The following is a 72,089-nucleotide window of genomic DNA, read 5'->3' as shown; positions in this document are numbered from 1 at the left end:
GAAGAAAACTGTCGCCCGACTGCAAACTATTAGCTGTAGTTTAAGTGAGGTTTAGAGTACATAATTACCTTGCTATTGAAGGAGTTCAACCTACGTTAATCCGTGCTCAGGAACTATTAAATCAAGAACACACACCTCCAGCACACCTGACATCCACACACACCTCCAGCACAGCTGACATCCAAACACACATACAGCACGCCTAACATACACACACATCCAGCACACCTAACATACACACACATACAGCACGCCTAACATACACACACACATACAGCACACATGACATTCACACACATACAGCACACATAACATACACACACACTTACAGGACACATAACATACACACGCACATACAGCACACATAACATTCACACACACCTGCAGAACACATAACATACACACGCACATACAGCACACATAACATACACACACACGTACAGCACACCTGACATACACACACACTTCCAGCACACCTAACATCCACACACACCTCCAGCACACCTAACATCCACACACACCTACAGCACACTTGACATACACACACACATACATCACACCTAACATCCACACACACATACATGACACATAACATTCACACACACATACAGCACACATAACATTCACACACACCTGCAGCACACGTAACATTCACACACACCTCCAGCACACCTGACATACACATACACATACAGTACACCTGACATACACACACACATACAGCACACATACATTCACACACACATCTAACACACCTAACATTCACACACACCTCCAGCACACCTGACATACACACACATACAGCACACCTGACATCCACACACACATACAGCACACCTGACATCCACACACACCTCCAGCACACATGACATCCACACACACCTAAAGCACACCTAACATCCACACACACCTCCAGCACACCTGACATCGACACACACCTCCAGCACACCTGTCATCCACATACACATACAGTACACCTGACATACACACACACCTCCAGCACACCTAACATCCACACAGACCTCTAACACACCTAACATCCACACACACCTCCAGCACACCTGACATACACACACACCTCCAGCACACCTGACATCCACACACACACCTCCAGCACACCTGACATCCACACACACACCTCCAGCACACCTGACATCCACACACACCTCCAGCACACCTAACATCCACACACACCTGCAGTACACCTGACATCCACACACACCTCCAGCACACCTGACATCCACACACACCTCCAGCACACCTGACATCCACACACACCTACAGCACACCTGACATCCACACACACCTCCAGCACACCTAACATCCACACACACCTCCAGCACACCTGACATCCACACATATCTCCAGCACACTTAACATCCTTAGTAATCTAAACGTATAATGCTATGAGATGAGGCATAAGAGAGAACTTTATATTTGTACGTTTCTATTCATCAGATGAATAAAAACACAAAAATGCATTCAGTTACTTCGCAAAAATGTCTTAAAAAGACCTTTAAGTACATTACTTTTGACGCCATGAGGTGTTATACCTGTATAATGTGTAAATAATATGTACTTATGGATTTTAATAACAATATAAGTTTGAAGACCTAAATAAAAAACAGGGTCATGGTCTTAGCAAACAGTACTGAGTTATGGACATAAATTTCCAAGATGCGGTTGTGGAGCTTCATAACAATATGGAATTATGGACAGTACTAACAATATGGAATTATGGACAGTACTAACAATATGGAATTATGATCCTTGATCGCAATATGATCTTATAGACCTAAATGACAATATGGGGTTATTGGTATTAATAACAATACAGGGTTATATACCTAAAATAAATATGGGGTTATATACCTAAATAACAATATGGGGTTATATACCTAAATAACAATATTGGCTTATATACCTAAGTAACAATACAGGGCTATATACCTAAATAACAATATGGGGTTATATATCTAAATAACAATATGGGGTTATGGACTTAACAACACTAAAGTAAATGTTATTAATCTGAATGTGGATTGTGTTTATAATATGAATTTAAATTTCAGAATTAAATTTAAAAATGGAAAATGTCAATATTCTTAGATAAATTATACTATCAGGTCAATCGAAATATATTTCGGATAAGCTAAGATATACAGTGTAGATAATTAATTACTGGACAATGAATTACCACCAGAAGATACCCTGCTGCACGTTGCATTGCATCTTATTTTCGTACAGAAAGGTATTTTTTGTTTTGTCAGAAAACTGAACCATTTGAGAAACCTAATTTATCTGGAGGAAGAAACAGTTTATGGCGCGACAAAAGTCAAATATATCTTATATGTCAGGATGGAGCCATTATTTACTGGTAATATAATCTTGCTTGAGAAGGAAAATCACTTGTCTCTTAATTGCCCTACAATTTATCATCCGCGACACATGATTAAATTACTGAAACATTGCCGATAGCTGGCCTGGTGGTTGTAGTCTATATTACTCTCATTACATTAAATATCAATAAACCACAAAATAGCTGTAAGTTTTGTACAGAAATTGATCGAAGTATTGAAAAACATGCTATATGCGCATTCGGCTAGACAGTACTTAACGATTTGTATAATCAACGATTACCACAGTTGAAACAAAAGTTTTATAGAAGGCAGTCAGTTTTGGCTCCTTAAATTATTTCAAAATTTTACAAATATTGTAAAAGCTGCATTACAAACGTATGACTAATACTATCCTGTCTGCACGTTTTTACATTTGAATGTATTTTCATTATATTTAATTATTTTGGTATGTTAAATGATCTATGTATTATTATAAAATCAAAAGAAGATTTCCTTGGACCTTCATAATAAAACTCTTAGCAAAGACAACTCATTAATCAAAATTATAACAGTCATATTTTTGCCATAAAATTTATACTAACTCGTCAATGTCCAATTTTAGATTACTGGGTATAGATTTCCCTCTTAATTTGGAGAAAATGGTTGAACTTAATTATTTGACGAAGTTGAAGGAAGTAAAGAAATCGTTCGGCTGTGGAGCAGACAAAAATTACCCATATTGGAAGAATTACTTTGATATAATTCTTACTTTTGTCGAAATGTGTTCATCATTTTGCTGCTTTACCATGTCTTTCATTTCATATAGAAAATGAGCCGAATACATTATTTTTCAAGCTCATCTCGGCAAAATAGAGAGGATAAAACGAGATATTCTTATGGCCTCCATTAAATAAATGGAATTAAATATGATTCACTTGCACACATTCATATGTTATATGACTTTTTTCCTGGATTAGACGCTTATTACTAAACAAAGATGGTGTGTGGCAAAAACTTGTTTCCGAACATATATCTGAAAATATATAGGTATACAGTTATTAATATTCGAAGAAAACAAATACAAATTAATAATAATAATGATAATAATAATAATGAGGACTTTGTATAGCGCCTAATCTTTAGAAGCTCTAAGTGCTTTACAACATTAGACAACACCTATAAGATAAAAAACATATAACAATAATATTACAAAAACAAACATAATGAAATTAGAAAAACATTAAAAAATAAAAAACATGCTGAGAATATTTCAGGTAGGAAGCATTATTGGGTCTTTATGTTTGTTCTTGCAGTCGAAATAAGTGAATTTTGAGAGCCCTCTTGAATGTGATCACTGTGTCTTTGTGTCTAAGTTCAGTGGGCAATTCATTCCACGTTGCTGGGCCCTGGTATGCAAAAGAACTCTGTCCATATGACTTTGTAATTGAACGTAATTAAAATATATTTTGGCGTGACGTTATATATGGATTACCATAATAGAAAAAGATGAACCATCGACCGTAACTAGAGGCAACTTTATATCATACATAAGGTGGAGAACTACCTTTGGTGTGGGGGCCCCGAGTGGCCGAGTGGTCTAAAGCGCTCTTCGTTACGGATCACTGCCATCTCACCTCTGTCTGCGGCGGTTCGAGTCTAAGATTCAGCCAATGTGGGCATGTGAGAAAGCTTGCCAGTAGCTTCTCGTTCTGGTTCTTTCCGGGGTTTTCCGGGTTCTTCCTCCACCATTAATACTGGCCGCCATGTATAGCCTATCGTGCTGAAAAATGGCGTTAAACCATACAACAACAACAACAACCTTTGGTGTGTTATTGATGTAAAATAATGATCCAGCTATTTTGTTTTGTCTAAACGTCGCACAAAAGACACAGACTGGTTAGCTTTAATTTTAGATTTCTACGTAGAAATATTGCCGCAAACCAGTTGTTGAAAAATATTAAGGACAATGATAAATGCACCATCTGTAAGGAGGAAACAGAACAAATCGAGCACTTTCTATCACTGCTTGGTTACTGAACTATTTCGGAAGTTACACGTCGAATGGATCCAGACTTACTATGCAATTTTTAAAATTACACGAAATGGTTTTGTAAATGGAAATAACAACTTTGATGATCTTACCAACTTCATTTTGCTTTCATACAGATCGCGTTGTGCACAAAAAATACAACTCTCACATATTAAAAAAAAATGTGTTTTATCATACAAAAGGCTGGAAAAGTATGTCGTCAAAATGAATAACAGAAGTGCTGAGTGAACACTTTAGTCATTAATACGAGTTTCTGAGATTACTGTAATCTTGATCAACCTTCCTGACTGAGCACCACCTATCAAAAAGTTGTTCATTTTATTTAGCGATTTCGACTCGAATTTGTCTAGAACCCAAACCATTATCGATATGCCTCAGTTACAATTCATACCCTTCATGATATTTCCGTAACCACGTCATAATCAGTGTAGACTTCACAATCTTTGTCAATAAATTCACGTTGTAATAATAATAATGTCCGATGCTTTCCTGGCCAGTTCAAATTTTCACCAATTTTCTCCAAACCAGGAAAGTATTGATCTACTTCATTTTACTTTAAAGGTGATATGAAACTAATATTTCTCATAACACCATAAGCTGAACTTGCGTGCAAGTGGAGTGAGTGCTCTCTCTCTCTCTCTCTCTCTCTCTCTCTCTCTCTCTCTCTCTCTATATATATATATATATATATATATATATATATATATATATATATATATATATATATATATATATATATATATATATTTGATTTTGGATTTCCATCACTTTCTACTGAAGCTGAATCTTTCGTCGCACTATTTCCTTCTGGGTTTTTAACTGCATTTATTTTCAAAATCTATCGAATCCAGACACAGGCTTATTAATCAACCCCAAAACACTTTTATCCGAACAAAATCTTTTCCACAAAACATTGGACAAATATATTTTTATTTATTGTTTTGCCAAAGATGCTTCTCAGTGTCCGGCATGCTCAAGCAACGTGTCCTTTTTTAAAGACTTCAACAATGTCTAGGTAATATTTGAAACAAAATTCATTACATTAGATGACATTGAGAACAAGTCATGGTTTCACGAAAGATTTTTTACATATATGAAATTAAAATCTTACTAGGGACTAAGAAAATTTAGAAACATAGTCAATTTGACTTTCAAACCCAAGTTTAATTTCTCTGAAATATTATTTTAGAAATTCGTATCCGAGACGAATTGGCAATTACCTGTTACGATTTTATTGGTCTTTATCTAAGTAAGAGAAAAAAGAAAAACCAAACAATTTCGTAAAATTCAACAAATATTTCATTCTCTAAGTTATAAAATGAAATTTTAAGAGAAGCTTACGGTATTGTGAATAAAATCCTAAGTAAGCATTATAGTTCTATCAAGAGTAAAAAAGTACACAGTGTTTGAGTCTTGGATGTTCTGATGTACAATCGTCTTCAATATGTCGATGTGTTAACAGTGCTGAGGCAACACAGTGATACAATCCAGAACGTCATTGAATGAATTACAATCCAAAATGTCAATGAGCACTTTGTAATTATATTGAATAATTATAATAAGTGATTCCTCTCAAAGTATAACTAGACACAACTTAAAGACTGTTAGTAAGATAGCAATGAATACCTGTTTACTTCCTCTTCTTTATATGCAGACTGTCAGCTGACGTATGGCACAACAAAATACCTTGAACCAAGGTAACTTCCAGTGGAAATTTTCATCAAATTCGTAAACAAAGTCAGGTCTGTTTACTTAAAGTGTAAGTCGAATAAAATCAGGTCAACCATTACATTTCCGAGGAGTAATCCAAGACGCTAAACTCAAGTCAACATATTTAGAAATATTATCATTACATACAGTCCTCGATTACTGATAATATTTAGCAATATAATATTAACAATATAAGTTATGGACCTAAATAACAATACGGGGTTATGTGTCTAAACACCATTATGGGGTTATTGACATTAATAAGAATATGGGGTTATGAACTTAATAACAATATGGGTTATATACCTAAATAATAATACGGGGCTATGTATCTAAACACAGTTATGGGGTTACTGGCATTAATAAGAATATGGGATTATGAACTTAATAAAAATAAGGGGTCATATACCTAAATAATAATACGGGGTTACGTATCTAAACACAACTATGGGGTTATTGACATTACTAAGAATATGGGGTTATGAACTTAATAACAATATGGGTGTCATATGCTTAAATAACAATCCGGGGTTATGTATCTAAACACAATTATGGGGTTATTGACATTAATAAGAATACGGGGTTATGAACTTAATAAATATACGGGGTCATGTAACTAAATAACAATCCGGGGTTATGTATCTAAACACAATTATGGGGTTATTGACATTAATAAGAATACGGGGTTATGAACTTAATAAATATACGGGGTCATGTAACTAAATAACAATATGAGGTTATGAGCCTATATTACACTAAAGTAAATGTTATTAATCCGAATGTGGCTGTTGCTTTTAATATAAATTTAAATTTTAGAATAAAATTCAAATAATGGAAAATTTGAAAATTCTTAGAATAAATGGAACTATCAGGACACTCGAATATGAAAGATTCATCGGACTCTGAAAACTGTCGTATTTGGCCTGATTTATTAACGCATTATATTTTACATAAGTATTTTTTGTTTGCATTAGAGACAGGTATAATAGAACCATCTAGGTGTTTTCAAATATTCTTAAAATAACGGGATCGAACGTTTTTAAATCCCTTTTTGTTTTGAATAACATTTACTCTGTTCAGATAAAATGTTTGGCAAGGGTTTTGGGATATATAACAAATAAAAAACCTCGCGTTTTGTTTCGTTTTTTTTCTCCGCCAACTAGGAACAAACAAAGTATTAGTTCTGAGTTTGTATTGAGCCATGTATGGTATTAAAGATAACAATGATTTGGGTGAATGACATTTCTGATATGCCAAGATATAAACATTGTAGATAATTACTGGACAATGAAATAACATCAGATGATACCGTATTGCACTTTGCATTCAATCTTCTTTTCATATGTAAAGGTATTATTTCCTGTGCTAGACAAATGAACTATCTGAGACGTCGAATTCATCGGAAAAAAAAGTATCAGACAATTGTACAGCTTTTACATCCGCGACTTATGACTGAGTGATTGAAACATTGCCTACTGTTGTTGGCCTAATGGTACGCGTATAGATTGCTCTAAATACATTAATCAAGCAATGGTACGCGTATAAATACATTAATCAAGCAATGGTACGCGTATAGATTGCTCTAAATACATTAATCAAGCAATGGTACGCGTATAAATACATTAATCAAGCAATGGTACGCGTATAGATTGCTCTAAATACATTAATCAAGCAATGGTACGCGTATAAATACATTAATCAAGCAATGGTACGCGTATAAATACATTAATCAAGCAATGGTACGCGTATAAATACATTAATCAAGCAAAGGATCACCATGAGGTTATAAGTTTTGTACAGAAAAAGATAATGATCGAAGTTAAATGATGATGGAAGCGTCAAAAGAACTAAACTAATTACGTTCTCAACATTTAATCCTCTTGAAAAAGAAAGAGGGGATGTGTTCAAACAAGTATAATATTGCCTTTCATGGTCGCAACATTGAAGCCCGTCTTGTTATCTACCTCCTTGTGACGTACACATGTCCATAATGGACACGATTTACAAACCACTTTTCTTAAGTAGCATCTACAGATTTCACCTATATATGACCGTCTCATTTCCATAAAGGACAAGACTTATAACCCTCAGGCTTTCTTGTGACAACCAGTTTCACAGGTGCATTGTGAGCATAAGTCCATTAAGAACAAGACGTTACAGTTTCAGTGTCTCTTTTGCTTCAGGATATATTTCAAAATGTGAGCCTCCATTAATTATAAACAACTCTATCTTGTCTATACTTTCTTACGTTTGAATGTATTTTCTTTCTATTTACATGTTTTGAAATGATAACGTGTGAATCGATCCTTTTGTTTCAGGAACTAATTTGCAATGAGAATTTTAAAAACATCTTTGATGCAATAATTAGTGGAACGTTTCTTCTGTGCACTTCTAGTTTCAAATTGAATGTAATTTGATTTTGGTGCGCCACTGAGCGTATAGCGAATTCTAATTGCAGAAATGTGTGAATTATTTAATCTACAATAAACGACTTTTTAAAATAACAAGTCATTAATCAGATATCCTACAATCCTATTTTCGCTACTGTAATTACAAATAGACATCATGTTCATTCATTGATCTCATCGAGAGTGTCCAGTGTAATATTCATTTGTCCATACGAAAAGGCACAATTAAATTCTTTAATTGTTATATCAAATCATTTCGCTTGTTTAACAAAGTCAGACGCATTCCCTTTAGTCGGGTGATGCCTTTAATGTTATTCAATACTTTAAACATGTATGGTATGAGATCATCATAATTGTTTGCATTCCAAGAAAAAGGCAAAGAACGAAGAGAGGTACTAATGATCGTTCGAAATCATTATTAGATTCCACTAGTTTCTGATCCCCAGGAAAAGGTCTAAGACTTCCCGGAACTTATCACGAGGTTAGAAATTCGCGTTTTTACTCTGCTGGTGACTGGTTCTTTGAATATTTCCCTTATATAACAAACATAGATTTGGTCTGTTCGTGACTGGTTCTGTTACCATTTTCTTCTGATATTAACGAGTATTTGGTTATTTTCAAGAGGCATATTATCGTAACTGGTTCCATGAACATTTTAATTATGATATGAACATACAATTTCGTTATTATCGAAAGGTATATGAATCAGGATCCATCTTGTAATACCCAGTGATTTGCATCCAGTTTATGTCGTGTTTATTGTTTGAGTAAATGCGCCCGGTTTCCTTATTATCCAAAACATTTGCATCATCCAATAACTAAATTGACCGCTCCGGTGGCCTAGTGGTTAGAGCGTCCGCTTCGGATGCGGTGGTCGTAGTTTCGATCCCCGGCCGAGCCATACCAAAGACTTGCAAAAATGGTACTAATAGATGCCTGCCTAGCCTGGCGTTCAGCATTAAGAGGTTAGTGTTAGGACTGGTCAGCCTGGTGTCAAGATAATGTGACTGGGTGGGACATATTGCTACATGTCTGCGACATGATATCCAAGTGCTAGGCATCACTATAAACTGCCACACTGCAGACATCGTAGCGATAAGACTGAAAAATTGTGAAAGCTACGTTCAATTAGTCCATGTCCCACATGCGCATTAGCGTCATGGACGATTTCGTCTCTGGACTCTCTCTCTCTCAAGATTGAAAACAAAATAGGGAAAAAACTGAAAACAAATATGAGGAAGAATAAAATGGCAACAGTATGGTATTCAGAGAGATGAAATCAGGCGTAAGGATAATGACAGTTCATCAAAGAAGAGGCAAAAACGATACCGCCATACTTTTACGTCAAACGGTTCCTGTTAAAGACATGGTATGGGGGTGCGAATTAGGCAGGACTTGTCCACGCTGCAGACAAACTGGCTACAGTCCAAAAGACTAACAAATCAGCCGGCAGCGCAAACATATGCGAGTAAGACCTCAAACAATGAAGTGAACCTAAACGTGGAGGAAAACGATAAGATGCAAACAGAGATACGAATACTGATTGAGCAAATTAGGAAAGAAAGTACACCATAAAACAAACTGTACCCAGTAAAAAAGAGCTAGAAAACCCTAAAGAAACAGAAACAAATGTAGTGACAACTAACGTAGAGGAGAAAGTGACGGACCACTTAGCACATGCAACACAGAACTCCCCCATATTGACGTTACAGCCAAACTGGGGGGAAAGGATGAAAGAAAACTCTCAGAAAAGGTTAGAATGTGGCAATTGTTCGATCCCTAACGAAACGGGGAGATTGCAAACAACTAGTAACGAAGGGAAAATATTGTCTAAAAGCACTAATTGGCGAAAGAGGTTCACCGAAATGGCACAAAACTCGAGACGTTGCCGCGTCGGAAAGTGCTGTCATATATCTAATCACGATGTATTGTTACGGTAAATACAAAAATGCTGGTACAATGACTGAACTTATTGAACATAATCCACATGCGTGAAAAAAAATTTCCCGAAAAGCACACAATCAGATTTTATATGATAGTGATGTTTAACATGCCATTGCTAATATTAGCGTGCGTTATCATGTACCGGTAAAGTTAATTGATATTGATGGGTTTTTTTTAACCACGCTGATCATTTTGTTATTACCTTGTGAAGATTGGTATCAAACATATTTCCATGATGAGCTACGAAAAGAAGCACTAAAATCTTCGTCCGACATGTATGATATCGTTGCAAATTATTTAAGCCCTAGTTAGTGACGCCTAATTTTGCAGAGCCATAAATAATGATTCAATACCTAATACATTGGGTGTTTGGAGATGTTCAATGACATGTGATGAATACGGGCACGGGGTTCTTTGGAACACTAATTATTCCGTCGATGAAGTTATAAGCGTAGATAGGGCATCATTGTATTCTGTTACTTTATTTCTTGGTGTCTGTAAACCTTACTTCATCCTACTGGGTCATCCTACACATGACTTAAAACGTGTGTCAATGGTTCTTTTCCCGGTTTTGATCTTACTGGATTTGCAGAGATACTATTGTTCAAGTTTTCCCACAACGTTCATTAGTTTAGCTACATTTTAATTTAAAAAGTGTGCATCAAGATGAAACCATTCAAGTATTCAGCAATAAATTTGGATGGGTTTCAATAGATTTACTGCGTTGTATGCTTGATCCAAATATGCTGACAGATCTTGCAGTCGCTGAAGCCATTGTTACATATAAAGCTCAAAAAGCAGGTTTGGTTTCCGGAACGATCTCACATGCCTGAGATATCGGATGAAAGATTATCGGAAGACTTCCCATATGGGCATCACAAGAATGTCCCCGTTTATTATCATATTAGTTACTAATCCGGTTGATTTAGATTTTCTCGTCCAGGAATGTATCAGCACAAATTTATTCTTGTCTAGCAAGCTTTTGAATTTTCCAGGTACAGGTACATTTCAACGAAGAAAATCGTCATAATATGCTAATTTAAGGTCTTTCATTTTAGTGTATGTGAGAATCAGTAAGTTATCGACGATTAACAGATTCCCCCACGGAAGTCATCAGACTGGCACTGATTCATGTTCATGGTTCAGGAATAAAGTGCACAAGCTTGCATCCCTGGGACGATTGAGTTGCAAGAGTTATTAATATATTCAACACATTTTACTCTTCTGTACTATATTCCTTACGCCTTTACAAAAAACACCGAGAGCAAGCTTTAAACTAAAATGAGTCATAGTTCTAAAAATGCTATGCTCCTATTCGGGATTCATTTGCTAAACATGCAACAGACAATGTTTGTAACGGATGAAATCACAGTTGCAAACATAGCCTTTGATGTTTTAGTAGTATTTGCATTTGCAGTGAAATATTTCAGTAATCTAGGAGCATAAGTTTCCTTTCTAAGGAGCTATCACACATTTGTATGACTTAAATATGGGAGAAGTTAAGAGACAGTTCATGTCGCAATTTTATGATTTTCGTCTGGTCAAACATTGTTGCGTTTGCTCCAGATCACCAGTATTTTCAAGTCTGTGCATCTTCATTTATATCTTGTCAAAGACAGCAGCAGATATTTATATGAACATGTCGGTAGCGTTCACTGGATCGAAGAACTCTATCACTGATCCGTCAGGATCAAGATCAACACAGCTGTTGTTATGACAACGTTATACTTGGCAGCTCCATCCGCGGACAATTAAGAGTGTTAAGATGTGTTCAAAGATTTCGTCCGCACGTGGAATTCACTGGTAAATAGGGACATAATCGAAAAGACACCACTTCCATCGATCTCATAGACTAATCTTGTCGTGTGTGACGATGCAATGTTAAATAAACAAACAAATGCCGCACTAATATTTTCCCATGGAAGACAAAAGCGCATCAGCGTCATCTACGTCACCAAGCGGTATAAACAATTCCATTAAAGTGGTCATCGACAACGCAAACATGTTGATAGTGTTGAACGAGTTAAGTTGTTGATAAATATTCACCATACGTGGTGCGCATGCGACATCGATAGGAAAACAATCAAAAGCCCAGGAGAATCCACACAGATTTGTTAATATAGACAAAACCAATCAACCCTGTCGTTACAAAGTCACCTCGGGTAGAATATTTTCAAGCTTCTCAAACATGTGCCCACCTGTGTAGTAAAGTCAATGGTACCACACAAAGAACCCTCAATCCTAATAGAAAATACCAAATATCAGTCCAACCAAACGCCTAACACAGCAATATAAGGCTATCTATCAGCACACTAACATGTCAAAAACAAGTTAACAAATTAAGTCTCGCAGCGGGATTCAAACACATATTTGCCCGTTTATTAAACACACGAAAGAAATCTCGGTCTCAACTACCGCGACAAAAGAACCCTTTAAATAAAATTTCCTAACGACATAGAAACGATCGCGGCCACAGTGAAGGTGTTAAACGAATTAACCCGAAGTGCTAGGCTTCAGAACGCGTGTAAACGGTCGCAATACGTACAGAAGGTACCGCGCGAGGATCACGCGGAGGAAATCGGCGACATCGTTGGTTTACTTAGAGCACAATCCCCGTCCTTGTATTATCAGAGTTAACAATGGAATCACACAATTCAAAGAAGAAGCTCGCCAGTTTGTTTTGAAAGGTTCCGCTCCATTTGCCAAGGAAGAATTAAATAATAGACATCTTCATATTTTTAACCCGGAAATCACCCCAAGTCATACGATGATTGGTTAAAATGGGTTTGTGAAGACCTTCACTGGGTTACACGGATAACCACGCATGTTTTGGGCAGATTAGCGTAGTATTAATGCCAACTTTATCCTGATCCCGTCGCTATCATACCCCACCCTCTCGCCATGAAGGGAACTGGCAACGGAGTGAAGAAATCACTCCGCACAACTACATTCATGTTAGCCACCAGTATCTCAGACTGGCACGACCGTGTACTAGCACAAGCAAACCGTCGTGAAACACTGGTGGTTTCATTTCAGGCCGTGCACACATCTCCCGATGTGATGCGTGAAGACACAAAATTAAAACGTATTTATCGATAAAGTCAAGAACACAATACAGATCACGCTTTGATGCACAAACTCATCCTGGAAGTGTATGTGAGTGAGCCAAGCCATTGGAGCGTGATTAACGTCGCTACAGTGACGGATAATTGCAAACACGTTTGTGTTTACCTCGACGTTCTTGACACGATAACATGTTGCCTGCCTGCAGCTCACAAATGATCTGCAATTATAAATACATTGTACATATTGTATAAACACGCACACAGTGGAAATACAACAGCGATTACATACGCAAACAACTCAGTTTCTCGATGAAATCAGCGCGGCAACGCAGTGCATGATCGTTACTACTACACCGAGCAACACCGCGATGATGGCTGCAAGCACGACAAAAACCGGATTTTGAACTTGTTTTCAAACGCGATAACCGCCGCATCTTAACGCGCACTTAAGATCGCACCAGTTGACCAAATATTCGTTCGGAACCATTTGGCCGTCTCCCCGCAAATAATTCACTCATGTTAGCGTGACAAACCAATTTCGATGCAAGCCCTAACTGGTAAGTGTTTATTGTATTTCTAAAAGCGTAAGAAGTAGAAGCCATAAACGATTAATTTCAAAGGCTGATTATGTCAATCACGCGAAAAGAATTCCAGGTCGCCATCAAACCCAACGAGCCAACACTCACCTCCGACAACAAAATAGTCACATAAGGATGCCAGATTTACCCAAATACCTCATCGATCGCAACCGTGTTTTGTTGGCATGAAAGCATCGCCAATACATACGTGCTGGCTGATAATAATTCCAACTATGGTGACAGCTTTAATCGCGTCACTTTCATGTCGACGATTATGGTGGATATAACCTTCATCGCAATTATAGGTAGTTATCAGTACTCGTTTGCGAATGACACATTTTATATTGTTTTTCTCTTGATGTTTCTCTGTGTGACTTTATCGAGTCCGCACCAACAAATCTTGTTTATCTACTAAGTAACAACACTATGTTGTTCTGGTTGAGATTTTCTCTTGCAGATCAAAATGGACATATACTTGTCTTGCGAGGAGACACGTTAGCAGTTAACTTATATGTCCATGACATGCCTGGGACTCGTTAACCTCTCAAGCTAGTCACTTGTCACCAAGTGAGTTAACCACACGTTAAATGCATGTGATTGGTCATCGCAATCAAACATAAAAGTAAACATGACTGTTTTACACGCCAGAGTGATACTCTCGTGCAATAAATTAAAGAATACAAGTATACCATTGATATTACGGAAATAAATCCGGCGATTTCGTCGCCAGGTTGTTATGAGCAACGGTGCCAAAAGTGTTGCCGATTACGAAACAAGTCGGGGTGAAAGCCATCGACGAGGTAAAGGATAAGACGTTTGGGGCAGTGTGACTTAGCCGGCAGAGCATTATCATCGATACGAGAACAATTGGTGGTGCAAATGAATCGCGTACGGCATTCTTCTTCCGCTGTCATTCTTCAAGCTTGTATATGTTCCTGCATTTGACATGGACGATTCAGGACGAGTCTGTGCGAGATTATCAAATTCCAAATTAGCGCGAACGAATACAACAGCATGTTCACAATACAAGTCGTCATTGACAGAAAATAAATTGCGTGGACAAAGTCGATATTGCGATTACTATACTGGGATTGGCACGATACAGCGGTGACTATGATAGAAGTGCTGAACCATCAATGATGTTTTCGGAGGATATAGTGAATCAACCTGATCATATTCCGTATTTTAATGTTACAACTGCACTAAATACTGCTTCTGATCCTTTGCAACGGAAATGGCACCAAGACCATTTGTTCATTTTACCCTTCTGTATGCCACTAATGAACACTTCATCTTGGGACTTGCAGCACGACGATAACAGATTTTACCGGATGGTATGATTTCATGTGCGATTCCACTGTCATACATCTTCGGATTTTGCAGAGAATTTAGAAAAGTTATCTCTGACATCAGACACATAGTTGTGCTGTAGAGATGTTATGATGACATCTAAACGATTTAGTGTGCTGCTATTGTAAATGACAGAGAAGTAACATTAATAAAACTCCCGATATGTATGCCCCCAATGACCATATCTCTCACGAAGGAACAAAGAATAATGTTGTTTATGTCACAATGTGGTACCTCTACGTTGTCGTGGCTCACTATGACATCTGTTCAAAGCCAAGTAGTTCGTCAGTTGACCTGTCAGATCTGGGCACAACAAAGAGTTGCAGACCAGAGAAAGTGTTCGTGGAATTTCAAGATAAACGATTGTTAAATAGACAAGTTCGGAACCCTGTCATTTTTGTCCGACTTAGAGTTTCTGAGTTGTCGCTGGGACAAAACGATCATCAAGAGCCACCCTAATACGTTCTTTTCAGTTTAGAAAAAAAACTAACTCACACGATCAGATCACAAATTGCTGACGTTCATGGGGCCAGATCAAAATATTGAGAATGGATTGCAAATTTCTCATAAAGATTTTCAACGCTGTATCCCTTCTATTACTTTTAGCTGAAACGTCTGGATTCGTTCTGACTGTCCTTAGACAACATCCATTTCTGAACACGTTAGATAAATTTCTTCATCCTAATACCCGCTTCAGATGTATCGCGATGATCTTGTCCGACAAGACATTAAACTATTGAAGAAAAGACTTCAGAGAGTAATTCATATCCCATGTATTATATTGGATGATCACACACGGGATCAATCGTGGTCGGAACGTTAAATATTTTCTCCAAGTTCAACTTGGCCTATTTAATGAATTTTGCTGGTGTTTGCCCAGATGAAATTGATGTGTTTCTAATTCAATATAGACAGATAAAAATCGCTGACATAAACTGGACAGATATTATTAACACAGTCAGTGGGTGTCACTAACGAGAGAATCAAACTTTTACGTGTGTATGTCTTTGACAAACCTTGTTTCCGATATTTTTTTAAGACAACTGTCGCTGTCATTTGAAAGGTTCTTAAACACTTCAGATAATTATATCTAATCATCTAATTACCACCCATCATAAAACTAATAATTCTTTTCACACTTGTGTGATTTCTCTTGCTTCACATTTGCATGGTTGACCAATACGATTTTCGAAGTGGAATATTAGTACTTCAAGCCAGGCATTACAAAAAAACGACCCAAACACCCAGTAAAAAGAATTATTGCTATATCAAATTACTAAACAAGTATACCTAAAATATCCAGATAATTCCATATGTTTACAAATTAGCCAGGGTTCATTTTGATAAACTAAACCACTCTGCCAGAAAATCTCGTAAATACTTCATATTAGCTAATTACTCGGGTTGAAAAATATCTTCCAAATCCCAACTCTCCATAATCAACAAATAATCACTGAAATAAAAACAAAACTTTAAACGGAGACGTAAATACATATATCAAATAGTCTAGGTTTATTAACTTATTACTAATGGGTTCTAGTACGACAAATTTCTAGTGGGATCAGTCAGGTTGGTAAACTCAGGGATATGGTGTACGTAGTAAAGTTATAAGCGATAAAATATCCAGACGAAAAACTGAAACCGACGACACAATGACGGGTGAACTCAGCATGAGCAACAAATGAATTGTACGCTTGAGGAGTGCCATTAGTGACACAAAAATACGTTGACGAAAAGACGCACAGATTACTACGCTTAGGAATGAATATGACGAACAGCAAAAAGTTCTTACTTGGTTGCGTAATAAGCTGCGATAATTTATTATGAATGGAAACCCAAGCAAATCAAATTGAAACTTGCCGGGATTGCCTCATCAGTAAAATTGTGGACGATATACGGAAAATGGGAAAATGCGTTACAGAACCCCCTGGGAAGATATACGGACAAGATTTATGCAGACAATGGAAATCTCAGTCAAAAACACAATTGGATTATATAAGCACAAAAGGTTTGGGTTATATATGGACAATAGGAATGAAACAGGCAAGGTGACGTCACAGTACTGAAGATTGGTAACAATGTAGCAAGGGGCTGACCTCAATCGGGACCGAAGAGCGGGGAAAAAAACCTAGACCGTTTCGGCGGGACATAGACATATGTAACACATACAACATACATCATACAAACAAAAACAACAATACAACTGACTAAATTAAACTTAGCAAGAAGGCAAATCTTTTCGAGGCATATGAGTGGTCCTGAAAATGGCCTTTGGGTTCTTCTTCCTCTTCTATTTTCTCCAGTTCTTCCACCATTTCCTCACTTTCTCAATTATTCCTTCTTCTTCTTCTTTTCTTTTCCTTCCTTGGCATCCAGTCAGGATGTCACATGGATCTAAATTTCTCCTGTACCGTCATCCAGTTTTTATTCTGTCTTTCAAACTCTCTCTCTATCTCTCTCTCTCTCTCTCTCTCTCTCTCTTTTGCCCAGTTATTTTTAATCTTTTTTACCTCCTATTTCATTACCATTGTCATCATTTCTTCAGATTTGTTTAGTTGGTCTAGCCTCCCACTTCACAAAAGACCACTCTGTCAAATTCAATATTTCTTCTAAAAAGCACCTGACTATGATTACATCATCAAGTGCCCCCTTCAAGGTTCCCACTCTCACATACGGAGGCTAAATAAAGCCTCTTAATTTCTCCACTGTCTCCTCTATCATGCCTTGTACCAGATCCCTGGCTACTTTATGACTGGTCACAAAGTCAAGGCTACCTTGAGACTTCCACATAGGCTCCATCCATCATCCAGTACCCTTGGTGCTTTACAAAAGTGATCGAGGTGGTAATTGTGTGTCGTCAGGAATTACTTGCAATTGTTCACGTACAAATCCAGGTTGAGGAGCAGTTGAATCTAGTTAGTAGATTGCAAGTCTATCCTTAGTTGTAACCGCGCTATACATTCTATGTGTTGTAATACTCCAAATAGGACCAGTCGCTCTTTTTTACCGCCTTCAAGTTCACCGGGTTCATATAAATATCTTACAGTCACATTACCTAATACTGGTTGTTTTGAAAATTCATGTCGTTGTATTGGTATGTGGGTTTTTTTTTTTTTTTTTTTTTTTTTTTGTAATTGCATTTAATTGGTTTCATGGCAGTTGTTCGAGTAATTTCATTATTTAACGCAGCTATCACACTTGGTAATCTTGCAACCCATTCGCGGGATCTCTTGTCTTTGTGATTATTTTCATTTGCATAGTGATATCCAAATAAGCGGTCAGCAAGTGCTCGATTAAATCGTTCAAGAATTGCCTGATCACGACGAATTGTAGTACGTCCTCGTCTGATTGCGAATTTGCATTTTTTCATCAACAATGATAATGCACCAAGAACTTCTTTGCCATGATCAACCTGTAATAGCCGTGGCTATCGTAGACCACCTTGTGGTCCAGATCCTCGCCGATAAATTCGTTCAAACTCAGATGCAACTTCAGTTGCTGTTTTAGTTGATAACGGTTCTGCCTCTTTATATCTACTTGCATCGTCAACGACAGGTAACGTGTATTTGTATGTTTGACTCTTCCAATTTTAATAATATCGTGTGATAAAAACAATATATCCGCCCGATAAATTTCGTTAGGAATGCTGACATCAAAATGCACGTACTTATTTTTTTTAGGTGGTGGTAGATACATTTGCCATATTGCCTGTCGTGCTAACCAATTTGCGGCAGCAGAACTCGTAGTATTTGCCGCGTCGGCGAGTGTACGAATCGCTGCTCTACCCATCCAATATCCTCTTGGGATATAATACATTGATTCCATTATTTTAGTAATTGGATGATTACTTACCGGCACTTAATACTAGTTTACCTTTCATTGCAGATTTTATTAAAAAGTTAGCTAATGATTCTCGGAAAGATTTATTTTTTACAGAATTTAACGCATAAACTAACTTTACACCTGCAATATGTCGTTGCTGAATATCTTTACTTGTATAAGCTACATCATGAATGTGACATGCCTGATCGATTGCGTTTCTTGGATACTCTTCAGGATTTGGCTGATCTTGTTCATTTAGTCTGATATCAGGTCTGGTACCAGGACCACAGTAATTATATCCAGGGATTTGTTTTTCTCAATGGTATTTAGCCCATGGAGTTCCTAGCAATTTTCCTAAAGAAGCGGCATTATCACCACCTATATGATTGTTAGAAATAAATTTATATATTTGTGTACCATATTTCACACATTTACCTTAACCGCACGCTTTTTATTTTTTGCTATTATTGTTGTTAATCCACTTGTTCTAGTGGATCTTCTGCATCGAACACAATATAGATTCATATTATAAGTATATGGATGTAATTGATTTCTCAGTGACAATAAAGCAATAACCAGTAAAACATCATCTAGCTCTACCAATATCTATCACAGCAATTATCAAAGGTCCATCTGGGTCTGGTAAAACGCAAATGCTACTTAATTTGATGATGAGATGGATCAAATTGGATAAGTTGTATTTAGGAGTTCAGTTGATGACCAACGATGCTACGAAGTACTTAAAGATTTTAATGAAAATGCAAAATTGTTAGACGAGGACGGCAATGATATTATCGAATTTATAACTGATATTGATGAAGCCCCATCTGTAGATGACCTCGATGGATTTATTAATAATTTAGTAGTTTACGAAGATGTGATGCTGGACAAACAATCAAATCCAGCTAGAATATATTCCAGTGGAAGACATGAAACCACAGACGTGATTTATGTTACTCAACGATATACACAAATACCTAAAGTGATTAGAGACACCTGTAATATTTTAGTTGTATTTAATGGAGTTGATACACATAATCTTCGAAATATTCATCAGACTTGGTGTAGCGGAGACATGGATATAATTAAATTTAAAAATTTCTTTTCGCGAGCACAGTCATCCCCACACGGATTTATAACAATCAATTTACATGATCCTTGATCACGATATCGTATATGTCTTGATAAAATCTTTGGATGAGAGGCTGATTTGATTACAGCAGCAGAGGGGGTGCGACTTCAATGAAGTGTTACGGTGGGTAAACTCGCGCGCATACTTACTTCACACTCTTGGCATCCGTCCGTCTACGGGAGACGATGGCATAGCTCCAAAGTACGCTTTTGCTTATCCTTCTTTTTAGCTCTCTTTTCAGCTTGCTTTATTCTTCTCTTTCCCTCTGCGTTTTGAACTCCCTGCCTGACAGCTAGACGCCAGCTGGAACGGTTGTTTGCACAGCTCTAGCAGTCGTTGACATTGATGTTTGCTGTCTTCATATCCTTCTTGCAAACATCTTTGTAGCGCAGATGTGGTCGTCCAGTTGGTCGTGCACCTTCTGCTAACTCCCCATATAACAGGTCCTTGGGAATGCGACCTGGGTCCATTCTCTTGACATGGTAGAGCCAGCGAAGGCGCCTCTCGCTGAGTATAGAGAACATGCTGTTCATGTTGGCGCGTTCTAGAACCTCTGTGTTGGGTACTTTGTCCTGCCACTGGATGTGCAGAATGCGCCGCAGAAATCTCAGGTGGAAGCTGTTGAGTTTCCTCTCGTGTCTTGCATAGGTGGTCCATGTTTCGCTGCTGTAGAGAAGTGAGCTGAGCACGCACGCTTGGTAGACACGCAGTTTGGTCTTTTCTGTGAGGTTGGGGTTGTTCCAGACCCTCTGGTTAAGTCTGGCCATCACTGCTGCTGCCTTGGCAATCCTGCCGCCCACCTCAGAATCAATGGGGAGTGAGCTGGAGATGTTAGACCCGAGGTATGTGAAGTTCTCGACAACTTCCAAGTTGTACCCATCGATGGAGACAGAGGGAGGGGAGTCTGTGTCCTGTGCCATGACATTCGTTTTCTTCAAACTGATGGTCAGTCCAAATTCCTTACATGCATGGGAGAGGCAGCATACCAGCTGCTGAAGTCCATCTTCTGTGTGTGATGTCAAGGCTGCATCGTCGGCAAAGAGCAATTCATGGATGAGTACCTCTGTGACTTTAGTCTTAGCACTGAGACGGGCGATGTTGAACAGCTTGCCGTCAGCCCTGGTATGGATGTACACTCCCTCGCTGCAGTCCTTGAATGCGTACTGGAGTAGCATGGAGAAGAAGATGGCAAAGAGCGTCGGTGCAAGGACACAACCTTGTTTGACTCCGCTAATGACTGGGAATGCTTCAGATGTTGCGCCATTGAAGAACACTGTGCTGTGCATGTTCTCGTGGAACGACATAATGACAGCAAGCAGACGTGGGGGGCAGCCGATCTTCTGCAGGAGTCTAAAGCGTCCACTCCGACTAACCATGTCAAACGCCTTCGTCAGGTCTATGAAGGCAATGTAGAGGGGCATCCGCTGCTCGCGACACTTCTCCTGCAGCTGACATAGTGAGAAGATCATGTCTACAGTTGACCTGCCGGCTCGAAATCCACACTGGGACTCTGGGTAGACGCAGAAGGCTAGGATCTGCAAGCGCGCCAAGGCAACACGGGCGAAGGCCTTTCCGATGATGCTGAGGAGGGAGATGCCCCGGTAGTTGTTGCAGTCGCTACGGTCTCCTTTGTTTTTGTACAAAGTGACGATGTTGGCGTCACGCATGTCCTGTGGGATGTACCCCTGTTCCCAGCAAAGGCAGAGGAGTGTGTGTAGGGGCTGGAGCAGTGCTGGTTTTCCGCTCTTGAGGACTTCGGGCGGAATGCCGTCGCTTCCAGGAGCCTTCCCACAGGCATGGCAATCGATGGCTTTTCCGAGCTCTTCCAGGGTGGGCTGTGTGTCTAGCTCCTCCATGACAGGCAGGTCTGGAATGGCGTCCAGGGCAGTTGCAGTGACATTGTTTTGGGTTGCATATAGCTCGAGATAGTGCTCAACCCATCGCTGCAGTTGTTTCCCCTGGTCTGTGATGACTTCGCCCGTCTTGGACTTGAGGGGGGCGATCTTGTAGCTGGGGGGGGGGCCTGTCGCCTTTTTGATACCCTCATACATTCCTCATGTATCCCCGGTGCAGCAGCTGTCTGTATACTGTTGCAAAGGTTCAGCCAGTAGGTGTTGGCACAGCGGCGGGCGGTCTTCTGGGCGTTATTCCTTGCAATCCTGAGGGCTTGAAGTGTTCTGGGGCTAGGTGCAGCCTTGTATGCCAGGAGGGCTTTCTTCTTTGCCTCAGTCACGGGCTCCATCTCCTCCCAGTTTGCCTCATACCAGTCGACATTCTTTTGCTCCCTCATCCCATAAGCTGTGATGGCTGAATTGTACACAGAGTCACGGATATGGGACCACTTGGAATCAATGGTGTCATCAGGTGTCACTTTGGTGAGGGCTTCCTTCAGTTTGCTGATGAACTGCTGTGTTTTCTCTGGGTTGCTTGCACAGCAGGTGTTGATACGTGGGTGACCCTTCTTCTTGGCGTGGTGCAGCTTCTTGGGTAATATTCGCACCTTGCTGGCCACGAGGGAATGGTCCGTGTCGCAATCGGCACTGTGGTAGCTTCGGGTAAGGAGAACACTGGCCAGTTCAGCACGCCTGGTGATGACGAGGTCTAGCTGGTGCCAGTGGCGTGAACGTGGGTGTCTCCACGACACCTGGTGGATCTCCTTGCATTTGAAGAAAGTGTTGGTCACACATAGGCTGTGGGAGCAGCAAATCTCCAACAGTCGCTGACCATTCTCGTTGATCTTGCCCCTTCCGTAAAAGCCGAGACAGGTGGACCAGGCCTCATGGTCAGCTCCCACTCTAGCATTGAAGTCTCCTAGTAAGCAAAGGCTTTCATTGTTGGGGATACTGGATATTGCCTGATCCAGAGCCTCATAAAACTTGTCTTTCTCCTCGTAGGTGGAGCAGAGGGTTGGGGCGTACACACTGAAGATGTTGACCGGGCCTAAGGATGTTGACAGCCGGAGGGCAAGGATTCTCTCAGTACCTGATGATGGAGGTTCAATGAAGGCGATTAGCGTGTTCTTGACGGCAAAGCCTACACCATGCTGCCTAGGTTCATCCAAGGGCTTCCCCTGCCAAAAGAATGTGTAATTGGCTTCCCTGATGGTGCCGCTGTCAGCCAGTCGGGTCTCCTGGAGGCAGGCAATGTCGATGTTCAGTCAGGAGAGTTCTCTGTCAATGACGGCAGTCTTTCGTGCATCGTCGATCTGCTGTAGGTCAGTGGTCAATCCAGGACACATGGTCCTGATGTTCCAGGTTGCAAAACGAAGAGTTGGAGTCTTTTTATTTCTTCTTTTAGCCTTTCCTGGTGCAGAGTTTTGTGGCCCACTTGTCGATATGGTTCTCTAAGCTCCACGCACCCAGTGAAGCAGGCAGGCCATGGCGGGCAGCACCTTACTGACTGGGGGCTGCCCAGCTTGAGGCGGGCGGTAGCTGTCCAGGGAGACCTGATGATCTCTCCAACCGTCAGAAGTAACCCCTGGCGCCAAGCTCTACGCCAATCGAGCTTTGACTTAGAACCGGTAAACTGCTACTTCTCGTGTTGTGCCGACGCCGTACGACGACGCTGGAGTGTCCTCTCCAGTGGAGCTATGAAGCCTGGGCAGGGTGGTATGGAGAATCAGCTGTTGCCCATGCAGCAGATACCCCCTCTCCACGCAGCTGGTGTGCCCAAGGGAACGACGAATGCCGATACAGCTTGGCACCAACGGCGTCGCAGGAGTTGCCGGAATGACGTTGAAGTCAATGTCATACCGCCTTAGGGACTCCATCTCCGGATTTTCTGTCGGGGTTTACTCCCTTAGCCTTTCCCATGAGTGGGTATAGCCACAAGGCAGCAGAGGTTTGGAATCGGAGTTTTCCTTCTCCTAGATGAGCTACCATCCAAGGTTTACGAGTCCCATCTACCCGAGGCAACTGGTTTTAAGGCGCCAGTGGGCCGCCTTCACCCCTTCTCCTGTTAGTAGAAAACATGGTCTGCCGGGCTTCAAATCTAAGCCACTCGCGAAGGCCAGGAGCTGGATTTTAGTTGACAGAGGCAGTAAGAGACGCAGGCCGTATGGGGCATTTTGGAGGATTGGGGCGCTTGTCTCCCACTCCCAACCCGGGCAATGTCAACCTTAGACTTCACACTAACGACAACTATAAAGTAACAAAAAAACTAACCCAATTAGAGAAACTCTGGGTTAGTTAGAGGCGGTGGTTTGGCGTTATTAACCTTGTATTTTCCTTTTCGTAGGAACCCTTATTTTTCCAAAAATGACGCTCCAGCAAAAGGTCCGTTCACTTTCTCTGCTGTTTATACTATTTACAAGATATCTGAATGTACGAGGGCATTTCAATGATTCAAAGTTTTATAAATGTAAGTTTCACAATTATTCAAAATTCTAGTATTATGGCCATTCATTAAATTCTAATCATTTACACATATTGAGTCTTATTCTGAAATATTTGTCTATATATATTTGGCTCTTAGATCTTCTTACAATAAGCGTTGAAGAACAAAATTATACTTCTCATGAAGGTTAGTAATAGAAGAATGTCTATCTTGAATTAGTTTTTGCGGTCTCGTCCATTACCAGCTTCACCCTCTGGTCTATAAGAGGTTACTCTAAATTTAGTTATTGCATTTCATTGAAAATATTCTGTCCAGGTAACGTTTTGATCTGAAATAAGCAATATTTACATAAAATAGAGAATTGTAATAGTTTAGTAGCATTGTGGTACACCTAACTACCGATAAATAAAATCATTTTGTGTTGTCTTCTTCACTACTTATATTTTTTTTCGTAAATGGAATACCACGCTTTCAATCCATTTAGCAGGAATAAATCCCAAACTTGGCAACAATACAGGTTTTATCAGTCTACCAAAATGATCTATCACATGGCTTGTTTTTAAGGATGTAAATTATAAATGTATTTTCCAGTAAAAATATCGGTTCATTTTTATTCCTGCAAATGTTGCCTGTTTTTTATGGAGGAGCTGCCAGAGGTCATAACAAGTCCAGGATATACACACTTATTTTCAATTTTCTACTAGATTCATCCGGTACAATATAATAAAGGCAAACACATAAATAATTTTTCCCCCAATATTGAACGATCAAATTTAACCTACAGTGTATCATCCTCATACCCGCAAACAAATGTATTGTCCCTGACAACTTCATATATAATATACAATTATTCCCAAATGGTTTATTTTTAATACTTTTTCCTTAATGTTCTGTGCGAAGAAAATTATACAAAATTTTGTTTGAACAAAATTGATAATTAATTTGCCCAAGTTTCTATAAGACGAACAACATCAGTTTGAAATACGGATGCGAATACACAAAATTCATGACGGCGCGGAAAACAGTCTTCAGGAATGTGTTTTACGACAGTGCCATAACGGTAGGTGAATACAATCTTGTAATGACCGAGAATGTTAACAGATTATTACTGGATACGGATTCCGCATCGTTGAAACAAAAATTATTATGTCGTTGTTGCCGCGGCAATTGAGGCTTCTTTACAAATAATTCATTGATAAAGATAACTGTGCTGGCTCGTGAATAGTACCCTCCATAGTACCAACATATACAAGACTATAGTATCGGCAGTCTCACTCAGCAACAATACTGAGATATGCTTTTATGTTGGCGGTATCAAGTTTGCCTATTGTTGGGGAACAATCAAAGTCATGCAGAAATATGTCTTTGTTGAACTGATGAGTGTGCCATTCAGCAAATGCCCCTCCACTATGTTATTTGCTGACTAGTTTAAGGAAGACGTGAGATCGATAGTGTGAGGGTCTTACGGCGGATCAAAATTACCAGTATTGTTTGTAAGTGGAACTGGATATCTTTCTATATCGTATAATTCATTAGTTACATAGTTATATGTTAACCGTTGCTGTTTATTAATCGCAGCTACATCCATTATTTTTCTATAATCAGGCTCGATTACATAATCCTGGGTTTCGTTAGCAAGATTCATGACACAAACTAGATGGTCTCGTAATGAGTTCCATTTAGTACAGCAAAATTCATAGATGCATTCTTGATTACGATCTTTCATGTCAAATCGTCTTTGTGCACTTAACTCATCCGATATATTTTAAGCATCTCGAGCATGATTAGCTTGACTTGCCGGATGCGATATTTTCTCTCCGTTCTTCTTTTTTCTCAATGTATAAAATGTTACATTATTAAATACTCAATTAATATTTCTTCGTCAAACAAGACAGGCATTAGTGCCTGCGCGTACTCTTGCAAACTCGCGTAAAAATCAATAAAACCGTGTAAAACACGCTCTATCGATAGTCGTCAGGACAGCCAAAGCAGAATTGTAAAGGTTACGATTCAGAACAAAGAAGCGTTCCGCAAAAGAAAATGTTGGGGTCTCCTAAGTGCTGCTAGATTTGTAGCACTGCAATTCCATCAGATGAACCAGCCATAATCAAAGTGTGGCAATACATGTCCATAATTAAACATTTTTAGCATAAATTCTGGCACAAACAAACCACAGTCTGAACAGCAAGGCGTTATTCTGGTGAATACTGCTGGAAATGCGCGCTTTATTTTAGTTTCCCACGATACCTTCCGGCAATGATAATCACTACTGTGTGTTTCTGATTTTCTGTCATGTTCTGTTTTGTTTCCTGATTGATTGATTGATTGATTGATTGATTGTTTTTTAACGGCGCATCAGCACTCTTAGGCTATTTAGCGCCAAACAAAGTGTTACTTGTATAATCTTTTAAAACTTATAAAAGGTTCTACATCGACCAGCGATATAAAAGAACAAATGGTTGAAATTAAAAACGGTAAGATGGTAACGGTGCAAAATAAAGCTTCCCGATCAACGGGAGATGTAAAAAAGATGAATAGGTATTAAAATGGGACGGAATGTATATTGCATAAAACTGCACAAGGTGATAGCATAAAAGTCAGAGTTTAGAATAAATATTTACGGCTTTCAAGAACTCGATAATACGAGTGATGTTTATATTATCAAAAAGTTCTTTCATATCATGCACAACGTAATAACGATCGCGCGTAGGTTGTAGGTCAAAGCACTCTATCATAAAGTGCTTGACAGTGAATGGTTCATTGCAAGAAACGCACTCTGGTGGGTCTTCACCTTTTAGTATGTGGGTGTGGGTGATATAAGTATGACCAATTCGGATTCTTGCAATGACTACCTCCTCCCTACGAATGGTTCTGTAGGAAGGAGTCCATTCTCCTAGAGTTGGTTTGATTGCATGAAGTTTGTTATTTACAGCATCATTCCATGATGCCTGCCACTTCTGACGTAAGAACTTTCTGATACAAGGTTTAAAATCAGTATATGGTATTTTAAAATCAGATGGTTCTTGAGAAAGGGCCATTTTAGCAGCGCGATCTGCTTTTTCGTTACCTTTAATACCAATGTGGCTAGGTAACCAACAGTATATTATATTGTGGGAGACACTCAGCTCGGTATTTTTTACGAGTATGTTTTTCAATAATGGGTTCTCCAGTTTTCTATTGTGTAGTGACTGGAGTACTGATAGCGAGTCGGAGAAGATGATACTGTTTAAAATACGGTTCTTTTCTATATGTTGCAGAGCAAGGTCTATTGCTCTGATTTCGGCTGTAAAAATTGATGCTCCATTTGGTAAGCGAACTTGCGTTGTGTGATTTCCACAAACAAAGGCTGCAGCAGCCTTTTCCTCATCCTTTGATCCATCAGTGTAAATTCTGGTGTAGTTTTTAAATTCGGTGAGGAGTTCATGGTAAGAGTTGTGGAAGATACAAGGGTTTGTTTCGGATTTTTTTCCATCGTGTAGCGTAAAACGTACTTTTGGTTGTTTAATTAGCCAGGGTGGTGTTTCGGAGATGGATGTTTTCTGAATTTTTGAAAGATCTATATTTGTAGTGTCAAGGCTGGATGATATTCTAATGCCAAAGGAAGGTATGTTGTTTGGTTTATTTTCGTATAAAGTTTTGTATTTGGGTTGAAAAACAGCCGAAAAAGCAGGATTCAGAGGGTTTGATTTTAATTTGAGAGCATACTGTGCGGAAAGCATTTCTCTACGATGCGATAACGGTGGTTCATTCGCCTCAGCTAGAAGGCTTTCACACGGGGATGTTTTAAATGCTCCCAGAGCCAGTCTTATTCCCTGATGATGAATTGGATCAAGCATTTTAAGATACGATTTTCTGGCAGAACCGTACACAACGCAACCATAGTCTAGTTTGGAGCGAATAAACGTTCTGTATAAATTTAGGATGACTTTTCTATCAGCACCCCAGTCAGTGTGCGCTACTACTTTAAGTAGGTCAAGTGCTTTTAAGCATTTGGCTTTCAAGTTTTTTAGGTGTGGAATAAAAGTCAGTTTTCTGTCAAAGATAATACCCAAAAATTTTGTTTCCTCAACAACTGGAATAGGTGTTCCGTCCAGCGTGAGTTTAGGTTCATCGTGGTGTCGTCGTAATTGACAGAAATGCATACATACCGTTTTTGATTTCGAGAATTTGAAACCGTTCGTACTAGCCCAATTTTGAATCTTGTTGATATTTTGCTGTAGTTGTCTTTCAATTGTATGCATGTGCTTTGACCGATAACATATGAGAAAATCATCAACATATAGTGAGCAATCCACACCAGGAGTCAAACACTTGGTGATGTTATTAATTTTGATATTGAAAAGTGTCACAGATAAAATACTGCCCTGGGGCACACCCATCTCTTGCTCGTGCAGATCGGAGAGGGTAGAGCCCACTCGTACTTTGAATTCTCTGTCGGAGAGAAAGTTGTATATGAAAGAGGGCAGACGGCCTTTTAGACCTAGATCGTGCAGGTCTTTTAGTATCCCGTACTTCCATGTTGTGTCATAGGCCTTTTCTAAATCAAAGAAAACCGCTACTAAATGTTCTTTCTTGATAAATGCATCGCGAATGAATGTTTCTAGTCTAACCAGATGATCGTTGGTGCTCCGTCCATAACGAAAGCCACTTTGGAAAGGAGATATTAAATTGTTAGTTTCCAGGTACCATACAAGCCGAGAATTGATCATTCGTTCCATTGTTTTGCACATGCAGCTCGTGAGTGCAATAGGTCGATAGTTGGTAGGATCTTCACTATCTTTACCGGGTTTGGGAACTGGTATTACTGTTGCTTCTTTCCATATTTTAGGTAGGTTACCAGTAATCCATAAATCATTGAAGAGTTTTAAAAGAGATGTTAAAGATGATTCTGGAAGATGTTTTAAAAACTGGTAATGTATTGTGTCAGGCCCAGCGGAAGTATCATGGGCCTTGTCTAAAGCCTCCATAGGTTCTGATAGTGAAAACAGCTGGTTGTAGCTTTCCGAGTTGTTGGATGTGAATTTTAAACGTGACTTTTCTTTTTGAGTTTTCAATTTTTGGAAGGCTTCGGAATAATTAGATGATGACGAATTTTTAGAGAATGTATCAGCAAGAACATTTGCTATGTCACGTTTTGAGCTAAGATTGTTATTGTTCACTTTTAGATGTCGGAAAGAATTGTTTTTTCTCTTTCCGTTTATTTTTCGGATCGTGTCCCAAACTTTCTTAATTGAGGAACGAGAGTTTAAAGAGGAAACATATTTCATCCATGATGCTCGTTTACTTTCTTTGATTGTGCGGCGAGCTTTGGCCCGGAGAATACGATATTTACTTAAATTCTCGGGCGTCGGATGATTGTTAAATTTTTTCAAGGCTTCTCGGCGTTGCCGTATGGCTTCCTTTCATTCCTTACTGAGCCAAGGTTTTAGGGTTCTTTTACAGTTTGCTGAGGACTTGGGGATAGATTCTTCTGCAATGGCGGTTAAAATAGATGTAAAATGCTGAATGGGGTCGTTAACATTGAAAACGGTATCCTCATTCAGCCTGGTTTTACAGAGTGTTTCGAATTTGGCCCAGTCGGCCTTCTTTAAATTCCATTGTGGAATTACTTCATCAATTGTAGAGTTATGATTTACAAGGGAGATTGGGAAGTGATCGCTGCTGTGAAGGTCATCAGCGACCTTCCATTCATAGTCCAAAAGCAGCGAAGGAGAACAAATTGTCAAATCGATGCATGTGTATGTACCCGTGCCTGGGTGTAAATATGTAGGTGTTTTGGTATTATATAGACACAGATCGTGTCTAGAAATAAAGTCTTCAACTTTGTGACCTCTGTCACTTACATGATTCGATCCCCATAAAATGTTATGGGCATTAAAATCCCCGAGTAAAACAAAGGGTGCGGAAAGCTGTTGAACAAGATTATCGAGTTTGTTCGGTACTAGGTTAGTGTTTGGTGGTAAATAAATAGAGCAAAATGTAATCACTCGATGTAGAGTGACGCTTACAGCAATGGCTTGTAAACTGGTGTTTAAAGGAATGAAACTATGAGGAGCTCTGTTGTTCACAATAACAGAAACTCCTCCTGATGCCCTATCAACATTTGGAGAGCAGGTGTTAAACAGGGAGTAGTTTTTAAATGTGATGTTGTCCGTATCTTTCAAGAAGGTTTCTTGAAGGCATACTACCGCAGGATCATGTTCGTTTAAAAGCAGGAGAAGATCATTGTAATTTGCTTTAAGTCCTCGACAATTCCATTGTATGATAGTGTTTTTCATTATAAATTTAAATTAAAGATTGTGGAGCTAGGTTAGACCTTTCGCAGAGGGAATTTGTTTTGTTATTTCTCTGGAGGAAGTACGGGGGTGAATTTTTTGTTTGTAGGTCTGGAGTTCCCTTGAGCGCATGGAGCAGATTCTTCTGCATCCATGCTCTCGATGTCTCCAAACCTGTTATAAAGTTTGATGGGGTCATCTGACCCCTTTTGTTGCCTGTTTCCGTGAGATTTATTTTTGTTTTTTGGTGATTTAGTTTGTTGGGTATTGCTGAATGTAGTTTGTGTAGATGCCGTGTTTCTCTGTGATTGGTAATGAGGGGTGTTTGAGCATGGTGTTGAATCGGGTGCTTCTGTTTGTGTTTGAGCGTCCTTCGTTGTTTTAGGATTGCTCTTCACTACAGTGGAGAAGGATGGGCCAGGATGGGCTGTTTTTGCCTGTATAATTTTTCTGGCTTCTGGATAGGGAATATTATTTGTGTATTTTACCCTCTGAATTTCCTTCTCCTGTTTCCAGGTATCGCAATCCTTGGAATTTGCGTGGTGCTCTTTTCCACAGTTGACACAATGCGGAGTTGCTCTACAGTCAGCTTCCTGATGAGAATTTTCTCCGCATCGGCCACATATTTGGGTTTTAGAGCAGCGGTCTTCGTGATGGCCGTATTTTTGACATTTGTAACATCGAAGGGGGTTTGGAATGTAGATGTCAACCTTCACTTGCAAGAAGCCAACCTTGACCACTTTGGGTACAGTTGGCTTGTTGAAGGTGAGTACAATGGTGTTGGTGTCCTGCAGGTTATTATTACGTTTGATACGTATTCGACGGACTGCAGTGACACCTTCACTTTTCATTCCTTCGATGATATCTGCGTCGGTGACTCCAGCCAAGTCACGACAGCGAATCACGCCTTTGGACGTATTCAGTGTGGTGTGAGCGAATGAGGTCACTGGAATATCGAAGAAAGTTTTTATTTTCCCGATATTGTCTGACTGACCTCGTCGCTCACATTCCACGAGAAGGCAACCCGATTTCATTTTTTTGACGATCATTGGCTTACCAATCAAACCTGTAATTGTTTTCTCAATCACAAACGGAGAGAGTGAAGCAAGGGATTTTGCGGCATCTTTAGACTGTATTACCATGAAGCGTGGAAATGTGTCCACACTACATGGTTCGTCGTCCGAGTCAGATAAAGTTTTGGTACGTTTATTTTGATTTTTTTTGGAAATATCCATTTTGGCTAGATTAAAAATTCAGCACCCGTGCTCCCCACCCACCAAGGAGCCCAACAAGGGGACACTTTTCAAGTGTCAGGGATACACAGATGCCATACTCAGTTGATAAAATTACCATCCCCCTGCGGGTCCGGGGTTGTAGAATTGGCCCGACGTGCCTCGCTACGTGTCGTAAAAGGCGACTAAGTAGAGGCAACCTGTTTGCCGTGGGTTGCGTCCCGTGTCGGGGGAGGAAAGGATCCTGGTAGTTGAGCAGTGGCTTTCCCTGCAATACACTACTTTGGCCTCTACTTCTCTTAGACGGGTGGTCGGGATGGGCCCGGTTCCGACAAATCGGCTGGTCACGCCGAGCCCTAGGAGGTCTTTATTTACTCTCTCACCTTCTTTATCTGTCTCCTTGTATCTCTCTTGATACCACCGTTGCCCCTAAATTCTCTTCCTTTATCTTTCCCTTTTCCAAGTCTTAGAAGACTTCCTAGAAGGCGGTGGCTTAACGGGTCAATCGGGGGGTAATTTTACCGACCTTAGAAATTGGCGACTTCAGGGTCATTCAAAGTTTTGTTTCCTAAAAATATATTAATATCCTCGAATTTGTTTATATTTTCCCTTGATTCGATCGCCTTGCCGTTAGTATTCATCTGTGCTTAATGGCACTTTTCTCGTTTCTCTCCATAGTATAAGAACATCAATGTCCTGTTGACCATTGTATTCAAGGAAATTGTTTCTACACTGATGGTCTGTAAGCAAAAGCATCAGCCTTAATGGCTTTTATATTTTAAATCAATAATGAAAAGGAGAAAGAGCCTTTACGATCACTTTTATACTCAAACTATTATTTTAGGTGTATATAAATCACTCTTATCATTTTCCCCCAACTGTTAACCGTGTATCTAACAACTCGTTGACGGCAGACTGGCATGCATGCTTTATTCTGAAGCCTGATTGTGAGTTATGTAGAAGAATATATTTCTTTACAAATCGGCGAAGAAGAAGAGCGATGTTTTATCAAAACGTTGAGATAAGACTGGAAAATTGAATTCAGGTCAATAATTGTTTGCTAACGATCTACCACCTTGTTTCAAAACTGGGAACAGTTTTGGCTACTTTTAAATGGTTAGAAAATGTTCTGTATTTGTACTCGTTTTTACCAAGCAAGCGACAGAAAGGGCGGTAAATTGAGGCGTCAGTCTGAGTATTTTTGTTGACACCTCGTCTTTCCCTGTCGCTTTGGTGCCATCAGACTTCATTAAAGTCACAATAACATCTTGAACACATATATAAGAGATATGGAGTGATATATGAGATGGGACTTTCAAATGTACAAAACTTCTAAGGAACGAAACATCTTGTGATTTGAAAGAACATTCTTCAAACATTAAAATTAATGATGTGATAAAGACATTTAGGTTGTTGCAGTTCATCATGATTCTCTACTTTATGTCTACCGGATTTTTAATTTCGAAGGGAAATTACGAACTTCTGAAGCCTTAAAACTGATACAAAGTTTCGTTAACATGTGTTACATGAAGCATGGCCTGTTACTATTGGAGCACATGTAGCATTATTTCTTAAGCTACAATATTAAGTAAGATTCGGTCACACGCTGACGTTTGTGCTGGCAAACAGGAACTATTGGAAACAGATTCACAAAATGCTGGGGAAAAGCGTCAAAAGAAAAGTAAAATGTTTACTGAAACGAAAAAGTGGCCGTCAAATTGTAAATCTTTTAAATCTAATATAACTATTTGGCCTGCAGTGTAGCAAGATTTAAAGAAAAATAAGAAAGAAAACAAGTACCAAGCATCTTTCAAACAGCTATACATTTACAAATCAAATGATTGGAATAAATGACAAAATTACCAAAAAGCTTTGAGGATCGTTTTATATTTAACTTCGTTAAAAATAACAGAGATGGGCTATGCAAACAGAACACAGAGTTGGGCTACGTCTAAACAAAACAGAGTAGACTACTACAACCAAAACAGAGGAGACTAGTGACCCCAAACAGAGTAGACTACGTAAACACAATACAGTATACTTGTAAATCCAGAACAGATTAGTCTTGGTAAACAAAAACAGCAGATTAGTAAACCCAAAACAGCGTTGACTACGTAAACTCAAAACAGAGTAAAAGACCAAACAAAGAGTAGACTAGTGACCGAAAACAGAGTAGACTACTGTCACTGAGCAAGGCAAGAAATAAGTTTGGGTTCACCTTAGAACGTACCTGCGTTCAACGTTGCCTAGGGTGGATAGTTGTTTTTCTAGGTAAGCAACTGAACTAGAGTGAATATTGTAGATCCCTTTTGGTGAGAGACACTAAAAGCACAGTATGCACGGGTATGTTACCCTTACCAATACTCGTTCTCCTGTAGATTTAAGGTAAGTTTGTTTTCTGACACAATGGTCTTTGGATCTTGTCAAGGAGTGAACGTTCTCCATTTCTTTTCTCCAGCCATAGGGTAAGTATTACATTTGTATTTTATTTTATACGTGAAGCATATTCAGTTTTTAATGTCGTATCGTGTATGGATGTATTTGCTACTATGCGGATTTGAAACGTCGTGAACATTTAAATTGTTACAAATTGTTATTAGGGGTTAATTTAGTAGTATTATCTATAGATTTTATTTACGTATCTATTATTATGACCAGCTTAGTTTTATTGTAGCTGTCTGTATGTAGGTTTATTCGTATATCTGTGTGCATGGGGGATCCATGAAGGATAGGCGTGGCCAATACAAGTGGGCCAACCCAATTCCGGATAACAGTGTGCTGTCTGTGAGCATGTGTATGCGGGTATATCAGGCTGTCTGTTTGGCCGTCTGTGTGTCTATATGGATATGGAAGACGATGCAACCATCAAGGCCATATAAAGACGAAACCGCTAATTTAAGTTGTGCACATGGTGGATCCATGAAGGGTGTGTGCGGCCTATACAAGCGTGAGCCAACCCAACAATGCTGGATAACTGTGATTTGTCAGTGGACACATTTGCAAGTTTTTACAAATATTTCTGAAATCATACGACTGTACAAATGACCGAGCATGTTTGTTTCAATTGATTATGTTGTTCAGTTGAGTACAATTTGGTCATTTTGATTTAGTGAGATTATTGGAATCTTATTTTCATTCCATGAGATTATGGGATTCTTATTTTCATTCCATGAGATTATGGGATTCTTATTTTCATTCCATGAGATTATGAGAATCTTATTTTCATTCCATGAGATTATGGGATTCTTATTTTCATTCCATGAGATTATGGGATTCTTATTTTCATTCCATGAGATGATGGGATTCTTATTTTCATTCCATGAGATTATGGGATTCTTATTTTCATTCCATGAGATGATGGGATTCTTATTTTCATTCCATGAGATTATTGGAATCTTATTTTCATTCCATGAGATTATGGGATTCTTATTTTCATTCCATGAGATTATGGGAATCTTATTTTCATTCCATGAGATTATGGGATTCTTAGTTTCATTCCATGAGATTATGGGAATCTTATTTTCATTCCATGAGATTATGGGATTCTTATTTTCATTCCATGAGATTATGGGATTCTTATTTTCATTCCATGAGATTATGGGAATCTTATTTTCATTCCATGAGATTATGGGATTCTTATTTTCATTCCATGAGATTATGGGATTCTTATTTTCATTCCATGAGATGATGGGATTCTTATTTTCATTCCATGAGATTATGGGATTCTTATTTTCATTCCATGAGATGATGGGATTCTTATTTTCATTCCATGAGATTATTGGAATCTTATTTTCATTCCATGAGATTATGGGATTCTTTTTTTCATTCCATGAGATTATGGGAATCTTATTTTCATTCCATGAGATTATGGGATTCTTAGTTTCATTCCATGAGATTATGGGAATCTTATTTTCATTCCATGAGATTATGGGATTCTCATTTTCATTCCATGAGATTATGGGATTCTTATTTTCATTCCATGAGATTATTGGAATCTTATTTTCATTCCATGAGATTATGAGAATCTTATTTTCATTCCATGCGATCATACCATACCAAGCGACCAATGCTTAGAGCGTGAAAGAAATACTGTATTTGTAGTGTATATGTGTAGATGTTTATGTGTAGTAGAATACGCAGATCCAATACAGAAAAGACAAAACAGTAAGGAACGTAGACACAAAACAGTAGATACAAAACAGAGTTGACCACGTAGACACAAAACAGTAAGAAACCAGTAGAGACAAAACAGGGTAAGCAAGGTAAGCTGAAAGCAGAGTAGATTACGTAGACACAAAACAGGACAGAAGTTAGGCCCAAAACAGTAGATTACGTAGACGCAAAACAGAACAGAAGTTAGGCCCAAAACAGAGGAGAGGACGTGGACACAAAACAGGACAGAAGTTAGGCCCAAAACAGAGAGGACGTAGACACAAAACATGACAGAAGTTAAGCACAAAACAGAGGAGATGACGTAGGTACCAGAACGTCGTAAGTACGAAATTAAAACAAACCTATTTCTAGAAGTAATCTTCATATCATTTGCTTTTTCCTTTTCAAAATTCAAAGTGACAAAAATTATGGAGCATTTTTAATTATGTGTGTCTATTCAGTCTCTCTTTAATTAATGATATATATGCTGGCTGTGTTTTGATAGATCAACTGTTGGGCTATTTCTTCTTAAGTTGTTGAAATCTCCACCTTTTGTCTATAAGAAATAAAGAAAAACATGCAAACAAAACTATTTAATTTGTACAGTATTGCTAATAACTCGAGTCAAAACGTCAACCTGCAAGTACAGACTTCACAACTGTGATTTAGCGACGGTTTCAGAGATCACTCATGATCGAAAAGAAAATTTAATGAGATATGAAAGTTATACGTCTAATAAATTGTTACCACAACTTGAGTTGCAAGGTCAGTTAATGTCAACATTTATCACTTGGCATATTTCATTACCCCACTTTTAACGAATAATAACTGGAGCCTCCTAAACTGTTTTCACATATGGCGTAACAATGTAACTGGAATTGATGGCAACTGAATTAAGGACATCTTAGACTAAAATTATAGCGTTAGATAAATGTACAAATTTTGAACTTCATTTTCTACATTAAAGAAATTTTGGAAAGAAGCGACATGAACATTGTTATTAACAATAATTAAAGTCTGCTCGAATCAAGACAAAATCCAAGAGCGAAGCGTTTTAGTAATAAACACCGATGCAATGACTGCACATCTCATGAGAGGCAATAACGACGCAGTGCTGTCACCCATCACTATAATATATAGAACAGTGTCAGATGCATAGAAACACGCTTGAACTGTCTCATGTCAGGTTTGATATTTAACTGAATGATAAATGGGACCAGTTCAATATTGCATATCCTTTATGAATATTAACGAGGTTGGTACATTCTCCTGCCATACAAACATACGTCAGTCCATACATACAAATATACATAAATACAAACACATATGCATATACGTATGTATGTCAGGAAAATTTGCCAACACACATATATATATACTCTCATAAAAGTGCAACAAAAAAGTGACATCAGGACAGAAATGAGGGCACTAAAAGTTAAGAACGAATACAATGATTACCAAAAAACAGCATCATGGTAGTAGGATTTTATGTCCTTCTCAGTGAAGCTAAAGTGTCATTGACTGCTGTTATGATGGGAAGTGTTCATGTATATTTAATGTAATTGTTTGCTTGTTTTAAATTTTCTTTCATTACATGTTACTGCAATGTAACATTGTTTGCTGGACTTGACCTTGTCATAAATTGAGGTCATTTCTGCTTGACCCGATAGACCTTTTTCTAAAAATATTTTATTTTTCATTTACTCAAACAACTAATAGCCTCATTATTCTGTGTATGAGCTTATTAACATGATTATTATTCAGGTAAACAAAGGAGTAAATATTTTGATCAGGGTCGGGGTTTTGGAGATTCCTAAATGAATTTTGTAGGCTATTGTGTTGTAAATAAAGAAGGCTCTTTAGATCATTCTAGGGGGTTATTTTCCATTAGGTAATGGTTGCTTTTAGAAAATGCTAATTGTGACACGAGTATATTATCTTGTGACTGTAAGGATTTTACCAATCGTGCTTTAAAATCGAGCACTTTTAAGTTGTAATACGTTGTGACCAGTTTGGGCTGAATTTTATTTTCTTCAAATTATTGAATTCAAGTGATTGTTTTCTCTGGAAATACAAAACTGTTCTGATAAAATTCTTGGATAAAGATATTCATTTGAATTTATACTGAATTCAAACCTTGAATACAATTTCTGTGATTCAACAAGAAAATGTTGACACATCGGCACTTCGCAGGCTATAACCGACACGTCATAGCCTTCAATTTTGGATCTCTTCGGGGCTTGAACTGACTTTTATTCAAGAATTTTTATTAATAAGACTTGTGGTTAGTGGTTGAGAATTTGCGAGATGTTGGAATTGTCTTGTTCCTTTTTGACAGACTTTAGCTATGTTTTTGCTACAATTTAGTTGAGAATCAATATATACTACCAGGAATTTCACAGAATCTTCACATGGTGTTTCGTAGTTTTGGTTACTTTTGTTCCTTGTGGCCAAGAATAATAGCTTGGAATTTCTTAGAGTTTGCTTGCATTATATTTGCTGCCAACCACTCAGTCTGTATCCTGCTGTCACAGCAAATACATAATTTGGATATTTATGGAAATAAGTTATAGCATTGTCATCCGTATAATTATAGTGTTGCTTGTTTTGGCAAGCAGAATATGTAATTTATGAAGATATTGAACACTGGGCCTTGTAGTATGCTTTTGGATGTTATATCCCAGTTATTATTTGAGGAACCTAGCTTCAGCTTAACGGGTTATTTTCGCTTATACCAAAGGCTTTTCTATTAGTTTGATCGAGTTTAGATCAGTGCTGCAGGCTTTCATTTTTTTTTTTCATTTTTACCGAAGACTTTCGAGGGCCTTGGATAGCCCATTAGTACTGCACCAATATTTTAGCCATTGTCCAGTGCGTCCCTCCAGTTCTCCACCAGTTTCGATAGTTTTTTACATCAATATCCTTTTTAAAAAGCAGATGGAAAGCAATGAATAATGCTATCAAAATGTACATGTACCTGATTATTCTGAAACTTTTCAAAACATTTTGGAGGTTCAAGGTAAATTGCTAAATGGTCTGTGATTGCCCAAATTGAATTTCTCTCTGGTGTTACGTTTAGTGCTTGTGTTGTAGATGGAATTGTCTTCCCCTGACGAAGACCATGATAAACTCAAACTTTAGGAAAACTGATTTGCATAAAACAAATTGCATATATATATTATATAATTTCTACCAGTATTCTATAAAAAGGGCACGTTTCACTCAAAAAGGGTAATTTAAACATGTATATCTGTCTCGAAAGGGCACCTTATTTTATCAAGATTTGTTCTTGTTCTACTAATAGTAATGACGATAATAATAATACTAGCATTCGTAACAAAAAGAATAATAGCAATAAAATATATATTGCTTTTAACTGTGTCATTATTACAGCAAAGTCAGGACATTATAAAAGTCGCTGACTTGTAAAGTTAGCAAAATCCCGTGTTACATATGTATTGCACCCAAAACGTTGCAGGAGTGCAATCACATGTATCATCTCACTCATTATGAATGTTCTTATTTCATCTCTCCTCAGAATTAGATGCATGTGGCTGTAATGCTTTCAAAGGAAATTTAATGCAAAGTTCGATACAGGCATACATTTAAAATCTTACCCATATTACCAAACTAACGACATGCCTTATTTAACAACATACCTAATGTAACGACATACCTAATGTAACGATATACCTAACTAACGATATGCCTTATTTAACAACATACCTAATGTAACGACATACCTAACTAACGATATGCCTTATTTAACAACATACCTAATGTAACGACATACCTAACTAACGATATGCCTTATTTAACGATATGCCTTATTTAACAACATACCTAATGTAACGACATACCTAACTAACGATATGCCTTATTTAACGATATGCCTTATTTAACAACATACCTAATGTAACGACATACCTAACTAACGATATGCCTTATTTAACAACATACCTAATGTAATGACATACCTAATGTAACGACATACCTAACTAACGACATGCCTTATTTAACGATATGCCTTATTTAACAACATACCTAATGTAACGACATACCTAATGTAACTATAGCGGCATAAAATCAAAACTGTTATTACAAGGATCGAGCCGGCTTAGTCACAGCCCTATTCCTGTAGTAAATTGCCATGCACAGTTAAACGAGATCGCAATCCTAATGTATTCAGAACCGAAATCGTATTGGATTCAGATCAGAACCAAAATTATAATGGGTTTAGATCAGAACCAATATTATATTGGTTTCAGTCCGGATTAATGCAAACCTGAACATCAGTATATTCATATAGACCTTTTTAAATGGCGAAAGCCTTACTATATACATACCCGGCCTCTCAATGTAGACAAACGTACCAAATTAATGAATGACCTAGCTAATTTAATTGCACAGCTAATATGTTTTTTATACAGGCTACATGTAAAGTGCATTTATTAGCTACAGCAAATAACTTTTGTAATCCAGTTTAACGTGACGGGCTACATTTGGAAATCTTTTCTATTTAAGACCAATCTGCCTTTTTTTTAACTGTATGTGGCAGAAAACACTGGTCTTTGTCATTGAGTGATTCACGTAATACAAAAAGCTTTCTTTAAACCCCAAGCATTTATGCATTTTATTTATTCAGCCGACACAAAGAACTTAATACCACTCTCTTAGGTCTTAAAAGATGGAAAACACTGTCACTGACAAAGCTTCTGTCTTGTGCATCACTGGTGAATTTTCTTTAATTTTACAGACAAGAAAGTGTGAACTTTTCTTCTTCATTCCAATAAATGGATTCTTTCACTTTTGATATTGTAGTCGTCTATATCAGGAAGACGAACACATGACCTTTTTGGGAAAACAGGGCTTGTAAAAATGAGAATCAATATTTAAATGCATTGCTGTATAGCCTCATGTGCTGAACCCCTCTGGCATACGATAAAATTTCGCAGGTCGAGGGCTTGACGAATTATCTTTCAAAATATAGTGATATAATAGACATTTTTACGCTCCGTTGTTCGTTTGCTGTTTTTAACGCGTCAAGATAGGACCGTTACATAGAATAGCATGCAAAATATACCTTAGCCTAATTGAATATTACATAAGAAAATGAGCTTTTAAACATTCAAATTTGCACAGGATGAAGGTAATATATATCATATGTTAAAATTTACAAAGAAAAGATATGCTGGTAAGTGATGTTTTTCAGTAATAACACAGTTGTTCAGATCATATCAGTTTTCAACAAAACAACGTGTGTTGTCTATTTACAACCAGTCGTAAATGGCTAAAGACTCGTATACATTTCACTAAACTTATGACTTTCTTTCATATAACTGTTATTCCTATTATTAAAATTCTAAGAGAGCTATTCTTTTCCGTTATTTAAAAGGAGACAAATGTCGCAACCACTCAATTTTACGTTGTCTCTCCCAGCGTTCACGCAATCCCCACTCTTCTCACCCATACTATGCAACGTTTTATGTTGTTGTTTATTTGGCTCACGAATAAAAACTGTATTTAGGATGACACGGTCACGCCACAGTCCTCATAAACATATCTGTATTAATGCATTGCATGTAAACATTTGTGCGTGAACTATATTGCAAAAGTGAGAAGTTTTTAACTTTAAAGGAAATTATTGGGTCAGACAAATCTACGTTGGGTTTTGTACCGATACAAGGAAATCCCAGTCGCTGGGTTACATTATGTCTCCCCCCATAGGCAAGCATCGTGGGGAGACGAATAATGTAACCCCATGACTTGGATTTCCTTGTCTCGGTCCAAACCCCAACATGGATTCTATATCTCAGAGCTCTCAGACTACATCGCTGCCGGAACATGTTTATATCCGAGGCTCATCCAAATCACAGTATATCGATTTCGACTTCGTGCGTTAACGCAAGAGCACATTGACTGTATTTTACCTTGTATCTATCACGATCAATTACAATCGAAGCATGATTAAGGCAAAATGAACTAGACTGCGTTTAGAGGCTCAGAGGCTCTTCATTGTGACGTCACGTGTTACCTTGCAAGATTATAATCATTACGCTCTGTGATTATTAGTAAAGACTTCGTTTTTTTCTCCTTCCGTGTATTTGGTAAAATATTCCCATTTGGCACAAACGCCGTCAAGAGGAAATGTTGCTGAAAGTGCAGACTAAAATTAAGTGTTATGTGGTTACTGGAAAGTAGGGCTTTCTCCAGCTCATACTCTTTCAGAATAAATCGCTGCCGGAATCATGTGTATTTCCATTCTTATCTAATCTTTAAGGTGCAATGGAAAACTAGTATACACAAAGTAAATGTCGCATTCACCTACCTACTGTAAAAATTCATTAAAAAAATAAAATGTACATGTGAGGTCACAACTGCAGATCATTATCAAAAAAACCCATGTCAATGGAGGAACATAGAAAAAAGAAGTTTATGTACCCCAAAGTCAAATTTGTATATGCATTTACGTCTGAAAGTCTTTTAAGACAAACGTAAGCCCTTTCTCTAGGCGACAGCTTTGAAAAGTGGTCTACTAAACAGCTTGATGCAATTCAAAATAGTTACCATAAAGGTCGTTTGCAAGACCTTCTTCCGGTCTTGAACTAACTGTTCTGGGTGACAAACTCTTATACACGTCTTACATCAATTTCAGTAACAACACAAGAGCGAAACACTTAATTCGCAAAAAGCAACAAAAGGGTGAAACACTTAATTCACAAATATATCGATAGATTTAATTATTAAATAATAATAATATCTGATCAAATCGCATCACAAGCTTATGTTGATAAGTTTCATATGGCCAGTTTGCTAAATTTTCCTGTGCCACCTTAAGTTTCAGAGGGCATTTTATGAAAATATCGTCTGCCACCTTATCTTGGCCTTTTCAATAGCATGATAGAAAATACAAGGATATATGTCTATTTTAACTGACCTCAAGCGCTTGATTACCATTTCATCAAAATAACCCTAGGAAGTCAAAATGGCTAGATGAAGTATCATCAGAACAAATGACGTAACCAACAGTTTGAGATTGTTGAAACCGAATGATTGCTTCTGCCTTAAAGTGCAAAATTGCAGGATTAAAAATTAAATATTTAAAATTGCAGATATTTCATTGTGGAACCGTCACTGACCTCGGGTTGGCTATCCTGTAATTCTTCTAATTTTGAAAGAATCTGTTCTTCGCTAACCGGATGTTCGTCCGCCAAAATATGACCAGTTTGTGAAGCATCAGTACGGCTACTCTCGAACATTGTCCCTAAAAATGACAAAATGCATTATGAATTAAAAATAAAGCAGTTATCCAAGCGTGCAGTTTTCATCAGGTAACACTTCACTAAATTTATATGGGTGTGGTAGAGGTATTATCTTTCCAAAGATTGGTCATCCATTTTTTAGGAATATACGAGATAACTAGGAAATAAGTGGCGACATAAACAAGACGTTATAGCATAGTTATCGCTTCATTTAGCACTATACAGAAGATATTGATAGTGTAAATATGGACTACATTCACAGTATTTCTACATTCACGGTATTTCATTTCTACATTTACGGTATTTCTACATTCACTGTATTTCTCAAGTGTCAAAATCCAGATATTCATAGATAATGCATCACACATACAGAATTAAGCAACAAACAATTTTCAGTATGTAGAGTCTGTTACCGAAAAACAGCAGTATGCAAAGCAAAGTAATAGGTCAAGACACTGTTGGACGTTTACATCAGCATACGCATAGACCTGGACAAGCAGGAAGAGAAACTTTGTAATCCGTTTAGGCTATGAAAAGATCCGCTGAAGAGACTGACGAAGCATTGCAGCAAAATATGAATCAGTCAATTGCAACACAGAGTCAAGATGCTGCAGTAAATCTGCTGACAATACATATATGATATGATTCTGCTGAAAGTCTGTAGACGTATTTTGTGTTGTACTTAGATATTTTTCCAGAGGAAAAACATTTGTTTGGACAGTTCAGTGGAGACGGGGGGTAACTGAATGGAGGATGAATTAATGAATTAACAGAAAAGAAGCAAACCTTAATATCTGAAGCATAATTAGTCTTCTGTTGTGTTCACTTTTTGATTTGAGTGGATTTATTTATTCTAATTATTATACACTTGCATTACAAAGTGCTCAATAATATTTTCGAACTAAACTATTATTTTGGAATTATAGTGAATTCAATCAAGTACATTTGGATTATATTATTGTCATACATCAAAAGACTTAACACATCGCCATCTTCCATATTATTGGCACGTTAATACTTTATATACTACATGCGCATCAGAGCATTCAATATTGACACTTATTTAGAAAACTCATGACATTCAATTGGAACTTCATATATTTGGGCTTGTGTTATAACTTGCACGACTATTTGCGATTTAATTCACAATACTGTAAGTTTTTATTTAAAATTTTCACTTTGTATTCTCGGGAAATAAATTATTTCTTGAACTTCACAAAACTTGTAGGTTTTGTTTCTCTTTTCGCTTTCTTGATTTAAGATCATCAAGTCGTAAACATTTTCATACTGGCTTTGCATGATCTTGGCAAATGCGACACCTTGCTTTGTTTATCAAGGAATACTTTATCTCCTCCCTGAACTCATTTACAGTGTTCCACTTTTGTGTTTTTTGTGTTCAAGAGTCGAGATTGTAATGGGTAAGCCAAGACGAAGTCAATCACGTGAAGCGCACGTGTACCTATTGCGTTTATAGTAAATATTGTATGTATTTTTGTCGATACACTGAGCAAATTAAACATTGAAATGTTGCAATGGAACATTAAAAGTCTTTTGAAATGTAGGCAGTTATGTAGGTTTTTTCCAGTATTGTTCTAAATTCAACAGTTTATGTAAAACAATGGAGAGTAGCAAAGGCGAATTTAATACATTTTTGAATACATAAATGATTTGCTGTGATAAGAACAACGCGTTCAGATAGGCTAGAAACAGCGGCGGTGTCTCAGTTATTGTTGAACACAGGATACTAGAATCTGGTGGTCTGAGATGCATATTTTCCTAGTTCGACAATTATGTGATTTTTTATACAGAGGAAAAGCAACAGCGGAAAAAGAGAATGGTTTCCAGACAGACAGAGAAGAATTGATAGAGCACTACAAACTGACCTTTACGAGCCAGGATGGATCAGAGTACAATATAAGTAACGAAAAAACATTAAAACAACACCTTGAGGTAGACCCCTTGCGTGGACCCTGGCATTGATGACTGAGGTGACCAACATATTTCTTCCCCTTGCCAGAGGAGCCACACTCTATTGCATAAATTACTATCTAGTTACAACAACACATAAAAGCCATGTTATAAACCAAATTAGAAAAACACGACCTAATAGGACCTATAGAAAAGATTGAATAAATTAAACTCAGTAGGGTGGGAAGGGAAAGAAAGCCGACCAACAGGTGTAATACCTGAAGGGATATAAGTATGGAACTGGAAACCCCTCATCCATGAAAGCTTGGTAAATTTAGGACTTGTATAGAAACCTCGAATAAATTGTAATTTCATAGAATAAATTGTAATTTCATATTATTAAACCTTTGCAATATATTATGGGTAGGGCTGAGAGGGGTACACGTATAAAACATGGTTATCAGAAGGTAACTGATGATGCATCGTTATTTCTAGTCTTTATGGCAGCCAGAGAGACCAGCACCACTTAGCTAAAAGGTTATTAAAGTATACATGCATTAAATAGCCGATTAGCTAAGTACTGTGGTCTACATGCTTCTTTATTGACCGTATGATGTTGATCTTGACACGTGTTCGATGTGTGCTCGTACATGTGGTACTATATTTTACTGATTGATGAAATGACGGCCGTGTGTTGCCGGCATAGTTATTGGCTTTTTTTAATTCTTCATTTGAGGTACACAAATAATTTGTAGAGATTTGTCCACAAATTTATTATTATCACAAACACTCGGGTTATAAATTCTGAAAGGAAAATAATGGACACCAAGTGAAAGTGAAGAATTTTAAAGTATAATTCATTTACTTCAAACTTCAATAGGCATTTAGTGTCACATTGAGGCAGAGACAAAAACCTCAATAGGCATTTAGTGTCATAATAATGAATAAACAAGACCTCAATATGTACTTAGTGCTACAATGAGACAGAAACAAGACCTCGGTAGACATTTCGCGTCAAAATGAGGCAGATACAAGACCTCAGTAGACATTTCGCGTCAAATTGAGGCAGATACAAAAGATCTCAGTAGACATTTCGCGTCAAATTGAGGCAGATACAAGACCTCAGTAGACATTTCGCGTCAAAATGAGGCAGATACAACACCTCAGTAGACATTTCGCGTCAAATTGAGGCATATACAAGACCTCAGTAGACATTTCGCGTCAAAATGAGGCAGATACAAGACCTCAGTAGACATTTCGCGTCAAATTGAGGCAGATACAAGACCTCAGTAGACATTTCGCGTCAAAATGAGGCAGATACAAGACCTCAGTAGACATTTCGCGTCAAAATGAGGCAGATACAAGACCTCAGTAGACATTTCGCGTCAAAATGAGGCAGATACAACACCTCAGTAGACATTTCGCGTCAAATTGAGGCAGATACAAGACCTCAGTAGACATTTCGCGTCAAAATGAGGCAGATACAACACCTCAGTAGACATTTCGCGTCAAATTGAGGCAGATACAAGACCTCAGTAGACATTTCGCGTCAAACTGAGGTAGATACCGGACCTCAGTAGACATTTAGCGTCAAACTGAGGCAAATACAAGACCTCAGTAAACATTTAGCGTCAAAATGAGGCGGATACCGGACCGCTAGAGAAGATGTAACATAAATATATATCAGAAGAAAAAGAAAAGAGCCAAAAAAGTAAAAGAAAACAACACCGTTTTTATATAAAAGAGTAAAATCTTTTTTTAAATATTCAAACCCCAAGCACACGTGAAGAAATTACTACAAAAACGCTAGAATTATGTGTTTGGATGCACATGGTTCTCCCATATTGAATGCCATCGGCCTATGTACCTGGCGGTAAGGACTGGCCATGTTAGCATGTTGATAGTTATATGGTACAATCTTAACTTAGATGTTGTTACCTTTAGGCTCGGCATATGAAATCAGGACAAACCCTCATTGGAGAACATATAGGTCTCTCATATTTATTATCTGTCCATCTTCAGCATCGAAACGTTTGTTATGTATATTTGATTTAATTAGATTTGATTTAATATATATTTATTTCAACTTAATTGTTTGTCAGTTTTAAATTTAAATTTTTTTATTTTACATTACATGATATTGTAAAGTAAATTTAATCACTAGACATGATGCTTTTTTTAGAAAATAGTTTGACCTTGACTGTTAGTTTATAAATACCAGGTGTTGATCTAAATTCTGACCTTGTTTCAGAATTCGTAGCAACCTTTGTAAACGAGTTCTATTTTATTTTAAAATAGTTGGCTTTCGTCAGGGTCACACTGAGTGTACGTGACTTATAACAGGTACTTGCTTCCAGAAGATGATCACGTGACCTCTTGTTTACGTTTAGAATACGATTTAACGCAAGTTTTGGAGAATAAATCTCAGTAGAAGCTGGGCTGTTAAACTGTTAGTTGTATGTTGAACTGTTTGGAGTTATTTCAAATTACTTGGTTTGGAGTTATTTCAAATTACTTAGATTCAAAAGGATTAATTCTGTTATTTTTCTGAAAAATACGTGTGCTTATGTAATATTGTGGAACAGGGACAGTTGTTTTATATAAAAAAATTATTCAGCTATCAGAAACCGGAGTGATAATTCTTGTTTCTACAAGGAACCGTAGACTTAAACACTACAGATTGCAACATAAGTCATCGTCTTCCATCTAGGATTCTTCGTCGGGATTCGAACGTGAAATCAGTTGGACATTTTATTATTAGGACTACTAAAAAATTATTCTTGGATTATTTGGATTTGATTCTATCAAACCGTAAGTTCATATTTTTTCATTTTTCCAGAATTTTTCCAGGGAAATATTTTATTGTATATTTTTCAAAACTTGTTGTTTTCATATTTTCTTGTGTTACTGTTTATTCGAGCCTAAACAAGTGACATGAGACGTTGTTCATACGCTTGTTATTTAAATTTTTCCAGTATTACTCCGAAAGGTAAACCATTTTCTTTACTGTATCGCCACAAATAATATATATATTCATATTTTCATTCCCTGCAAAACAAATGATATCCAAGCACAAAACAACAAATACACTTTATGGTAAAGCAATAAAAATGATTTTCCAGATTCCCAGAAAATAATGAAGGACCGAATTTACTTATTATTTAAAATAGCTGGAAACAAATGTCAAATAGTTACAGTCGTCTTGAACGTCTATTGATTGTTTCTTTTATTGAATGGACATGTGACTTTGAAGTCACGCGCTCTGGAAAGAGATTGAATATGCTCATTTAATTATGACGTATGTGGGTTCTATGTCCTTTAGTAATTTACGTTTATCATTGCCACTGAAAAATAAAATAAACACAATGTTAACTAGATATTTCCAGTAAGATTCATATAGTTTGATAGTTTGTATCATTCACAACATAGTCCATTGAGTAATCAAGAGCATTGCCAATTGTATATTCTGTAAAACGACGTATAGACTGTGACACAATGATAAGATATATATATATATATATATATATATATATATATATATATATATATATATATAATGTGTGTGTGTGTGTGTTCACAGAAGAAATATAAGTTTAAATGTAGGGCGACATGATCTCAAAATCGCCGAAAAAAGACAAAAACGAAATGTAAAATAAAGACGTAAACATAAGTGTTTCACGTAGAAAGTGTTTAATTCAGGGCCTCAGACATGCGCCCTGTGGAGTTATTTCCTGCGAGACGCAACGATACCCTGAATTTGTAAAATAATAATGCAAATAAAAAGGTTTCAGTGTTGTGGCCCTTGGACCAATGCACTAGCCTTGTGTGGCCCTAGTGGTGATTTGAGTTTGAAACCACTGTGTTAAGTAATCAAGTAGGCGAAGAACCTAACATAATAGATTCATGTTTGCTAAATTTCATGGTTCTTGACTAATAACAGCAGCGTGAATTGGGAAATTGCGCCGCAAACATAATGCACGGTTAACGTTCGGCTGAGTGGCAAATATGCACGTGGAAATTAGTGTCACCGTCCATTTGCTGAGTTCACGTGTTGGTGAGTTTACAAAACTATGTGTTGAGTTTTAAAATTATAATACACCAAATTAATATAATCACGTGCTGGAAAGTTGTTATTTGCTAAGCTCGTCCAAATCTGTGTACATCGACTTTACACGTTAATACAAGATCACGTTGAGTGAATTCTACTTTGTATAAAATATGACAGTGCAATCTAAGCAAACTTAAGGCACAAAGAACCAGTCTGTGCTTCGAGGCTCATGGGCTCTTGATTGTAACATTATCTCTATACAACCTTCAAAATTTATCAGCTTTATTTTCTATCAGTTTGGACTGAGGTTTTTAGCTTGCTTTTGGATAAGATAGTTTTTCTCAGGGGTTGTGTCTGAAAAGGCTAAATGCTTGGCGCATAGCTGAGAATCAGCTCTAAGGTCCAGTATTCCCATGATAGTGATTGGGGGAGGGATTTCTGCCCTTTTGTTAATGAAGTACATGTATTGTGTTCGGCCATTGTTCCTAAGTTTGAAAAATTGAGTGAGGAGTATTTATATTACTCCCCATACCGCACGCTCCCTACACCTCATAACCTTACAGAACATATCACTGCAGGAAGCCATCTTGATCCCAATGTCATCTAACCCTTAGGGTTCAAGGAATAATTTGTATGCACAAATTTGACGCCGCATCTATCTAAGATAAAAATTAATAAAAAGTAAGATACGATCCACATTTTTTGGATGGCTATAATTAAACAGAAGCGAACAATATCATTCACTTAACCTGAAAACACGATGGACATTCACGGCAAAAGAAGTTTATGCACCCAATCCTAAATGTATGCATGCATTTTTTCACGTCCGAAGGACATTGCTTGCATTAAGTGATACTCACAGTGCAAACACAAGCTTTTTCCCCGTAGATGACAGTTTTCAAAAACATGGTGTACTAAACAGCTGGATCCATTTCCAAATAGTTGCCATTCACGCCGGTTTTTTTTATAGATATTCCTTTTGTCTTGAACCCTACCTGATTTATTGGTATTTAATTATCGACTTACTGTTCAAAAGAGTATGGGAAGTGTACATGCCCCACACCAATTTAAAGAACAACGTAAGAATGAAACACTTTAACTCACAAATATATCTATATATTTAACTAATAAATAATACGATCAGAAAAGTTTATATCAAAGCCTGAAGTTGAGAAATGAATGGGTAATTATACTAATGGCATTTATATCAGGATTAGACCATAAAGTAATTGCTTACAATTCAGATCTGGGTCGATTAACCTTGTTGGGAGTAATCAGTTAATGAAAGAATATAAATCCTCATTTGCCGGCCGAATAGGCGACAGAGATCAATGTCTATGGTATTTCTAATAGGTCTTGACTTAAGCAATGGTATACACCTTAGTTTAGAGACTGTAAAGTCAATCTGTCGCTGGTTGTTATGCATGTCTGGTCTGCATCTAATAAGTTCTTTTTTTCAATCCTATACGAAGCGAATCTCCATTAGTACCAACTCAGTACTATTTAGTAAATTCCCTTCCGTTTTCTTCCTAACGATGCCAATAAACTGAGTCGGAAAGAAAATGTGTTGCGGTATTTTGCTTACCACACGAACATTTTTCGTTCACTGACACTTTACTTTTGAATTTCAAATTCCTTAAATGCATAAACACCGTCATTAAAAATGGTATTTGCATTCATCATGATGTATAAACCAAATAGCCAATTATCTTCTCACTCCAGACTTCAAATGTAAATAATAATAGAGTATAAATCAGGCAGAGACTAAAAGTGAAAGGAACATAGAGACTTGATCGTTGTCATGTGTATAAAATTTCCCAAGAGATAAGGTATATCGAGCTGTAATGCGTGTAAATTATACAATTGTAGTATAATCTCACATATAAGACCATCACTGGCAACGAGGAAATTTGGTCTGAATTTGGACGATACTAGAGGAAACTAATGTTTTGAGTTTCATTATTGATACCTGTATATAAATGTACATATGGGAATATCTTGAAGTGTTGAAGGAAGGAAGGAAGAAAGAAAGGGAAGAAAGAAAGAAAAGAAGAAAGAAAGAAAAAGAAAGAAAGAACACTGTATCTAAGTATATAAAATGCAAAATAGATTTAAAATAGGATGGAAGGGACAGACAGGCAGACAGACAAGTAAATATAAATAAATTGCAAAGAAAGAGACGAATATAATCCAAATGATGTGCAAGTTTTAAAAAATATAGTATGTGTATTTTATTCACAGAAACAATAAAAGCATGGGTCGCAGGCCCGGCCCTAGGATGTGCTGAGCCAAGGCAGCAAGCGATGAGCGCGGGACCCAAGCAAAACAAAAAACTGCATTGCGGAGTTGATTTCCTGAAAGCGCGGGGCCCAAGGAGGTTGCCTCGTTCGCCTTGTCATAGGGCCGGGCCTAATAGGTCGGAACTAAATTCTCTTACATATGAATCGATCGCCATTAAATGCAACAGATAAGTGATGTACATGTCCAGCTCTCTGTTATTATCTTTGCTTTGTTATGTGTATTTGATTTATTTTTTGTATCTGATTTGATTGTTTGTAAGTTTAAAATCTTTCTATTTTTTATGTTCATTTTATGTCAAAATAATGTAGTTCGGTTTATTAGGAATTCGATACTTTTCCAGAAAATAGTTTGACCTTGACTGTTCATTTAATAAACACATAAGGCTGACCTAGTTCTCGACTGAATTCAAAATTAGTAACAGCCACGTCAACAAGTTCTTTTTTTACTTTTTATTTTTATTGTGGGACTTATAAGAGTGAGATCGAGGCTGTATTGAGTACGTGACCCTAGAGTTGTAAATTGTTTTTAGTGAAGTAAACAAGTTTTATTCTCGGAGTAAAATGATTGGTTATTATCAAGGACATACAGGAGCTACCTGAGTTTTTCAAATATGTAAACATGACCACGTCACCCTTATCCGGGACGTAAAATTCAAGTTTTAAACCATCGTATTAGAGAAGTAAACACAAGTAGTGAAGTGGGATACTATAGCCTCAATGGGAATTAGCATTACAGACCCCCCTTGGGAACATATAGCCTCAATGGAAATTTAACATGGAGAAAAATCGTGGGAACATATAGCCTCAAAGGAATTTAACATGGAGAAAAATCGTGGGACGATATGGCCTCAAGAGGAATTGAACATGGGAATAGGGACTGTATAGCGTCAAAGGAATTTAAACAGGGTGGGACTGTATAGCGTCAAGGGAAATTGAACATGGGATTTTTTTTTTTAAAAAAAGGGGTAGGCAATTGAAAGTCATTCTCTTTTCGAGACCTATGAGTGGCCCTGAAAAGGGCCTTTGGGGTTTTTTTCTTCTTCTTCTTCTAACTCCTTAACTTCTTCCACCATCCTCTTATTTTTTCCATCATTCCTTTCTTCTTCTTCTTTTCTGTTTCCGGCATCCAGTCCGGGTGACCCATGGCTCGGAACTTCTCTTGGATTTTCATCCAGTTAGCGTTTAGTTTCTCTAGTTCTTCCTTTTTCTTTCTATTTTCTTCTTCTTTTCTTTCCTTTGACCACTTTTCTTTGATCTTCTTGACCTCTTCGGTCAGCACATTCCTCATTACTTCTTCCGCTTTCTTAAGCTTGTCTAAGCCCCACTTCACAAAAGACCAACTGTCCATTCTACAATGTCTTCTAAAAAACACCTTACACTCGTCACATAAACTATGGCTTCTTTCAACTTGCCCACTTTCACATACGGAGGGTTAATTAAACCTCTGATTCTCTTCTCCTCATCCTCTATCATTTCTTTTACAATATCGATGGCTAAGTGGAGGCTGGTTACTTGTCTTGAGACGAAGTCTTTTGTCACTGCATGCCTCCATTCCTGTTCAAGCCTTTCTGCTACATTCAATCCATCCACCATCCAATACCAACTTCCCATAAGGTTGTTATACAAAGCTGAAGCAGCAGCAGGGGGGGGCGAATCGGACATTTTGTCCAATCGTCATTTGGCTTAATTAATACTTTCTGCACTCAACGATCTAGTGTCGTCAGCGCCTGGTAAAAAAAAAACGACGACGTCGTTGGGGGATCGTCCAATCGTCATTTGGTTTAATTAACACCTTCTGCGCGTCGATCCCCAGCGTCGTCAGCGTCCGGTAAGCACATCGACGACCGCGTCGATGTCATCGCCCCCCCTGCTGCTAAGTGGCTATTTACAATGAAAATTATTTACAACTAACCGAATATTTGGTCAAGTCCGATACGATATCGTGTCCGAGGATCATGTAAATTTATCGTTACGAATCCATGTGGGGTCGACTGAGCATGACTAAAAAAGTTTCGAAAAACATTAAAGTCCATGTCACCGCCGCACCATGTCTGCCAAATATTTCGTAGCGTGTGTGTATCAACGCCGTTGAACACAGCAAGAATATTACAGTTGTCTCTAATTACTTTTGGAATCTGAGTGTATCGTTGAGTGACATATATCACGTCAGTGTTTTTATGCCTGCCTCTGGAAAATATCCTAGCTGGGTTTTTTTGATTGTCTAACATAACATCATCGTACACGACTAGATTGTTAACGTCGCCATCAATATCATCAATACCTGGTGCATCATTGATATCTGTAATAAACTCAATAACATTTTTTTTAGCGATCGCTGATGCATTCTCGTTGAAATCTTTCAACACCTCGTAGCATCGTTGATCATCCACGCTAGGAGCAACCAAATACAACTTATCCCACTTCATCCATCTCATTATTAAATTGAGTAACAATTGCGTCTTGCCGGATCCAGATGGTCCGATGATAATCATCCGGATCGAGTTTGGTAACGCTGCAACATGCTTAACTGGTTCTCTTGTTTTAGTCGCCGAAAAATCAATTATATTCATATCTCTATACATAAATTATGGATCTATATTGTGTGAAGTGTAGAGTACGTACTGGCACAAATGATATGGCAACCGCTACAACAAGAAATAACAGATCGGCCCTTACTGGTAAGTGTGCACAATGCGGTACAAAGAAATTTAGATTTATTTCTATTAAACCCGGAGATGTTTTAAAAAAAAGCGAGGAGGTGATATTGCAGCCAAATTGGCAAAACTCCCCGGAACACCGTGGGCAAAGTATCCAGGAGAAAAACACCTCCCAGGATATAACTACTGTGGCCCCGGAACACGATTAGATATTAGACTCGATGATCAAAATCAGCCCAAACCCGGTGAGTATCCAATAAACGCTATCGATAAGGCGTGTCATGCTCATGATGTTGCTTACAAAAGTAGCGATCTGCAACAGCGTCATATCGCGGATGTAAAATTAATTCACGCGTTAAATGCTATTCCTGATAAATCCGTCAAAGAAAAATTGGCTTCATGGTTGGTAAAATCGGCTATGAAAGGTAAATTAATGATGGGCGCTGGTAATTAATAACAACATGGAATCCATCTATTATTCTCCGAGAGGATACTGGAAGGGGAAGGCCGCAATTGGTAAGCTTGCAAGCGCTGCAAAGGTAACAAAGGCCACTGCGGCTAATTGGTTATCCAAACAGGCTATATGGCAAATTTATCTACCACCGCCTAAACAAATCAACTTCTCGCGCTTTGATGTCAGCTTACCTAATGAAGTTCATCAGGCTGATATACTATTTTTGCCGCATGACAACGGTTACAAATACGCGCTAACCGTAGTTGATGTTGCGAGTCGATACAAACAAGCGGAGCCGTTAAAAACAAAGTCGGCAACTGAAGTAGCCGCTGCGTTTGAAAGAATTTATCGAAGAGGCCCTCTGCGCTGGCCAAATCTATTACAAGTTGATCCCGGTAGTGAATTTCGCGGCGCTGTTTTATCAACGCTGAAACATCATAGCGTCGCGATACGACGAGGTCATACTGCGCTACATCGTGATCAGGCAATTGTTGAACAATTCAATCGGACTCTTGCTGAACGGTTATTTGGATATCAATACGCGAAGGAATTCATCCAAGAAAAACGATCTCGTGAATGGGTTAAAAGGTTGCCAGGCGTAATTGCAGCGTTAAATAACGAGATTACCCGAGCAATCAACATGAAGCCCAGCGACGCGATTAAATACGAGTATATACCCGGAAAATCAAAAATAAATAGCGTTTCCAAGCCGATTCTCGGCAATGTCACCGTGAGATATCTATATGAACCAGGAGAGCTTGAAGGCGGTAAAAAAAGGGCTACCGATCCTATTTGGAGTGTTACCACGCATAACATATCAACGATAACACGATCAACTGGTAGACCACCGATCTACAGACTGGATTCAACTGCTCCTCAGCGCGGATTTACACGCGAGCAACTACAAGTGATACCTGACGATACTCAATTGCCCCCGCGTGGTCTTAACTAGCGCCGTTGCGTCTATTACACTCAAGACAGGTCAACCTCACATTGTTTTTAACATGACCGAGACTGTTATCGATTCTGTCCACGGTAAATTGGCGAGCGTCTTTATCCGAATAACGCCAGCGCATTACACAATTACAACTTGCGCAGTGATTATTCTGTTGTTGTCGTAACGCAATTATTAATTCGGCATCAATATCAAAACGCCGCTGTTTTTTTTATCCTGTTGGCGGTAACCCGAGAGTTTTCTATCAATGACGCTTGCATCGATGGTGACTTTGTCGCCGGCTTCGTCACTGGCTTCGTCAATAACAATTCTTCGAAGCTGATTTATTCTCCGTACTCGGGACACTGCAAGATAGACTAGATTCGACCATTCGATGTGATTATCAACCATCCAAACAATTGTGTCCGTGATGGTTAGTCCCTGCGAGGAATGTATTGTTGTTGCGTATCCTAGCGTCCACGGGGATTTATCAGCACGTAGCGCGTCCTCGACGACACCGATATCAACGAGCACGATATCATTCAGCACGAGAATTTGTTTTTTTGTCCCCGACGCTGTCGGGGCTGGAATTTCAACTTCAATGTTCTGCCGCCGTGTGTCCGCGGGTCTATAACATAACGGCACTGGACGCGTTGGAAACTTTTCCTTATGCAACGCAAACAACTTCCGCTGAAGTGTGTCTCTGACTATCTTTCTGCTCGCTACAATCAAATCGTTTGGTCTCCATGTTTCCCAGAATTCATTTAACGGCGTTTCCGGAATCACCTCGCGGATTATTTCACACTGAATTCTATCCGGCTGTAATCTGATTAATTTTTTAACCTCGCGCAGTTGTTCATCAAGTGCTCGGTAATCAGTATCGGTTTCTTCACAATAGTCTACGAACCCGCTCAACCAATCATGTGGACCCTCGCCGACAAATGGTGGTGGTTGGCCATGGTCCCCACACATGATTACCGCTGTATTCGCGCGCAGCAACCACTCAAGAAACATTTGTAAAGTATCTAACGAAACAGTACATATCTCATCCCAGATGATAATGTCGGGAATAAATTTTTCACCCATTCGATCAGGAGTCCACTCACCGCCGCTGTATCGAAAAAAGCTGTGATAAGTAACGGCGTCAACATTTCGTTGTTTTATCTCTCGCGCTAGTCTATGGGTCGGTGTAAGCACGATTATACTTGCCCGCGTACGAAATAATTCAATTGCCCGAGTCGTCTTTCCTGACCCGCCACAGCCGCTTAAATAAACCGTCTTGTGTCTACAAATTGGATCAGAACACGATGGTGCATTAGACCATTCTGACAATTTATCACCGCGTAAGTAGTTGTTCTCAACGGTGACATCTGCTGACGGGGAATAATCGCGTCGTATTTCATTTTTAATTCTCCATGTACCCCAACTCTCGTCCGGACTAGTAAACTCGGCTACGTTTTCCTTATACGCTACGTCAACATAAAACGAATCAACGGCTACTCTAACCGCGGTATCGGGGAATTTATTTATCATCGAGAATAAATTTATGCAAGCATAACCCAGCATAGACGCCCTCAAATGCGGGTATGCTGGGCTGTCTCCATCGCTGTAGGTAACAACTGTACCCAACCTTGTTCCATTGGACAAGAAAGCTGTTTTGCAGTTCACGTATCTATTTTTTGCCACTGCGTCCTTGATTACGAAATCATATTCTGCGTCATCTATAATCAGCCGTGAGCAATATCGTTTGTAGTCGTGGTTTTTTCCACCTTGTGTGAACTTACCAATTATTCTTCTACCGAGATCTTTTGCCTCGCGGTTTCGTTGGTTAAATATCCTCCTGGACCATTCGATGATATATTCCTCGTCGGCATCAATGTTTTTCTGGACTCGTCAATTATGCTATCTAGACGCTCCGGTTCTGGTAACCAGACTTCAGTCTGCGCCCGGTATGATATAATCGCGTCACTGACAATCAACGAAACTAGCATGCTACAATCAATCATATACCGTAGCAGCGCTATTGGCAACCACTTCTTTTCAGCCATGTGTCTACCGATCCAAATATAGCAACAGCGATGGAGTCCTGCCGCGAATTCAAATGATACTATGCGAGCGAATCCGGTTAAATCAAAATCAGGCAGAGGTCCATTAATAGCAACACGAGTCATTTCATGACTGGGGTGTCCAAATCGTCTAAAGTACTCAGCGGCGGATCCATACCCGAGAAAACTCGCTGGATAACAGGCAACCATATCAACCGGGATCATAGCGTCGCGGCTGTATTCAGTGTTCCATAGTCCACCGTGATAGTATTCCAAACAACTGGATTGTACATCCGGCAGAAATTCCTTGCGCGTTGGTCTCCACGCATTTTTCCTTGCTGCAACATGAGCTACAACCGATGGAATCGTAAAACAATTTGTTAGCAGTTGTTCATCATGCTCTTCAAATTCCATGGCGGTTTTTTTCATCCTGTTGTGAAATGCTTCAGTGCGATATAATTCGCCGTTTGGTCTTACAAACTGATCAAAGGTATCCGCATCGTTTTCAGCGCTGCGAAGTAACCACACTGATACAGGGTCGTTTTTACACAAGTAGGCAATAGCATCAAATAGTTTCCTCTCCGCGAGAAAACCGTCCTTGGAGAATTGTTCTCCCAGGAATTCTTCGGGTATATACTTTACTGTTCTATCCCGTGGAAATATTGTGATCGCGGGCGTCCATGCGTGTTCGTTATGATCAATAATTTTGATTGGGGCTCCCTTCGATTTATACTTCGATTCGTATAATACTTCACCGGTTATCGTTGTAACGGTTATTGGAAATCTCAGCGATGTTTCTAATCTCGCTATGTCGCTGATGGTTGCTCCACGCTCTTTTACGGTTAGTTCCCACTGGTTGATTTTGCTACGTCGTAAATCAGTCAATTTGTTTCCTCGACATGCATTTGTAAAATGCTCTATTATTCGTTCTGCTACACAATTTATCCCCGTTGACTGTTTCATCGGTTTCAGTTTTCCGATATCAGGTTTCTTATTTAACGGGTATATTCCATAAACAACTGCTGTTTCAGGATACGCTCGTTCATAGTATGGTCTGTCAATTCCGGTTAACAACCCCGGCTTGGAGTCGCGGCTGACAGTGACTGTTTTCTTGTCGCTGAGAACTGGTTCAAATTTATCACGTATGATCCAATCGCCTGATTCCACCCGGACAATGAATTTTACTCTGAAGAAATACCTTTTACCGTCAAGTTGTGATATTATCATTGCTGCGCGGTTGTCGTTCATGGTAGCATCAACAACACCATCAATTCGAAATGTTGACCAACTATGAGATGCACCATCACGTTTGAATTCATTGATACAATCGCGTATTTTACTCAACAGGGTTTTATCGTTTATTAACGCTTTTGGTGTGTCCTTGAGGACTCTATCGAGATTGAACTTAATATTTTTCCAGGGTTTAATTACTGCTAATCTCTCAAACTCATCCATATAATTAAAACAAGTATTTAAATAAAAGAATATAGTATAATGAACAAATGCAAATGGTTGATGATTGGGTCGATAACCCCGTGCAATAAATCATGTAGAGGTGAATTCTGCGGGTATCATTTACAAAGCGTTCGTAATGGTTCTCTTGGCCCCCTCCCGTGCTTGGTTTGCCACGTTGGTGTAAGAGAAAAATCGCAGTTGTGTATTAATTGTGGCGGAAAGCGATACAGGGAACTAAAACGCTATTATGACAAACGAATTAAAAACGCCGTCATTGACCCCACCGCTGACTCCGTCATCAAAACCCCCCAAGACTATGTTGAAAGATTTATAATTAAACCAAATAATAAATTAGACAAGTAGTATTATTATACAAATGGACCAAGAATTTCAGCCGCATCCCCTGCTCGTCAATTACGAGGCATCTCGCGACGGTATTGTTAGAAACCGCAGACTGAAGAAGCCGGTTGGTACCGTAAATAATCACGGATACTTGCGATTTAATGCTGGGAAAAAAATCTGTCTTATTCACAGGATGGTGTATGAAGCGTTTAACGGACTGATCAACGACGGTCTCGTTATTGATCACATTGATGGATGTCCTCAAAATAACAGACTGTGTAATCTAAGAGCTGTTACACCGAGTCAAAATTCCAAATTTGGAAAAACAGGAGGGATGAGAAAGGCAAAACCCGTAAAGTCATTTGATACAATAACGCACGAAGAAAAAATATTTCGCTCTATGAATGCGGCTGGTAAATACTTCGATATTTGTAGTAAATCAGTTCGAGATGTTGCGGAGAATATAACTAAAACAGCGATCTCAAAAAAGACGGGTCACAGAATTCGATTTTCATATATAACATCAAAGGGAGATAACTCGTTTTGTGATAGCGTCGCATGACAAGAGTTACGTCCCTTGAAGTCCAATTAATGTTGCGATTAATTAATCATTTTACGATGAAAACTAATGAAATACACGCTGTTATCTAACAGCTGTATTCTTTTTTTTAATGTTTTATTTGAGTATTTGGTTTCATTTAAATGCCGTGAAACACCATTAATAAGTATTTAAGGGTTTAACGATTCAAGGGAATTCAAATTGACACACACCTTGTGACTGACGCCGCTGTATTAGTCACTTTATATATAAGATGACTCGTTATAAGCCTGGGGCTTTCGAAAGCCAATTCAACTAATCAAAACTAACCCACGCTCTTGACCCGGGCGTGTGGTTGTCTTTTGTTCACAATCATGCAACCGGGTTAATTTAATTGGGTTGCTTTTGATTGGTTGAATTGGCCGTAGAGTTCCGCCCCGCCGTTTTATGTTTGTGCTGTCTTGTGCCGTCCCATCATCCATCAATCATTTCATTGTAAATATATTCATCCTTAATTAAGTACATGTAGTGATGTCCCCAAGCATATCTTCTGGGCGGTCTACGATGACGTTTGTCACCCTAGGCCTCCCTCCCGGAGATGTATGTTTGGGGTTCCAAGATGTGAATGTCCTTAATTAAGTATATATGTATGCCTGTAATCTGCCACAACACTCGAGTGGAGATTTACGGCATTGTACTGTCCATACAAAAAACGGGGTCAAAAATGACCCCAATAATTTTATTAAATTTTATTAAAATTTTTGATATTAGAAATAAGATGTTTATAAGAATATGGATTCCCAAGACATCAGTAATATATTAACTGAGATTTCAAAATTAAAAAATCAAGGAATTGAATTATCTGATGGTCTCGACAGTGAAAAAATATTATCCGATTATGAGATTATTAACGAACAGTCGAAACGGGGGCGTTTTACCCTGGCCCGCGAGTACTTTTTTATAAAACGATTACAACATACGATCAATGAGAACCTGTACCACAATGACGCAAATGCATTCATTGGACTATTCACTGCCGTTGAAATAATACGAAAAAAACTCGGACGTGTTTATGAACGACGCCGGGAGATTTCTAGTAAGATCAAAAACATTAGAAGGATTATAGACGAAAACTCCGTGGAGCCCCCGATGGTACACTCGGCGGAAAATTAGAAAATTGCGGATCAATTTACAATAATGGTAGGCGAATCACTTACTACTCGGCTAGCCAGAGAGCGGCTAGCAGCGCTTATAAAGTTTATACCGTTACGAGACAGAGTGAGAGAGAAACTTCAAACGCGACAACAAATGCAAACTGATTTTGCTGTTGGAAGTGAACAGTTATTTGCCCCGGTAACTAAAGCGACTAAGGATGTTACGGCGGCAACTGTACCCGTTCTTGGTGCGCTTGAAAAGATAGCGGCAGAGACAAAACAAACAAAAAGGTCTTTAGAAACACTCCCTGCAAAAATAGCGGCTGCTACAACACGGAGGCCACCACCACTCGCTATAACCGAACCACAAGAACCTTATGTTACAATGGCCGACGAGGAAGAACTAGGCGCTACTGCGAAAGAACCAGAAGAAGAAATACCAGAAGAAGAAAAACCATAAGAAGAAATACCGGAAGAAAAAGAGGGGAATATACCCCGTATTGTACTCAAGAAGAGCACAATAGATCAAATTAGAGGCTTCAGCAACAGGGAAGAATTAATTAATTTTGCTGCCAACAATTTTGCTAAGAGCATACGAGATAAGAAGCATATCAATAGCGGTTACGAGAAAAATATAAAGTCGTTAAAGGACTGGGCAAGAATAGTGTATTTAGCAAGTAAACATAAAGATGCATTACCACATCGTAGTAAATCTGATTACGACACATTCCACAAGGAAGTTAAGAGTATAACACCAAAAAAAGGAAAAGGATACCCTGTTGGTAAAGAATCCTACGGCGTTACCTGCCCTAATAGTGTTCTCAGTGATATATCACGGCTAGAGGTACTAATTGGAGGAAAACGAGCCGGAAATAACTCTACGGAAATAATCAATGAGGCCGCTGATATTTGCAAGCGGTTATTTGCAGGCGGTATTATGGACATTAATGCATATCGAACGCTCATAGACGAACTCGTGGATGATTAAAAAAATTATAAAATTATAAAATTATCGTTTTTGTTAATTTTTAACCGTTTTTTGACTGTTTTTGACCGTTTTTTTGACTGTTTTTGGCCATTTTTTGACTGTTTTTGACCATTTTTTGAGGGCAAAAACCCAAGGAAATCATTTAGAGAAAATCGATGTTTTTCTGAAAAATCGAGAAAAAAACGACTATAGGCAACAAAAAACGACCAAAAATGACTAAAAATCAAGAAAAAACCAGAAAAAAACCGGATTTTTATCGAGGGCAAAAACCCAAGGAAATTTTGATAAAATTTATTCCGGTTTTTGATTCGGTAGGGGGAGGTGATCACAATCACTGGTGATTACAATCACTGGTGATTACAATCACTGGTGATCACAATCACTAATTGGAAAACTGGTGTTTTTAATAAGGATGATCATACACTACAACCATGATAAACCAGTACTCGTCTACGTGGTAAACTCGCGATTGCCTGTTTACCGCGCGTACTATGGAGATGGTCTCGGTAGCACCATTGCGGGGTTATTTACAAGAATGGCTCCAAAAGTAGCGCCGTTAGCCAAACAATTAGGAATGAAGGCTATTGATGTTATTCGTGATAAGGGAATTAGTGCTATTGGAGATGTTGCCGGAAAGGCGCTTTCAGCCGCGCGGGACAAACTAATGTCATTGGTGAAATCTAAGAGATTCTCAAAAAGAAAACAGAAACCACCGGTAATGCCATCAACGACAGTGATGCCTGCAAATGTCAGTAAAGTAATAAATAACGGCGTGGAAGAAAAATTAGAGTCGTTGGCGGCGACGACTCCGTCGTTGGCGACTTCGCCATCCGCCGATGCGGCAACCAACGCGCTCATGAACGCGATAGCGGGAAGTGGTCTACGACGAAAAAATCGCAATTGAAAACATCAACATGATAAATAATAGAATGTTTGCGCGTACCGCTGATCCCGCGTTTGATATGGATGCCCCAGTGCGCAGGGATGATTCTGTCCGTGATTATCAATATTATTCTTATTATGCAGCGCAACCCGACCTACGATCGCGAATTGAACTTCAAGTCCAAGATACCAGTAAATACTTTCTGCCGTGTGAAGCGTTTATCGAAATTGAGGGAGAACTCGTGACAAATGCCGCCGATAATGCACCATACGCAGATGACCATCGTGTTCGAGTTGGCTTCGTCAACAACGGTATCATGGCGTTATTTGAGAGCGCCAGATATCTTATTGACGGGCGAGAAATTGAATCAATAGAACGCGAGGTTGATGTTGCAACAACGATAATTGGGTTGGCGAGATACTCGGATGATTATACAAGATCGGCGGGCCCATCTATGATGTTTGCGAAGGACACCACCAATAACGCTGATCATCTTCAGTACATCAACGTGCTGGTGGAAAGAGATACCGCAGTTGCTAATCAAGCTGAAGCAGCCAATCCAGACCGCAGAGCAGGACCGGGCGCTGAGTTCAATATTATAAAAAGTCTTAACGATAATTACAATATGGGATTCGCAACACGAGTAGGAATGTTGCAAGGACCACGCCGAAAGTTTTCATGCGCGATTCCACTCCATCACATATTTGGATTCTGCAGAAATGTCAGGAAGGTTATCTATGGGGCCAAGCACACAATCGCGCTGACGCGAAGGGGTGATGATAACAATGCAATATGGCGTGCTGCTGGCGTCGCTGCCGGTAAAGTCATTTTAACTAAAATGGCATTGTGGATGCCGGTGCTGACTCCATCAGTTACCACGGAAGCACGATTGTTAGCATTTATGGAACAGGGAGGGAAATCGTTGTTGAGTTGGCTAGCGGTAACAACTGATGCTAAAGAGGATAACGTCGCCGATACGTTTACATGGCACTTGGCGTCAAAACAGGGTGTTTCAGCCCCGCGTCATATATTCATAGCGCTACAGAATAGGGAACGATTGGGTAGTCAAGAACGCAGCCATATGATATTTGATCAATTAGGAGTCAGGGATGTTTCGCTGAGAATAAACGGACAACAGGAACCATCCGAGGATATACAGCTTAATTACGGCGACAACCATATCGCACGTGTGTATCATCGATTGCTGTCGTATATGGGTCGTGATCAAAACGTCGACACTGGTTTGCAAATATCACAACTTGATTTTAAAAACCTGTATCCGATTTATTATTTTTCGCTGGAACATCTTGATTTAACGAGACAATCCGTCGTTGATATACACTTCCGAGCTCATATAGCCCCGGGTAATGTTAATTATAGAGCGGTTGCTGTCATTCTCAGCGATAAATCAATGCTGCTAGAAGGTGTTGGTGGACGAATGAGAATCGTTGATGCGCCAGTGGAAAACATGTAATTGAAAACACAAACGCGTTTACAATAAAATGTCGTATAGTGTCGTCAGTGTAGAGTTGACTGATGGTCAAGTCAAGAAATTACGATCAAAGTCGGCTAAACAATGCGGGACCACAATAACGCTGAAGCCGTCACAGATGGCAGGTGGTAATCATAAGATATCGTTGACGGCGCGTCAAATAAAACATTTCAATAATGCGATGAAGAATAAAAAGGGTGTTCAAATAGATTTTTCAGCCGCAGCAATTAAAAACATGGAAAAGACCGGTGGGATATTTCCGCTGTTAGCTGCGATTCCAGCGTTGATTGCCGCGGCCGCACCAGCAGTGGCTAAGGCGGCGGCGTTAGGAGCCGTTGGTACCGCGGCGGGAATGGCATTGAAGAAGGCAACCGGGAAAGGCTACAAAAAAAAACGACCCGTGGCCGGAAAGGGTCTAAGACTACCGGGAACCCCGTATTCATGGTATTCGGGAAAGGGTCTAAGACTACCGGGAACCGTTTATTAACGCAGGAGTCAATGACTCCCATGTCTAATTTTGATTTAATAGACGCCGCAAACGCGCTAGCGATAAAAAACTTCAGAGGTGTTTTTATGAGGGATCAATTACCGGCGGCACCAAGGAATATTGAAACCGGCATAATTAACCTCGATGGGTCCTCCGGAGCGGGAACTCATTGGGTTGCATACGCGATTGATCCGCGTGCGATCGTCTATTTTGATTCATACGGGTTAGCCCCGCCGAAAGAGTTCATGCGGTATATCCGGGCGTGTTCAGCCCGGGTTTTTTATTCCACGCTGCCAACACAGCAATTAAGTGACCCACCGATATGTGGCCGCGAGGTATTGAACGTACTCGCGGCGATTTCATCATCGCGAAAACCACCTCATGTGGTTGTAAACGAATACACTAGTGGGAAATTTAGAGACAATTACATTAGATAATAATGATTGATATTTGGGGACGACCGGTTTCGGCGCTGAAAGAATCCACGGAAACGGCCGCCGCCGACATAAAAAAATTAATCGAGGATGAAATCGCTGATACGTTGAATTTAACAAATGTTGACCCAGGTGAAATAGTTGTGTTTCAAGACCGCCAGGGTAAATTGAAATCCAGTAATGTGTCGCTGAATGACGTTTTAATACGACATCCTAATGTCGCCAATGGCACTATCGCGTTGTATACCGGCGACGGACGACTCAAACCGGGTAAACATATATCGGAGGTGATGAATGAGATAACATCCGTTCGAGACAGACTTATATCGTTGAATATATCTATGATCGAATTCGACGAGCGGGTGAAAAAATCTGTCACCGATATACAACTCACTACCGCTAGTTTTTTTGGGACCCCGACGGTAACCGAACCAAATCTTGCAACAATAAAAATTACTATTTCGGAGTTTACGACGCTGTCGGGCCAATTTTACACGTTACGAAAAAATGTTAACAGGATCGATGACAACTTTGATAAATTCTTTGGTAAAAAAAATACCAGGCCGGATGAAATCACAATAACTATAAATGATATCATTGCGTATAGACAGGAAATAGAAACAATCAAAACTAATGTTGCAACGAGCAAAGGGAATGTAGACGCGCATGAACGAGAAATAGGAATAATCGGCGCTAATGTTGCAACGATCATAAATAATGTAGACTCGCATGGACGGAAAATAGAAACAATCAAAACTGATGTTACAACGATCATAAATAATATGGACGCGCATACACAGGAAATAGGAACAATCAAAACCGATATTGAAGCGAACAAAAAGAGTGTGGACGCCTATTGGCGGGGAATAGGATTAATCAAAACTGATGTTGCAGCGAACAAAAAAGGTATAGACGTACATACATATGAAATAGGAACAATCAAACTTGATGTTGCAGCGAACAAAAAAAGTATGACCGAGAATACACGGGAAATAGAAACAATCAAAACTAATGTTGTAACGATCATAAATAATGTAGACGCGCATGGACAGAGAATAGAAACAATTAACATTAATGCTATAGCGAGCAAAAAAAGTATAGACGTGCATGAAGGGGAAATAGAAGTACTCAAAATTAATGTTATAGCGAACAAAAAAGTATAGACACGCATATACAGGAAATAAATACACTCATTACTAGGGTTGCAGCGAACAAAAAAGATGTGGACACGCATATACAGGAAATAGGAACGATTAAAACTGATGTTGAAGCGATTAAAGACGGACTACCGAGAGTAGCAGAGCAATTCGAAAAAATAAAAATCCCTCATGAGAACATGATCAACACAGTATACACAATTCGGCATGGATCATTCGATTGGACTCCTACGAATAATACAGTAAATATTACCGCAACTGTTAAGGGTATTTATCGATTGACACTGGTTTCAATGATGCAGTTTAATATATTATCGTCTAGTTCATCGGGGTTTAACAATACAATATCAACAATTATAGACAAGAACGCAACTGAACTGTTTACAATTTATGCCGTTGATAGAAATCTAGCCGGGGCAAACATCACATGGTATGCGGAATTTGTAGTGGATCTAAGTAATTAAAAACACTAGCTCTTTTAAAATAAAAATGACCACCAAGGTAATTGAATCAGAGGTATCACCGACGTCACATCAATATCGATTCGATACCGCAAAAGAATTCTCCGCGAACTTAAAAACGCTTTCCGAACAATACCGTGCAAAAATAAAAAAATACCGTCGTAAAATAACCGCCATCGACGCGGTCGTGTACTCAGTGTCGGGTATAGTGGCCGGTACCGGTGTTATTTTATCCACGGTAACCACGATAGCCCCGATCGCTGTTCCAATCGCTGTCTCCGCAATGACAACAATTGCTGGAGTCGCCAACGCAATCACTAGGAAGATATCATCGTGTTTTCAGAAAAAACTCGACGAGTACACAGTAAAACATCAAATAGTATCCGACGCGTACTCGAAATTATCCGGGTTGATCTCGTTATCGATTGATAATTTGTTCGTATCCGATGTTGAATTCTCCACGATGGTCCAGTTGTATAGCTCCGCGATGTCAAAAATCGAGGATTTTCAACTGGAAGCCGGAACCACCTCAATGGGCTCTGGTTATTAATATTAAACACTAAAGACAACAAATAATAATAATGTCGCTGAACCCCGAAGGGTTTCAATTACTTCAGCGAATCGCGGAGAACACCACTCCGGTACAAACAAGTATGATATCGATAACGTCAACGAAACCCGAATTCAGTGTGAACTTCCCGTCGCCGGTTCCAGTGAAGGAAATAGCGCTGGCAAAATTGCGAGTATATCACAGTTGGCCTAATATTCGAGCGGACGCATTTAACGGACAACAACCTAATAACTCGCTGGTTTTTGCACGGACAAATAAACCCGATGGGACCCCAGACTGGGAGGAGGTTACAATACCAACTGGGTCATACCAAATAGAACAAATCAATAAAGAATTTCAACGCAGGATAAAATCGATCACAGGAAAGGAATCAAAAATCGCTATTACGGTTCATGAACCGACGTTATCGTCGACGATTGAAATAAGCACACCGGGGTATATGGTTGATATTTATAACAGTTCAATAAGAACCATACTAGGATGGCCTAAGAATCCACCTCATCAAATCTCCGCGGACTTGAACACAAATGCGCAATCGTATCATGAAATTAATCCCAGTTATCGAGATAAGTTGTCTATTATGAAAAACGCGTTATTACCCGGCGGGTTTATATTTCAAGACAGGAATACCATGCAATGGTATTTTCAGTATGAGAAAATTCCTACATTGCACGCCGTGTTCACATTTAATTTAAATGATATCAATAGTTTTTTTATCGAAATTAATCATAATTACCGATTGCAACTAGAACAACTACGGAAAACAAAAGCACAAAAACACGTTGAGGTGTTAAATCAACTTATATCAGACATGGAATATATCAATGAACTAATCGTTAAAATAATATCCGATAGCAGCGATGATAATAATAAACAAGAATTCCTAACCGAGTATAATATCACAGAAGCCGATTTACCCGATTTCAAGTTTCCAGGATACAACGCGCCAGAACTAAGAAAGTCTCTTAATGATTTTATCAGTCCATCAACTCATATCCTCAGACACGATAACGGGGATGATGGTAGGCATATTGCTCCATACAACGTAAATATCGCATCGGTGATAGCAATCAATCTAGTGTGTGATGCTATCGAAGGGAGTTACCAGGTGGATACCAAGCAATCAAATCAGGCTCAACAGGGGTATATCCTTTATTCGTTTTCACCAACAGCCCCTCCCGGATTTTTAATAGTTGAGAGTCCGATTAATCCGGTCTATATGAGATGCCATAATCGGTTTTTAACGAGAATTAATTTCAGACTTACCGATCAGTCAAATAACCTAATTGATCTACAAGAGGAGGAGTTAGTGGTTACTCTGTTTGTAAGATCATAGCAGCAGGGGGGGCGATGACATCGACGCGGTCGTCGATGTGCTTACCGGACGCTGACGACGCTGGGGATCGACGCGCAGAAGGTGTTAATTAAACCAAATGACGATTGGACGATCCCCCAACGACGTCGTCGTTTTTTTTTTACCAGGCGCTGACGACACTAGATCGTTGAGTGCAGAAAGTATTAATTAAGCCAAATGACGATTGGACAAAATGTCCGATTCGCCCCCCCTGCTGCTGAAGCTGCTGGCATCTTCTTGTTTGCTTATTCCGTAGAATGGGTTCCAATGGCAAACACTGTTAGTTTTATAGTTAAAGCGCGGACGTGATGGAAAACATCCCCCTAAGACATAAAATTGATATTACCTATATCATGACCAAACAACGCGCGGACGTGAAGGAAAACATCCCCTACTTTCTCATTTCATATAATAAAACCCAAACTATACACTCCACATACGCTAAGAAACAATAAACGAACCCATATCTACTATTCACACAAACTTACGTGAGCAGTTACAAACACAAACACAAACACATACACTCGCACTATGAAAAAAGAGCCAGTGTTTATATTCACACTACTCTACCTACACACATTGGCAAATTGATGGTTATTTCTTTTCTAGAGGATTGGGTAGCCCTGAAAAGGGCTGGTTTTTTTTGGAACTTCATGGACACCTGGTTAATGATGGCACCTTCCAGGCCTGGCGCCACATACACATCTTGTTCTCCAGTTGCTTTTTACTTTTTGGGGGGAGAGAGCAGAGGCGGGATAAATAGATTCAGAATCCCAATTTTCTGTTTCTGGGATTCTGAAATTTCTTCTCTCCTTTTCCTCCTCTTCTTTGTATCTTCTATCCTCTTCTTTGTATCTTCTCTCCTCCTCTTCTTTGTTTCTTCTCTCCTCCTCCTCTCTCATCCTTCCCTCTTCCACAATCGCTTCCGCGGCCAGTTCGTTCAACAGGCGCCTGGCATATTCCAGATGCACATGAAGTTCCAACAGTTTCGCTAGTCTGGTGTTCATTCTGGTGTTGATCAATCAACAAGGGTAGATTGACTGACGAGTGATTTTTAATTTATACTAAAAGCGCGGACGTGAAGGAAAACATCCCCCTAAAAACATAAAATTGATCTTACCTAGATCATGACCAAAACAACGCGCGGACCTAAAAGAAACACTCACTCACTTTTTTATACTACCCATTCCTATTCTAAAAAAATTTTCATTAATCACTTCAATATACTATTCACATACGCAAAGCAATCCAATCAAACCCCCAAATCTACTCTCCCCACACCTCAAACACCAAAAAAAGACATGATCTTAATCTACTATCCACACCAACGTACTTGAGCACTTACAAACACACAATCTTATACACAAACACATACCCTCACACTATAAAAAAAGAGTGTTTATAGTCACACTACTCTATCTACACACATTGGCAAATCGATGGTTATTTCTTTTCTAGAGTATTGGGTAGCCCTGAAAAGGGCGGGTTTTTTTTGTTTGCTATGGCAATCTTTTAGTTTCTAAGAATGCGATGTCCTCTGAGGATAGACTTTCTGACGATAGGTCTGCTTCTTCGGAAAGAGAAGAAGAACTCTTTGGTGTCGATACGACAATCGACAAAGCCTCTGTCAGGTTCAGGTTCCTGCTGCTGCTGTTGTTGTTGCTGTTGCTGCTGTCTCTGAAGTCTGTACTTCTCTGTCCATTCTTCTTTCTCCCTGTTCATTTCTTCTCTGAAGAGCTCTTCTATCAGGTCTTCAGTGACTTTTAGCATTCTCACATTCTCTATCTCTTCAGCTTTTCGTATCAGACTTTGTCTGACCCTATGCAAATTCACGTAGGCTTCGTTTAGCTTAGCTAGTTTGGAGCACATCTTCGTAGGAGGATGAGTCGACAATGGATGGTTAGACTGGAAACTCCCCCCGGTTCTTAAAGTCAAAGCGCGGACGTGAAGGAAAACATCCCTCCACGGTTTTCGAGCCGCAACGTTCAATGAGTGTCATGAGAGGGATAGTAAGAAATTAAAGAGCATCAATCAAACATTCTTATAGCCAAACAAAAGACAAAGGCATTTTTTTCAAAACACAACATTTTTTATTCAAAAATCACTTAACACTAACCATCAACTCTAACATTTTTAACAATAATCCAACCCTATAGCATCAAACATTTTTTCAAATCACAAACATTTTTTTCAATTCACACTCTACTTTAAACAGGGCTGACAACGTTGTGAATGAAATTGTGATTTCCACTGTTAGAAATCATTAGCCCATTGATGAACACTACGTTTCCTACCTTGAGACAAAAGATAAGCATAATGGTCACAAAACCATCGATCTACTTTCACATCGTTTCTAGAAGAAGAACGAGGATCAAAATGAGTCACTAAATGTTCTAAGGAATAGCCCAGGCTGCGATGATGCAGAAAATACACACAATATTGTCCACACACCAAGGAATCTGTGCCTTGTAATTTCACATTATTGAATCGGGTGGTCTGAGCATTTCTTCTCATAAAGTCAATGATATCGTTTTCCAAAGGTGGCAATCCGTACGAATCAAAATATTCCACACATCCTTCTTGAGGAAAGTAAACGGCTACCCAGTGGGTTCCTGGGAGATGACTGTCGTCCGTGTTGATGATATAAGCTAGATGGTCTTGAGGTTTGCGATGAGGGAGTTCATCTTTAGCACAGACGACAGGATCCCAAGAAGCCGTATACGAACTGTGGTTCAAAAGGTAATAAAGTTCCCAGGTATCCATTTGTGTGGTT

Source organism: Sinohyriopsis cumingii, chromosome 5, assembly GCF_028554795.1.
Source record: "Sinohyriopsis cumingii isolate HCF-2022 chromosome 5, ASM2855479v2, whole genome shotgun sequence".
NCBI classification, from domain to species: Eukaryota; Metazoa; Mollusca; class Bivalvia; order Unionida; family Unionidae; genus Sinohyriopsis; species Sinohyriopsis cumingii.
Note: the sequence above shows the minus strand (reverse complement) of the source record.